Genomic DNA, 72,089 nt, shown 5'->3' on the forward strand with positions numbered 1-72,089 from the left:
GTTTCTGGGTAACACCCTTCATCAGCCAAGCCAGCTTGAATCCAGTGGCAAAGTGAGCAAGGGACCCATGTCTGGGCATACCCTGCCAACTTAGGGAGAATAAAACAAACACAGGGAGATGATGGACGGAGCGCTGCAACTTTTCAGACACTCACCCCCAGTCACAGATCTGGGTGTAATTCATCATCATTCTTTAGCTCACTTCGCCACCTCAGTTCAGACCCAGCTATATGCAAATCAGTCTTGACCCTGTGCATCATGGGAACAGTCCAGCCCGAACTGCTAAGACAGGCTTCCCTGAACCAGTAACAAGCATCCTGGGACCGGTTTCTGGGTACAAGCCCTTCATCAGCCAAGCTAGCTTGAATCCAGTGGCAAAGTGAGAAAGGAAGCCACGTCTGAGCATAGCCTGCCAACTTATGGCGAACAAAGAAAACACAAGGAGAAGACGCAACTTGATCTGAATTGTGAGCCCTGCTGTCTACAGTGTAGGCCGGAGGCAGCCATCAGCAAAGGCCCACAGCCAAGTGGCGTTGAGTTGAGCTGCACAGTTAGTGGCACCGGAAGCTTTCAGTGTGTGTGCAGCCTGTTATGATTCGTGCTCCAGGCCCCACAGGATGCAATGTCTGTTGCCTACTGGACTGCGTCATCTGCAATCGCGACTCGATCTGAATTGTGAGCCCTGCTGTCCGCAGTGTACATCAAAGGCAGTAGTCTGTACAGATATTACTCTACAGTTCTGTGCTGCTGGGTTTGCAGGGAGCCTGTGTCGAGGAGGCCAGCGGTCATGGCGGCAGCCTCGTGGCAGGGTGAGGGCCGCCGCACTGGCAGACGCATTGGCCATCCCAGAAGTGAACCACACCCATAGCCCCGGCCAATTTGTTCACACTCCTATGCTGGAGTGGCATACGTTGGACCAGCCCACTCCGCTTCCACTTACAGGGGACGACGACACAGCTACATGACTGAAGTCTTCCCCACTGCCTGAGGTAACATGGTTGCGTCCACTGTCCACAACACTACAAGCACCAGCAGAATATGTACACATGGAGAGGTCTGTGCTCTGCATAGTGAAGTCTGTCCAGCACATCACCGCTACACTTGGCACGGTGTGCATTGTTATTGATGGGTGATTTGTCTCCTTCACACATACTTGGCTGCCATGTCTCCCAACATTCAGCTATCGTGTGGCTGAGGGGCCATGCTGTTTTGAGAAGGTCCACTGTCCTGTTCTGCGCTGCCTCGGTGGTGGTAGGGGTGGGGGTCCGGTGGGAGGTCCTGGAGGTGCTGGCGGTTGGCGTTGTAGCCTTCTTGGGTGTAGGAGCTGCATGATCAGTAGCTGTATGACATGTGCTGGTCTTCAGTTGTGGCTCTGGGCTGGGCTCCCTTTTATGCTGTAGGTAGTTGTCCTGCTTTACACCAGTAAAAGGCAGATGTTAAATTCTTACTGCTAACGCAGCTTATCGCCTGTTTTTGGATCGCATCCCAGATTTGGCTGGTCGTTGAAAATATCGGGAAGTGGTGTTTTCGTGTTTTATTTTGCATGGGAACGCCTACTCTGCATATCATTAGTGTTAGTTGTCCCTCTCATTCGTGGCAATGATTTTTGCGGAAGCTATCGCTGGAAAAGTGGCTATAGCGGCAGTTTTCCCCAGGTTGAGAATTGGATGATAGTTATTTTGCGGCGTTAATATGCTGATAACTCAGCGATAAGTCCTTGAGAATACGCCCCATCGTTTTAAAAAAAAAGATCGGCCGGATTCATGCACCCAGCCGCTTTAAAAAAAAATAGTAATAATTTTTGGGCCCTGGGACTTTTCGTGGGATCCCCTGAGCAGCCCTGGGGGTCAGGGTGTTTGTACCATGCCTACTTTTCTTGTTTTTTCATCTTTTTTCTTGTGATTTGCATGTAGCTATAACAGAGTCCTGATAAACACAAGGGTTTGTTTTAGAATCACTCTATAATCCAGCAGTGGGAACTTATCGCTGATTTATCGGCACTTGTGCACACTGTCACATTGCCCACAGGCTGATGGTACCAACACAGTGGACAATCAACATCATTACGCAGAAAAAACTGCTGGCTGTGCTGCACCTGTTGGCCTCTGGTACCTTCCAACTAACAATTACAAGAGTCGGAGGAGTCTCACAGTCAGCCCTATTAAACCTCCTCACACGTCTTGGATGCGTGTCTACAAAAGCATCGTAGGGCCCCTGTATCCGCACCACCCACTCGTCCCAATTCATAGTATTCCAGCACAACCAACCCCAACCCCAGCCTGTCGTCCAGATTCAAGATTGTAGTCACTGAAATGGGGGTGCGCCACGTCATGAAGTCTAATAGTCAATAGTATTGGAAAAATAGTACTGTATTTGAAAAATATAAATTAACAATACAAAAATATTAAACAACGAGAGGCATTGCCAACGGGCAACATCAACTTGTGGATCAAAATAACTGTAGATAATCTTGGAAATCCCAAAAGTCCGTATTTAGAAACATGTTGGATCCGCCCAGCAATCACTGCCCGACCCTGCGCACCCAGACCTCATTGCTCACCTGCTGCCTCCAAGAGGGCCCACCACGTGCCAGAGCAACCTCCTCAGCTGTTGCTGGATTCCGCGACACAGGCCCTCAGTACATCCTGCTGCACCGTGCCAAGGTGTTATGTCTGCACATCCAGCTGCCTTTGGCATACACACGATCCAGCCGAGCTCACAATACAAATTGGGTCTTGATTGGCAGAATGATGTAACAAGCCTACGCATCATCGCAGGCTGCATACCCACTCAGCTCTGGTGGCACTAACTCAGTGCAGCTCAAGTCATCACCATGTGGAGGAAGGCCCGTGTCGGCCAAAATGCATCGGGTGCCACCAACTCTGTGCACCTCATGTCATCGCCACGTGGCGGGAGGCCTGTGTCCGGCAAAGTGCTTTGGCTGCTACCAACTCTGTGCACCTCAAGTCATCACCACGTTGCGTGAGGCCCGTGTCGGCCAAAGTGCCTCGGCTGCCACCAACCTCAAGTCATGGACCTTTTATGATTGAATATCATGGTGCAGATGTCATCATGTCACCTCCGGGCCGTGAAAATGTGATGTCGCTGGGCCCTGGGCCCAAACGCCTACATGAACTCCACACGGATACACCCAGACAGAAAGTGGAAATGGCATCAAGCACGTGCGCCCAGACCTTTTTATTGGCAGGGTAACATGTCCTGTGATGCCTGTGCTGCATGAGTGTGGTGTGGGTGTAAACCAGCTGTGAGGGAGTGGCTGTGGCATGCTGACAACTAGACCTGTGATCAGCAGATCACTACAGGGAAGGCCTGGGACATGAAGCGTTGTAGTTCCCTTCCTGTAAGCAAGTGGGCTGGTTGAAACGCGCATCCTTCACGACTTTACCAATATGGCGGTTTGAATCTGCACATCCACCGAGATAGGTGCAGGATGGGTGCGCGACTCCACTTTTATCTCAAAAAATATATATATATATATTAATATTTAAGAAAACAGAAGACATTATATTATTTTCATAACAAACAAAAAAAATTACAAAAACTATTTTTGGGATATTAAAGTTACAAAAGATCACCCCCCAAAAAATCCCAATTGACTGAAAAAACCATAGGTTTAATGAACATTATAATTTGAAATTAGCATTTCAAAAACCTTTGAAATTTACTGAAAACCCATAGGTTTCAGGCACGTTATAGTTAGTAGGACATTTCTCTCATACAAAATCATAGAAATTCCCCGGTTACTGTGAGTTCACCTAATGACGCCAAAGTTGATGGGATTTGGCGTCGTTTGACGAATCTTCGCTAAATTTTCAAAACTAGTGGGGTGCTCCGGTCAGCTCCTGGCTTGAAAGTTTTGGGGTGATTCTTGAAGCAGGTGCTGAGAAAAAAGGGTGGTCCCAAAACACGTTTTCCCCATGTAATTTTCCACAGGAAACTTTAGACAAAGCTACAGCCCGAACTGTTTAATGGAATTACACCAACTCGCTGCTCAATCTTACTGTGTACAAAAAAACGCTACTAATTGCGATGCCTGCACTCTCCCCTCACTGCCTGTTGAACTGTTTTTTTCTATTTGTTTTAGTGAACCTCTCACGAAGATCCCCGAAATGCATTGGGGATAACTAAAGAAATGAGACCACTTTGAAACATGATTGTCCTTACGTGTCACTGTTTGAAAGCCTGGATTGGCAGCAGGAGGCATTGGAAACTGTTAAATAAAGAATTATGGCGCAATCATGCTGTCTCCGTGGTGATGAAATACATGGGAAGAAGTATGACATAAGGAGTGGTTTCATTATCGACACATTATAAAAAATATGGTTAACTTCAGAGGAAGTAGTCTACTCAGGAACTATTCCCCTTTCAGCAGTGCGACAGACGGGTGTCAGAGAAAAGTGCCCTTTGGGACATGTTTCAAATTAGCTGTGATAAGGGACATTTTCACAGCTTCTGTTCACACACATATAAACACACAGTGTTTGGATCAAAGGCTAAAATAATTTAAGGGAAGGAGTGCATTCTCATACTTACTTGTTTTTACTATGCAAAAGATTTATATTGTCAGGTCGAAATGGCAGTTTAACACTGACACACAGCTGCAATGACAAGCGTAAGACATGTTTAAAAGGCTACTTAAGCTAGGGCATAATATTTGCTGCAGGTCCACTAGTTGCTTTAAATTTAGAGGTCCAGGGTAGATGTAGTACCAGTTTTCTAGGGACTAGTAAGTAAATTAAATGTGCCAATTGGGTGTAAGCCAATGTTACCATGTTTAAAGGAGAGATCACACACACTTTAGTACTGTTTAGCAATAGTAAAGTGCCCGGAGGTCTTAAAACTGGCAAAAACGATGCCAGGCACAACAGGAGGATGGAAAGCAAAATGTTGAGGGAAAACTACACCAAGGGTGTAAGGTCCAACAGTAACTGTTTGTGATTAGTTACCACTTGCTAAGTGAGATATAATTGTCTTAAACATTTGAAAAGTATATTACATATATCTACATTTGAACATGTATCTGTATTGTGTACTAGTTCTAGCAGGTGACAGAGCATGAGTACTCCCATTAGCAGTTTAGTATTGCCAAAATACTGTTCTTGGTATCAGTTGCATTATCTACTTTGGCAGACTTGCAACACAGAAGACATATGATGGGCCTATAGCCCCCACGCCTATCACATTTATACAAATACTGAACAATGGAGTACAATTGACACCAACGTTTTATTCAAATACTGAACAATGGAGTACAATTGACACCAACTTTTTTCCCTGTTGTGACATATGTGATATGTGAGACATGTGTGATATACCCATATAAAATGTGTAAGATGTATCAACTTATACTGAAATAATTCAATCCTTAAGCACTATGCTTAATAAAAGATTGTCAAAGTGATTGATGCACAAAACGATCACTGAATATATATGCATCAATATCCCCAACATATGTGAATCAATTGTCCCATAAAATATGCCCATAAGTTTCCAGTCAATATATTCATTATTTGACCTGCAATGTATGTGACTCAATGTTGCAACATACTATATAAAAAAATATTAACGATATCATACAGTATTTATCAAAGACCTTCGGTGCCATAGAAATCAATGTCCCATGCACTGTATGCATCAATGGTCCTAGAGAGCCTATGTGTCACTGGAAGTAAATAACATGTACATCAATAGCCATTGGTAATAGCTCTCATGCTGTATCCACATCATGTTCTGGATATATTCAGCGCTTCAGAAGCACAGGCAATAAAAGAATTGGTAGGCAAAGGCAATATAGATATTAATGGCCCGGGCAGTATGTTCATAAGCAGGATTTGCAGTTATTGTTGAAGTAACCGGACCCGGTTGAGGTTTTCTTTTTTACCGAAGGGCCAAAGAGAGCCACGCTGAACCTCATAATGAAGAAATAGAAATTAAACACCATTGTGTGGTTTAATATCTCTCTAAATGCAACATCTATAAGAATATGGGATATATCGTCAGATAGCCTGAAACTTCCAATCATGTATTATTGAAGACAGGCTTTACCAAACGTATATATCCCCGATGTATAGACCTGGGTTTAGCATTGGGCAGCATGTGGGGGAAGCAATCTGCAAGACAAGGTTGAAGTGACGCCATAAGTATAAAATACAGGGAAGATTGTGGTTTCATCGAAAAATAGGTCTTTTTGCGAAACGTGGACCGCAGAAATCACACACCGGATAGTGGGGAGAACAATTGTGCTGAGGTTCGAGTCGAGCAGGTTTGATCGCACAGTGCAGGTTTATGATAGGTGGATATATTAATTTGCCTGATGTACCGAACACCCTTTTGAGGCCATAACTCGTCTGGTTCACTTTGTATTTAAGTGTCAAGAAGTTTTTTTCAAATACTTACTATAGAATACAAGAGACAACGGTCGGCTTCGAAAACTAAATTAGCTGCGGGCTTGAACGGGTTAAATGTAATTCACAGTCAGGAACTGGAAGTTTCAACCTGACATTTGCTACGGGAAGTAGGTTACTCGTTTCATTGCTGTTAAATATCCCGCAGACATATATTTAAGCACTTAGGTCAATTAGCTCATACCAGTCTGGCTGCAAGAGGAACAACAAGGTACTACTGATGAGCAAAGTAAGTTCTGCATTTGGTGGTGTACTCAGCGTTGTAGATGTAGTGTGCCAGGGAGAAAATTGCATGTAGGATATTCCTTGCCTGTATAGTTTTGAAAAAGGTCAGTATGCATCTCAAGCCGGATCACCTGCTGTTTGTGGGTTCTCAGTATATCTGTGTAGTGTGTTTGTGTGTGTGTGTGCGTGTCTGTGTGTGCATGCGTGTGTATGTATGTGGGTTCTTGCTTATTGATGTAATCATGGATAGTGATGGTACCTAATGCAGATGAATATTGGAGTTTAATACAAATATATAAGATAGATAAAGAGAGGAAAACATTCAGAACAAAGTGAGACTAGGGTGATATGTATTTATTTGGGGGGTTTGTGACGTGATGCCTGTCCCCTGTTTACATGAAAGTTCTGTCGTTTTGAGCAGAAAGTGTTTTTTGGTGTTGCGATGATTCGCTACAAGATGAGATAAACCCTGTCCAGTACTCTTCATAAGAAGCCACCCCCCTTTGCTGAGAGGAGATGAATTGAGCTGTGAGCAAGTTTGAAAAGCTCACGTCTAACTGTTTTGTGGACTGCACATAGTTGTCTTTGTTTCTCAGGTTTTGGGTTCAGGCCATTCCACAAGCGTGGCCCTGGACTCCATTCCAGAAGCTTGGCCCTGGACTCCATTCCACAAGCGTGGCCCTGGACTCCATTCCACAAGCTAGGCCCTGGACTCCATTCCACAAGCGTGGCCCTGGACTCCATTCCACAAGCGTGGCCCTGGACTCCATTCCACAAGCGTGGCCCTGGCCTCCATTCCACAAGCGTGGCCCTGGACTCCATTCCACAAGCGTGGCCCTGGACTCCATGCCACAAGCTAGGCCCTGGACTCCATTCCACAAGCGTGGCCCTGGACTCCATTCCACAAGCGTGGCCCTGGACTCCATGCCACAAGCTAGGCCCTGGACTCCATTCCACAAGCGTGGCCCTGGACTCCATTCTACAAACGTGGCCCTGGACTCCATTCCACAAGCGTGGCCCTGGACTCCATTCCACAAGCGTGGCCCTGGACTCCATTCCACAAGCGTGGCCCTGGACTCCATTCCACAAGCGTGGCCCTGGACTCCATTCCACAAGCTAGGCCCTGGACTCCATTCCACAAGCGTGGCCCTGGACTCCATTCCACAAGCGTGGCCCTGGACTCCATTCCACAAGCGTGGCCCTGGCCTCCATTCCACAAGCGTGGCCCTGGACTCCATTCCACAAGCTAGGCCCTGGACTCCATTCCACAAGCGTGGCCCTGGCCTCCATTCCACAAGTGTGGCCCTGGACTCCATTCCATAAGCGTGGCCCTGGACTCCATTCCACAAGCGTGGCCCTGGCCTCCATTCCACAAGTGTGGCCCTGGACTCCATGCCACAAGCTAGGCCCTGGACTCCATTCCACAAGCGTGGCCCTGGATTCCATTCCACAAGCTAGGTCCTGGACTCCATTCCACAAGTGTGGCCCTGGACTCCATTCCATAAGCGTGGCCCTGGACTCCATTCCACAAGCGTGGCCCTGGACTCCATTCCACAAGCGTGGCCCTGGACTCCATTCCACAAGTGTGGCCCTGGACTCCATTCCATAAGCGTGGCCCTGGATTCCATTCCACAAGCTAGGTCCTGGACTCCATTCCACAAGTGTGGCCCTGGACTCCATTCCATAAGCGTGGCCCTGGACTCCATTCCACAAGCGTTGCCCTGGACTCCATTCCACAAGCGTGGCCCTGGACTCCATTCCACAAGCTTGGCCCTGGACTCCATTCCACAAGCGTGGCCCTGGATTCCATTCCACAAGCTAGGTCCTGGACTCCATTCCACAAGTGTGGCCCTGGACTCCATTCCATAAGCGTGGCCCTGGACTCCATTCCACAAGCTAGGCCCTGGACTCCATTCCACAAACGTGGCCCTGGACTCCATTCCACAAGTTAGGCCCTGGACTTCATTCCACAAGCGTGGCCCTGGACTCCATTCCACAAGCTAGGTCCTGGACTTCATTCCACAAGCTTTGTCCTACACTCCAAAGGATCTCCCTCCCTCTTTCTGCTGTTTGAAACTCTATGTGCCATCATCGAGAGAAGATTCCCGGCTGACTCATATTGGGGCTAGGGAGCATAAGTATTTGGGGCCTTTCCCTATTAGGCTTTGGACCTAGATCCTGAGACCTTGATTCTTGAATCCATTGGGTCCATTAGCCAATGAAGCGCTTTTTATGATGGTTTGATATGGTCACCTTTGTGAAGGTGCAAGCACATTCTGGCTGCCTGGTTTTGCGACACATGGAGCATGACAATTAGTTACTGAAGAAGCCCTATGAATGTGATATTACAGTATGCTAGACGTACCAAGATCAACATTCTTGTGTGCCCGACTTGATACTAAGGTTGAAAAAGAGGGGGATTATTTCAGAGGAAGCACAGTAGCAAGTGAAAAACTTTAACCATAGCTTGGACAAGAGGTGAGAAAAAGAGCTGAGTGTTTAAGATGATTGCCCAAATCTTCACTTTAGGTGAAGAAAGGTTGTGGGTCTGGTTCCATCCCTCCTGTCTCCTGGATTTCAGTTTTGTCTCCATTCATGTCAAAGTAGATTTCCTTCATATAACTCATGAGGTGTGAACTGATGTTTACTTGCGGTTCTGGGCTATTTCCCAGATAAAAGTTGATTTGGTTATCATCAGTGTACATTTGAAAATTCACCTGGTAATCCTGGAGCAGTTGCTTCCGGGGTGCATGAAAATATTAAAAAAAAACAGCAAGGGAGAGATGATCCTTGAGGTTCTCCATGACCCAGATGTTTTTAAAAAAAAAAACATTGTATTAGTTTTGGTTGTACACAACAGCATACTGTACATACACCTTGTCAATAGCGCCAAGAAACCGCATGGTGTTAGAGCACTCTATAAATCTTTTCAACTTCAACTTCAACTTCAATACATGTTGGCATCTCAGGGATATTTCCAGAACAAGAATCCTCCCATATCCACCACCACCCACATCCCACATCTCATCTGACTGGGAATATAAACACGTGGCCCACACCACCATCTCGTTTATTCTTTACGATGACATCCAGTTCCCTGTAGTCACTGTTCAATCCTCCAGATTTCTTATCTCCTCCCATGGGCCCCACATTTATAAAGCTATAGAACAATCATAGCAAAGTCAGTAGGTCTGGCATTGGCTGCTGGCCTTTTGGCTTTGCAAATATTTATTTGTTTGTGAGTGTACTTTTAAGAAGGCACGCATGACATGAAAGGAAAAATTGTCTAAAATCCTCAATGTATATTTTTTATGTTGAAACGCATCTTATATCAGTACTTATTGGTATGGGAGGGTACAGATGTGCATATTGTACAGTAGCAGAATGGCATCAGTCACAGTCACTTAAGCCAATAGCTGAAGTGGGCTGCCCCTTTGCCCCATGCTGTGTGCTGTATGGGCAGAAGCAACATGTGAATGGCACTGCAGCAAAACAATAGATAAAGAGTGCTGCCAAAAGCCCCTTAAATATGCACATTATACACACATATGTATTACAAATTAAAGGTATTGGCTATCTCCAGAGCAAAACGTACAAGAAATAGAAAAAAGTGTATTTCCAATTTATGCTGTTAGTCGTGTTTGTAAATGTTCATACTTGTCCATACTTTACATATCGTCAAGGCAACGTTAAAAATTATTCCCGTTATTGGCCATTTAGAATGAAATGTCCAGTCTGCACCTGGTTTGCAGGGGAAGCGATGGAGCTTTTGGAACATTTTGCTTCGGTACTTTGAACAGGTTGCACCGAATCTGCATGGTCTTGGACTGCCGGCCACCTCCCCCCTTAAAACACTGACTGAATTACCCAACTCAACCAGTCGACACATGGGGGTCTTTGGAAGTCAAGGGGGGGTACGGGGCCCCCCCCCTGGCCGTATTTATTGAAATATAAAAACAAATCAAAAATTTTAATCAAATAAACATTTCTGACAATTATTAAAATGCACACTTTTCAGAAGATTAGATTGACATCCGTTTCGACATGGTATGATGGGCTAACCTTAACAAATAGCTAGTACAGCGTGTTTCCTAACGTAATCTAATCATCCTGAAAATTAAACTGCATTCTAATATTTTTAATAAAGTCCTACGGCAAGGTCGCCAACCGGTGTCAGATCCTTTTACAGCTGCGCTCTCACGTTGAAGATGCGCATGCGCAACCCAGGGCACGTTACACCCACGTGCGCTCCCTGAACTCCATTTAACCATAACAGGAGGGCCCAGACACTCGCGCACCTTAGTGACGTCACAGTGTTGTGAGGGGTGGCTACCAGCCTGAGGAAAGCGTAGACTCCCTCCCCCGCACCCTTTAAAACGGGATATCATATCCTGCCCCTGAAGTTCTGAGAGAGACCAATGGCCCCTCCCGCGGGCGGCCCCTTTCGTGAATGGGTCCGCCCCCCCGTAAGGACCTTAAAATGCTGCTCACCGATTAATGACCTTACGGCCCCACGGTGGGGCGAGGAGCGAGCCTGGGAGCGCGGGCACAAAGAGGCCGCTTCCCGCGCTCCCCAGGCTTTTAACCCTTTCGCCGCCGCGACCCCGCCCCCTCGCCCCGGAAGCACACCAGTACTTCCGGGGCGAGGGCGCGGGGCAAGCGGCCCCGAAAGGGACGGGGTGTGGGAGGGGCCGGGCCCCGCCATGCTTGCGTGGGGGCCTATTGGCCCCCCCTTGTATTTCTCCGTGCGGAATAGAATTTTGGGTGGCATAGAAGTGGGTACCGAGAAACGTGGGTACTTCTATTTTTGCATAGTGCCACAGCTCTCAGACAATTAAAGCTGCTTTTTATATTTAATGAACAAAAGCTGATTATTATATTACCATGGATGAAAGGGTGTTTGTTCCAGGCCCACGACAACAACAACTGCAGTGTTAGAAGACTTCTGCAAATTAAAGTAACCCCTGGAATGTGTCTCACCACACAGAGGCTGTTGGAAAACACCTGCCCAAACACCAGCCCGTACTTGCAAGAGGATGTGTATTACTGATGCATTGAACAATCGGGCTCTCATTTGCTACGAAATTGCTGCACCAATGACGTGTGTAGGTCCAGCTAAACTAAGAAAGCAAAAGGAGAACATAAGGACCCTTCTTCACTTGGGAGATGTCATGTAGGTGCACACTGAATGCCACAATGCGCAGTGTGACATAGTGAAGGTAGGCATTTTTGGACTGGAGACTCCTGCAGTGACCTTGGGGAACTTCCTGCGCCCTGCTGCTCGATCAGTCTCCTCTTCCATTTCTGAGCTCCTGCATCAGCTGCCAAGTCCGGGAACACTTTGCCTTGGTGAAGGGCAGGGTCGCAGTGGTAAGGCGGGCACTCAGGCACTAGCCATGGGGCCGGTATCGAAGTTACAGCTGTGGGCTGCTTTTCTGGCAGCCTGGAGGGGTATTTGGGCTGTGTCCGGTCTGTTCATATATCGCCAGCAGCCCAGTGGGGCCCTGAGTGGCCTTTCTGGAGGCACATGGCACCCATTACCTCCCTTATATCAACGGGCAGAGGTGTCAGTCACTCCCTTTCTTTTGCTGGGCTGGCAATTAATGTGTGCATACTGAGCGGGGGCTGGAGGCCTGAGCAGAAGTGGCCTCACTTGTTTCCAGGTGTTTATAAAACTTCCCCGAAGCTGTGTTTTGAGGAAAGGCAATATGCAAATGTGGGCCACTTTTTTTAGCGTGCCTAAAAAACTTTCTATTCCCAATCCAATCTTGGTGAAGGGAGACATTCAGAGAGCGAGAGCGAGTGATACGCAACATAGGGACCATTTTTGTTAGCCTCGGCCTCACGGCCCCACTCACTCAAATTCTTCCCTGGCTCTTCCATCGCTGTCCATCAAGATGGATCAGAGGAAGTTAGGGAAAAAAGCGGGGTCCATGCCTGATAACTAATTGATTATGCCTTCATCAAGAAGAGTGGGCATGATTTATAACAAGCATTTGCAATGCAATCGGTCTCGCCTTTGGGCTTTTTTAAGTATTTAGCCATGCAGTATATTGTGTGCAACTGGGGGCTAGTAGTGGTTCCACCAGGTTGCAAGGAAGCGAAACAGTGAATCTCCAATCGAGTCCAGCTGTTTGCAAAATGCCGTGTAATGTGCAAGAAAACGTTTTGCTTCGCTGCAACAAATTGTGACAGGTATTAATTGCCTAATGCTTTATTTTTTTTTTTTTTTCAAAAAGCTTTATTTGACAGCATGTCATAAAAGCAAAATTATACATCCTATTACAACCATTAGACACAAACATTATAAATACTAAATAGCAATAAAAAATACAGTGTTAAAAAGTTATTAAATCTTTGTGGCTGTCGTTTATGAATTAAAAAAACACATGTTTAAAAAGATGTTTTAAAACAGCAAAAATGTACATAAAACAAGATCAATCATCTTTTTAAGTGTCTTAGGGTTCATTGGCTAACTTCTACAGAGTTTAAAGTGCGAGTGCGTATAATCCAGGCCCACCTAGGAAATTTGGCAACAGCAATCGCTATACAAGGTGAGCAATCTGTCTCCAATATCCTTAACGCCTCAATACATCTCCGGATGCCCATATTGATGCACGTTGGTTTTAGCCACTTGCCACGAGGGCTTGTATAGAGGGGACATACAAACAGCAAATGGCATACATTCTCAATCAGATCTTTGCAGTTATGACATTTGTCTTCCCGATTTGCTGACCACTTATAACTGAAAGCTTTTACAGGTAAGGTTCCAGTTCCAAACTGGAAATACAGCTTTCGGTCAAGCGGACCCTCTATGTTATCCCAGTAAGCTTCACAGAGTGGGCGAGATTTAAAATCAAGGAACCGCCCTGTTAAATTAGTGTTTATACAGATACTATGGGTGGACATCCAAATAATTTCCCAATACTTCTTTTTCAGAATTCTTTTTGACGGGAAGCTTGGGACGTCTGCTTCTACCCATAGGTGGTCAAGCTCCAACTTTATTAATAAGCCCCTTATCTCTTTAAGCCATTGGATAGAATGAAAGTGATCAGCCCTAATGATGTCTTTTAGTGCAAGGGCGTAGTGAGCTAGTTCTGGAGTTGTCCAGATACGCCTCCAATATAGAAGGGGCCGTAGCCGTACTATATCCTCAATATTTTCTTCCTGCCAAGATCATATAAAAGCGGGATGGTAGGAGTACTTTGGGGGACCCCGACTAAACAACGTAGAAATTCATTCCCCGCCATTGTTAGTTGGTTCAGGTAATTGAATCCCCAAAGTTCTGAACCATACAAGGTGGCACAGATGACCTTCATATTATAGATCTCTAGGGCAGGTGTGATTGGCTTAGTAAAAGAAGCTCTGTGCTTTGTTGCTAAGGCACCTGCAAGCTGGTGAAATTTTAAAACAGCCATGTCAATGTGACTTTTCCAGCCCATATTACTCTGGAGAGATATTCCCAGATACGTAAATGCCTCTACCTGCTCTAGTGGAGTTCCATTAAAGTTGATTGAGCCTTTGAAGGTTTTCCGCTGATCCAGGGACATGAACTTGGTTTTTGAGGTGTTTATCTCAAGTCCACGCAGTTGGCAAAATTGTCCGAACGCATTCACAGCCTTCTGGAGCCCACTCGGGGTCCGGGAAACAATCAACGTGTCGTCCGCAAATATGAGAACAGGCACGCGGGGCCCAGCCAGAATAGGGGCGTCAGTGGGGGAACGGTTAAGATGATCCACAATACCATTGATGTATAGTGAAAACAGCGTGGGTGCCAGTACACACCCCTGCCGAACACTACGCTCGACAGGAAATGAGTCGGTCACCTCACCCTGCGTCCCCCATCTGATTCTGGCGTAGTTGTTCTCATGCAGGCGGACGAGGAGAGTCAATAGCTCCGGGGATATCCCTGACTCAGCGAGAACCTTCCAAAGTTTGGAACGGGGGACCAAATCGAAGGCCGATTTCAGGTCTACAAAGACCGCGTAAAGAGTCCCCTTAGTTAGGGCCACGTTCCTCCAGTAAAGTGCTATGAAATAGAAAACCTGATCAATTTCACTAGTGCATGGCCGAAAGCCGGCTTGATATGGGGACAAAATATTGTGTTCTTCTATCCATTGTTGCAGTTTGTTTTGCACTAAACGACCCATGAGTTTTTGGGCTGAGTCTATAAGACTAATGGGTCTATAGTTACTGGGTAGAGATTTGTCACCCTTTTTAAAAACCGGAATTATTTCGGCACCTTTCCATGAGGGTGGGATTGGCGCACCCCTAGCCACAGAGTTAGCTAGACACTCAAAATACTGACACCAAGATGATCTATCACTTAAAAACACGTCAGCGGGGATGCCGTCCATGCCTGGGGCTCTTCCCCCGGTCACGCAATCTAGCGCTATGCTAACGTCTTTAATTGTAAAAAGCTGATTTTGATAAAACATAGTTGGGGGTAGTGGGCAGTCTTCTTCAGTTCGGTTACGAGCATATTGTGGTCTGAAGAAATCTACCCACTCTTGTTTTGCAACAATGTTTTGGGGGGCTTCAGCTACACCTCCTCTGTCCCATTTCACATTGGCCCAAAATTGTTTTGAATCCTTTGCTCCACAGGCTAATTTCAAATCACGCCATTGATCCTCATCCCACTATTTCTTTGCTACCTTCTGGGCAAGCCTATAAGTCTCCCTTGCCTTTCTCACTTCTGTGGGGTTCCTGCCCCTTATTTCTATGCTCAGGTTTTGGCGGGCTAATTTACATGCATTATTATACCACCCCTCCTTTGGTTGTTTTTTATTTCCCTTGTCTGGTTTTATTATTTTCCTAAAAAGTAGTTGGAGTTTTGCGAAGAAGTGGATGTGTGCCTCAAACATTATTTGGGGAAAGTCTGACTTGTTAATGTGAGTATTTAGATTAGTCACTTCTTCGACAACCATGTTTTTAAGGACCTCCAGTTTCTCAGGGTTCTCAATAAAACTACCCCATTTAATGTGGCGCATGTTATTGGAAGCACCAATGTCCAAGGTGACCTTCCCACACCCCGGTTTCGGTTCTTTAGTCCCCATCTGCACTTGATAATCCATACAGAGTGGGTTGTGGTCACTTTCCATCCTGGTTTTAACAGTCATATCTATCAGACTGTGCCAACCTCTTATGTCCACCAGGATGTAATCTATATGGCTAGAATGCCTACCATTGTCGAATGTGTTTTTTTCCCATGCGATCGGACGGAGTGCGTCCATTTGCTGCTCTAAGCCCTCTAACTAAGCATAGGGCCTTAAGCTGTATTGCTACAGCTGACCATCTTTTTACAGCAGGTAATTCAAGCTGGGGAACACCCCATTTGCTGTCCTCCTCAGCAGCGAGAAACTGATCCTCTTGTCCAAGAGGTTCAAAAGTAGTGTTAAAATCTCCACCTACTATAGTTGACAACTGTGTAGGGAGTGCCTCAAGCTGCTAATCAAGAGCTGAGATTACCTCAGATGTTTGTCCCCCTGCTGTCCCCCTTGCATAAATATTGTAGATAGCCACCCCTTGACCGTTTTCCCATGTGATTTTAACTGACAGGATGTCATTCAAGGAGAACTAATTTGTTGCACCTTACAGCATAGGGCTTGTCGAACCCAAATAATCAAGCCTCCAGCACGACGGCCTTTAGATTTTTTTAGTGGCTGGAGCATGAAAATTGAGGAACCCCAGGCGATCAACTGGCACCATGGACCAGGATTCCTGAAAGAGGATGATGTCGTACTGGTCAACAAAACTACACCATTCAGGGGATGTTATCTTATTATCGATTCCAGCGAGGTTCCATGAAAGAAAAGCCAACCCTGGTAGAATGCTGGATGAATCCTGCGAGATTTTAGCTACTGGGCTCACGCTTTCAATCACTGGGTGATGTTCTATGTTTATGGGCACGAGGCAGTTCTTCTCTGGGGGGAGCCCGTCTGTTTCAGGGCAATCATATTCCCCAAATGGATCCGAGCAAGTTAGTTGTAGTAGTTAGAGGTTCCTACTCTCTATAGGCTGCCCTGTGAGGTGAGATCTCTCCAGTGGAATTGTACGAGGAATAGGGGCCATATTAGTTTGTGTCCCGCTCCAAACCTTAGGACCATGCTTTCTGCCAGTCTCCGTTGCTGCCATATCTGCAGATTTATTTAGCCCTCAAGAGTCAATCACATTCATTCAGGTAGGACAGAACCCCAAACCGATTTTCCAGACTAATACCTCCATCCCTAGTTTGGACATCCCTACCCAATGTACTCAACACAGGCGCCCGTTTCGACCACGATCTACTAAAGTTCCCTACACTCCATCTCCTACTGTAGAAAAAGTCAAGAGTTAGTGGGATCATATCAGAATCCCTACGTTGTGGGGGGAATACGTTTGCCAATATGTTTGGGAGTACCTCAGGACTTGAAAAATTCAAGGCTATGCAATCACCCTTAAATTTTTTCTAGTAATCCCCAAGCCATGCTACCCTTCTAGCCATGATGATTTCCCCTGCTAACTGCTATTTTCCCCAGGGAGATATCTTCATGTTTTTCGTCAACCAACGCAGCGCTTTATCAATCAAAGAGGTTGTTGACTCTATCTGCCCAGGTGTCAAGGGAGGAGCGTTTGCCAGAACCAAAACTAAAGGAGAAGCTTCCACTACAAATTGGAATGAGTCGCGCTCTTGGCGCGGTTCTTTGAGTGTTGTTGTGGGAGCCTCTATGGCTACAGCTTGGCCCTCCTCACCTACTGGGGGCTGGGTGGGCGGGGGTTGCTGTACAACATTCTCACTACCTCCCACCCCTCCTCCAGGGTGAACCTCCTGGATTTCACACCTATTTGGCACCAATGCTGATAGACTACCTACTTCCTCCAATGTCTTATTGAGGAGGCCTCCTAGTCTATTGACCTCTGCAGTAAGGGGTTTAACAATACCCTTGATCTTTAAATCGAGCATGCTTACTAATTTTTTTATTTGATCATCCTCTAATTTCATAGTGTCACCCTTCACCAGGATGGCCTCGTCATTATCTGAGATTTTGGTTGGAGAAACTAGTCTTCTTCTAGCAGAGCGTGACCCCCCACGTTTGGTCTGTACTTTCCTGCATGCTCTGACTGCTCTGGGCACAGGAGTCGGTGGGTTCTGTACCATAGTATCCAGGGATAGTTCTAGATCAACTATGGGAGCAGTGATTAGCTTGGGCAAGTCACTGGCAGAGAAATCGGGATTGACGATATCACTGCTGTCTTCCCGTGCCAGTGGTACTGGTGAAGGTTGCACATTGGGCGGTGTGAGAGATGTAGGGGATATAGGGGAACAACTTAACCCTAATGACTGCCGTCTCTCACTATTAATTTTACTCACAACCTTCACCAGATAATTATCCAGGGTGTTTGGCACTAGGGGACCCTTTTGTTTAGACATGGCCGAGAATGATAGTTTGGGAGGTACGGTCAGAAACGTTACCAAAGTACACAGGGTAAAACAAGACACCTAATACAAATACTTGGGAAGGACTTAAATAGGTTAAAGTCTCACTGTGTGTGGCTCACGGAAGTCCACCAGCAAATAAGAATCAGGGTCCCTGGCCCAGCCCAGTCCCGTCCTGTCCTGGACTGTCACAGACTGTCCGCCCTTTGTCCGGGCTTCGTCCGGCGCATCCCGCGCGCATCCCGCGCGCGTCCCGCGGGACGAGGGACCGAGGGAGCCTTTATGCGCCTCCTGGCGCTTGCCTCTGACGCCCACTGCTGGTCACGGGGGTAGGAGGGGCCCGGCGGAGCCAAGCCCGGCCGGGGAACAAGCGGAGCAAAGCCCGGCCCTTAGCTGCTGGTGCAGCGGAGATCGGCGGAGCCAAGCCCGGCCCTCAGGAGCACTGGAAACAACTGCTGCAGCACAAGTAAGACCCCCCTCGGACTCAGCACCGAGGGAGCCTTTATGCGCCTCCTGGCGCTTGCCTCTGACGCCCACTGCTGGTCACGGGGGTGGGAGGGGCCCGGCGGAGCCAAGCCCGGCCGGGGAACAAGCGGAGCAAAGCCCGGCCCTTAGCTGCTGGTACAGCGGAGATCGGCGGAGCCAAGCCCGGCCCTCTGGAGCACTGGAAACAACTGCTGCAGCACAAGTAAGACCCCCCTCGGACTCAGCACCGAGGGAGCCTTCATGTGCCTCCTGGCGCTTGCCTCTGACTCCCACTGCTGGTCTTGGGGGTGGGAGGGGCCCGGCGGAGCAACGCCCGGCTGGGGAACAAGCAGAGCAAAGCCCGGCCCTTAGCTGCTGGTGCAGCGGAGATCGGCAGAGCCAAGCCCGGCCCTCTGGAGCACTGGAAACAACTGCTGCAGCACAAGTAAGACCTATACTTTATGCATACGCCCTCCCTTCCTCTTATTTGCTAACGTTTATAGCTGCTGTCTATCTGTTCTAACTTTGGCCTTCTCTAGGGAACCATACAATTATGTACAACATACAGACAAAGCCCTCATTGTAAACATAACATTGCAGCTTATAAACGGCCTTTTAGGCACTGATTTATGTGTTCGAGGCTCTACAATTGGTGCTATTTTTCAATATTATTTTGTGCTAAAAGTGAGTAGCAGAACTATACAAATTAGCCAATTAAAGGGATAGTAAAGAGGCCAGGCTTTGGAGTCAGAGAACAAGAAGAGGAAGACAAGGCATTAAGTAAGAAGCAAGAAAATGAAAGTGACAAAGTTAATCAACCGTAAGCAGTTGGCAGTTTTGAGAGAGCACAAGTCTGAAAAAATGTATAAGTGCACCATATTTACAAGCACGTAGTTAGTTTAAACATGCTTTTGCACACAAGTGTTTTATATTTAGAAGTGAAATACACAGAGTGTCTTATATTCAGTAGTGAAGTGTATAGAATGTTTAAGTAGAGTAACAATAATCATAACTGTGTGAGATTAATGTAGAAATGTTGGAATGAATATGAAAACCTCATGTTCTCATGTTAAAGGAATCATGTTAGAGTTGAATAGAACTCTAAAAATCCAGTATATTGTGTAGGCCTTAGGGCAATTCACAGCAAATCTAAACGTGCTGCTAAAATAATGTGAGATGGGGTTAACCTGGTTCTTCCACAAATGTATTATCGAATTAAGTTTGAAATATATGTTTTATAGATGTGTTGTTTTAGAAACGTATGCTAGTTAAGAATGTTGTTTAAATCAAGTTAATGTTTTAGAGTGCAGGGACTCGCTTCATGTAAATCAAGGAGGCCTGTGCTGATAATGTCATCTCCTTTGATGTGCCATGTGCTCGTTAGAGGAGAAGTCGAGAGGTGTCCAGCTCAGAGCTTCGAGCGTGCTTTACGACCTATAGATATGGTGGAGTCTGGAATTTGAGGCCCACTGCAGGACGGACTGTATGCAGGTGCGAGGGTCTTAATCAGCTAGAATGAAAGGGGCTTTGTTCAGTGGCGCTTGGCGCAGGCCTGTAGGAGTTTCCAGGAATTTCAGGGGGTATCAGCGCACTGGAGAAGAAGCCTGGGAACCAAGGTCAACTATAACGAGGGTCTTGAAGAGTACCATCATGGAGTTTACCGCGCAAAGATGTACCACGTGAGGGGCGTCCCAAGGGGCGTTTCTATTGGAAATGTGATTTGGTATTAGGGAAAGCGACCCGGGAGGAGAGTAGAGCAGATGATTTTGGGAGCCTAAGGAAGCGGATGGGTAGGCAGATAGGCTGATCAGGAGAGACCCATTATCAGAGAATAGACAAAGAGAAGTGCGTGAACTTCTTAGGAAGTCACCACGGCTGACACCTAGAGGGGTAAAGATCTTGTTAAGTAGGGATGTCATTTAGCATAGTGTAGGGACAGACTAACCTTAATTTTCTTTTCTGTAATGACTTTGAGGTTGCAACTTGTATCCATTTTGGCAACGCTTATGTTATTTGAAGTTGTACTCATTATTCTGTTTTTCAGACTCAGACTATTCAAAAAGTTCATGTTCATAGTGATACCAATTTATCTTCTGAATCTCATTTTGAGAAGTTTGTATCTTCAGTTATCTTTGACTTTATATTAAATCTTTGAAACTTAAATTTGGTCAGTGATCATTTAGAGTGGTGTAAGTTCTTAAATTGATTGACTTATTGTTAGATTACCTTTTACTCAATGACAGGTACCAACGATTCAGTCGACTTGGTTTGGGATCTGGTAAGGTAACTAGTAACCAGAAATCCCGCGTTAACAGTTGGTAGCAGAGTGAGGATGGTTATCTTCTTGAGGAAGGTAATCTAGAGAGGTTAGTTTACCCCAAGGCCCCGAGACGTCGAGAAACGAGCAGCGGAAGAATCGTGTGCCGAAAGGTGCAGACGGTGCGAGAAAAGCAGCAGTATCGGAGGAGAGTGAGTATAAAAAGGGTCATGCGTGAACAGATTGCGGTGTTTTGTGTTGTATTTGTATTGTAATGTCTTGCGGAGTTGAATGCCTGTAGTGTGAATGAGAGAAGGTTGTGAGCGCGCGCAACCTGGTAAACTGGTTACCTGGTAAACGGGTGAACTGGTGAAATCTTAAGTTCAGGCCAGAGCTTAAGTGGTTTTGGGTGTATCGAACATCCAGGGTAGTTGTCGACCATAGTACGGAGGTCACGAGGTACCATTGACCGCCGTGGATCCAAGATAGGGGGAGTGTAAGAGTGAGTGTATGAGTAACGGACGCTGGTCGAAAGTTACTGTGTGTGTGAGTAACCTATCGGAGAAGGCGATTGTCTGGAAGTAAACGGAAAGACATTTCGCCAAAGTTAAGGTGACAACTACAGAAAGACTGTGGGCGTACAGTCAAGAAAGGTGATCGCTTGGACGGAAGTAATCATTTTTCAGAGTATGAATGGGACGCGTGCATGACCGAGGAGACGAGCTGAGAAAGGAGGGGAACTGCTGCGAAGGGGGACGGGTGACGTCGGCTAGAGCCGCGCTGTGATTGAGCGGTTGGTGTGACGTTAGCTAGAGCCGCGCTCTGGTTGGGCGGCTAGAGTGACGTCGGAGGAAAGTCGCGTACGGATAGGCCAGTTAGTGAGAACGGGGCTGAGATTGGTGGAATATCATCAGGAAGTAAACAAACGCGGAGAAAGAGCGAAATCATGAAGTGTTTTAAGTGTTTGAAAGGGATTTTTAAACGTAAACGAAGTGAACATTATTATGGGGAAGAGGCTCCGCCGGAGGGTACGCCAGCTCATTATATGGCAACGAATGTTGGGCTGCATACCATATTATGGATTGGGGCTTGGAATAAGCTTACGGAAGGGAATGAGGAAATGCAGTTCCCGAGGTACGGGACGTTTAAGTTAGAGGTGTTACATCGGCTAAAAGCAACCATGTCCTCATTGAAACCCTCGCCCAGACCAACACAGTTTGAGGCCCTTAATGCATGGATTAGGGCTGCACACGACAGAAATTTGAACAGGCGTCAACAACGACTGACGCGATCGGTAAGAGCAGTGCGAGATTCTAAATGGGATGAGGAAGCAAAGCGGTGGAGGGTACAGGTTATAAAGGTGGAAAAAATGTATCCGATGAGGGAGGTGGCAGGAGGAGGAGGAAACCTCATGGAAGAAGACGAGGAAAGCGAGTCGGAGGACAATCTGATAAACAGATTGTTAATGGATAGACCACCTCCGAGAGTGGGGGTGATAGAAGATAGGGGGCTCGCAAGGGAAGATGGGAATGCCATTGAGGGGTATACACCACTCCCTATATCGGAATGGACACCTACCAAAGGTGGGGAGACACCTCAACCCAGCACAGTACAGAGTGTAGTGGGAAGGTTTGTGGTGCAGAAAACGCCAGCCACCGAAAGGGTTGAGTCCTTTGGATTGCCAGATGCTCTTCAGGTGCCTGTTACCATAGGACCTATAGTATCGATCTATAACCCAGAGAGAGATAGAGAGGAAGAACAGAGGCAGTTGGATAGAGAAAGGATTGAGATGGAAAGGAGGAATAACGTGACAAATGCATGGAAGCAATTGCCAGGTTCGGTAACGTGGAACACCCCATTAGATACATCTGTAGGTCCCAACACAGGACAGGGAGGTCAGAGAGGACCGATGGACCTAAGGGGACCGCGGCCAAAGTCCTATACAGAATTAAGAGCTGCTTTGAGGGAATGGGATGGGTCCGCAGTAGCCCCGAGTAATAGGTCAAGAACAGAACCAGAATGGGAAAGCAGAGGTAATGGGACCGTATCTCATTGTGGGGCCAGCGAAAGTAGTCAGGGGCGGGAAGGCCAAAGTCAAGAGAATAGAGGGGATACACGTCCTGCAGATCAGAGAGAACAGCAGGAACAAAATAGTAGGAGTGTAGAGTGTGAGGAAATGTCCCGTCTCTGGGAGAAAGGGGGAGATGAGATGGTACGAGCTTTTCAGAATAGATTTAGGTGCCTTCATCATGTACTTGGAGAAGATGTTCAACATTTGAGAAAGGAGAACAGCGATAGGTCCCGCCACGCCTCGAATAATCAGGAATCACAGGGAAGTAGTGAAGAAAGAGGGAGTAATGGAACATCTTACCCTGCATCCCGTGAAACTAGCCAGGATGGGGAGAGAGGGGCTATGAGGCGTGAAGGAGTGTTTCACCACCCACCCCGAGAAGATGGAAAGGCATGGGACCTAGAGAGATGGGAACAGGGGAGGACTCCCTATAACTCACCAGTACCTAAACGTAGATCTCGGAGCTGGGATGGGAGAGATGCGGATGGAGGAGCTAAATTGAGTGTCTTGAAAGCTGAAATTAAGGCAAAGAGGCTCGATGTTACTAGTTTAAAATCAGATGTTGATGAGATAATAGATGGAACATTGCCTTTGGAAAGGATAGAATTGTATGAACAGGATGAGTTATTGTTCATGGCAAAGGATATTACTAGGAAAGCTAGAGCGTTTCATGAGAAACTGACTGATTTGGCAGACAGGTATGCCGTGGATTTATCTAGGACAAGGGCATTACAGAGTAACCACAGATTACAGTACGCAGACCAAGATCTAGATGAGAAGAGAACTACTGGACTAAAAACACACATAAGAGAGCTGGTATCAGGCATAAGAGTGTGGAGAGAATTGGACAAATGGGAAGAAAGGTGGTCGAAAAAGGGCACAGTTAGACGAAGTGCAAATGTGATGACCCCCGAGGGAAGGGTAATGCACATGGAGGCATTCCCTTTGCGAGAAATATCAAACGGAAATTATGTACATGTGCCCTGGAGTAGAGGAGATTTAGCTGCATTTACCAACTCATTTCCGAAGTTAAGGGACAATCCAGTTGAGTGGTATAAGCAGGTAGAAAGGTTTGTCAAGATCTCGAAAGTATTGTGGATTGATTTGAACACGTTGTTTGACATCGTGGTCCCATCTGATTTGTGGACCCCGTGCAAGACTAGTGTTGAATGGCCAAATACTGAACCAGTGAGGGATGCTCGGACTAATGGACCGTCCGAGATTGTCATGCGAAAGTATGAAAGGGTAATAGCTTGGTTAAAAGATACGGTACCACCGCAGGATATAGATTGGGTGAAAATAGACCGAACGAGGCAGGAACCCAAGGAGACAGTTCACGAGTTTTACGAGAGATTATTGAAAACATTCAAGCAATACAGTGGACTCGATGTAATGGATCCCAAAGATATAGGGCAGTTTGAGTCAAAGTTTGTCTTGGGGTTGAGACCTGATATTTGTTTGATGATACAGCAACATTTAATCTGTTGGCAGAACAAACCACTAGATGAGATTCTACGTTATGCGAGGTACTGTAGTGACGAAATAGATTCTAAAGCTAAGAATGATGCAGGAGAACGCACCTGAAACAGAGAAAAAGGCATGGGAAATAGCAGGTTGCGGGCGAAGCGAAATGGATTTTTGGGTTTCAGCAGATGGGAGGGCTGTGTTACCTGAAGAATTAGCAAATCCCATGGCGAGAGAAATACATGGTCCAGTACATCTAGGAAGGGATGCTATGATGAGAGTGTTTAGGCAAACTTGGTATTGCCCCAAATTTAGAATAGCAGCAGAATCAGTATGTAAGCGATGTGTTACCTGCCAACAACTGAACGTAGGCAAACGAACACCAGTCACACTGAGTCACATTGGGAGGTCGGGGGGGCCTTTCAATAGGATGCAACTAGATTTCATCGAAATGCCAAGAGTTAATCGCCTTCGGTATGTGTTGGTGATTGTATGCGTATTTTCCAGATGGGTTGAAGCATACCCTACACGTAGGTGCGATACACTCACAGTGGCTAAATTGTTGCTCAGGGAGTTGATACCGCGCTTCGGGGTGCCTGCCTCTCTGGAATCGGACAGAGGAAAACATTTTAACAGCGAAATAGTGAAGATGTTGTGCTCCACACTGAATATCGATCAAAAGCTGCATTGTAGTTATCGACCAGAAGCTTCAGGAATTGTGGAACAAGTGAACGGCACTTTGAAGAATAGATTGGCTAAAGTAGTGGCATCCACATCTTTGAGTTGGCCAGATGCTCTTCCTTTAGTGCTTATGAGCATGCGCAGCACCCCTGACAGGAGGACAGGTCTCTCTCCACACGAGATTCTGATGGGGAGGGCCATGAGACTTCCCACAGTTCCAACTGCTGTCCTATTGAATATTACAGATGATCTGATCTTGGATTATTGTAAAGGATTGTCTGACGCCATCCATTCTGTGTCCCTTCAGGTGCATGCGGCTGAAGTTCCAGCATCGAGGAACCTGTGTCATGACCTGAACCCAGGGGACTGGGTGTTGGTTAAAAAACACGTCCGGAAGAACTGCCTAGATGTTCGCTGGCGTGGGCCCTTTCAGGTAATCCTGATCACGAACACCGCGGTGAAGTGCGGGGGGCTACCAAATTGGATCCATGCATCCCATACTCGAAGAGTTCCAGCACCTCTAGAAGAAACAGCTCCTATCCCAGACGAAAACCCGGAAGTGGAAGAAGAGTCGCAAGAAGGGATCGAAGCAGCTGAGGGGGTGTCGGAAGAAGTTGGGAACGCATCGGATTCAGAAGAAGAGCGAAGGCAGGACGGCAGTGAGACTGAAGACGCAACTGAAGGAGAGAGCAGCAGTGAATACGAAACAGACACAGATCAGTACCAAAGTGATCAAGAACCGAGTGTGAGGACGAGATATAGGAGAACAAGGTGTGAGGCTGCCACTTGGCCGGGAAGAGACAGGAGCCTAAGTTTGAGGTCGGCCCAGGAAGAAACACTTGTTCCTATATCCGAAGACTCGGATCAGGAAGAAGATACCCAGGAGGGAACCGAGGAGGGCCCTAGAAGATCAAGGAGGGTGCGAGTGCCTAGTAGAAGATACTCTACTCCTGATTGGACCTACCTCGTTGCAGATGTCGGTGGGGCACAGAACCGGGAGGGTCAGGGAAGTGAACCTGATCAGAACTGACCCAATCATCACTGTACAAATTCTGTTCCTGCTACCGGGGGCGGAGACTGAAAGGTTGCTGACACTCAACATCGTCTATCCTCCTCTCCTAAGCGGAATAAGAAAATTGATTTTAGAAACAGTTGAATTTCCAGTTTGCTGTTCACGATATCCAGTGTTGGAGGGAACGCTCCATCGGTTAGAAATGCTTGAGCGAGTAGTGGAAGCTCTTGGAATGCTCATTGTTTTGGACTAACACTTGATTGCAAAAAGACTTTTTGAAAGGACTTTGAAAAATTACTGCAAGATAACCTAGCGCCGAGTGGAAGAAGAAAATTGGTAGGGGTTTCCTTTTAGCGGATGGAGAAGGGCTAGGGTTGTCTGTTTTCTACAGGACTTTAAACTGTTTTGCGGAGTAAATTGTCGGCTTCCAAGTGTTCCAAAGAGGGACAATATGTAAAAGAAAGACTTTGTACAGAGAGAAGAAGAAGGGAATGCTGGAAGAAAGTCAAGAACTACACTGTTTGAGAACATGGAGGCTGGCAACCCGAACCGCAGGGCAAAATGTATAGTTGGCACATTGTTGGGAGTGGTGATTTCCCTGATAGTTTTAGTGGTTACTGTGTCATACATAGTGGGACACGAGAGAGATGCAACTGCAGTCAAGGAGGTCAAGGGAGTGTCAACACCGAGAACCACTATTGTTAATGATAAGGGAAACATCAATGATAAAGACAAAGCGTTGTTAGATGCAGAAATAAAAAGGTTACACACAGATGAGTCACAGGGAAATTTCAGGTCAAATGCTTATGCTAAATTACTTTACGAGTACATTGATGTCATGGAGGCGAAGAATTGCTACGTTTGTATGCAATTACCAGCTTCGGTAGAGGAGGGTATCAGATACCATCATCTTCCGTTGACATATGGAATCACGTGCAGTTTGTTGTTGAGCATATTTTATGGACGAGAAGGATTTGAGTATTATTTCTCGAATTTCGACTCGACATTGCCAGAGGTCCCGAATTTCAAGCATTTGAACAAGTGGGACTATTACAAAAGCGAAGACAGATTACACAAATGGTTTATTCCATGGAAAACGTTAGATACTTCACATGCTCGAAGAAACAATCTGACTTGTCAAGTGTCAGAAATTGAGAAAAAGTTTATAGGACAGGTAGATACTAGATACAGGAGGCAGAAGATTCTGAAGGCCTCAGGACAATGGGAAACAGATTGGACCAAGGAGGAAAGGTTACATCAAAGAAAGGGTAGTTTTGGTCCAATTTCTTTAGATAAGGAGAAGCGGGGGAAACTGTGCATTCACAGGAGTTACTCCTATTATGAGAATTTGTATGTAGGTCAGGTCAATTGTGAACATGCCTTTCAACTGGAGTATTACTCTAAGGATTTTTTGAAAGGGATGCAAGCAATTCCAAATGTATATTTTGTATGTGGAAGAAATGCCTATGTGAAGCTACCAGATAATTAGTACGGATCATGCTATCTGGCTATTGTCTTCCCTAAAATATACCATGTTGAGAATTTAGAAACGACGAAGAAAGAAATACCAACTAGAGGGAAGAGAGGGCTGGGTGCAGCAGAAGTAATTGGAGATGTATTCGGTGCTGCATTCCCTATCCTAGGAGTGATATTGAATGACATTAAGATCAGGAGGTTAGCTACAGTCGTAGATAGGCTATCTGCCAGTACTGCTAGATCATTGATGCTGGTGGAAGGTGAGATGCAATCGATTAGGGCAATGGTTCTTCAGAATCGACTTGCTTTAGACGTTCTGTTAGCTAAAGAGGGAGGAGTCTGTAAGGCTTTGAAGGTCCAGGAGTGTTGCACTTACATTCCAGACAATTCAAAACCTCTAGAGAAGTATATACGAAACATCACTGCCATACACTACGAAATTGAGGATCTGACAAAGATAAACGTGTGGGAAAAAGTAGGTCATGGAATGGGTAAAGTTGGAGGTTGGTTTGCCAACTTAGGAAAGGGTATCGTTTGGTACATACTGAAACCCATCATCATAATTGTGATTTGTGTAATCACTTTGTGGGGATTGGTGCGTTTGTATCAGTGGTATAGAGCAAATAGGTTGCAGAGAACTATGAGGAAACAGGAGGAAAAGTTGACAGCGATGCAGGACACCCAATACAGGAGTCTAAAGGCATTAGAGACAATGAAAAGAGGTGGCACTGCCACGACTTCACTTTGAAGGGTTCTACATTTTGTGATGGTGTCTTGATGGTGATGACCCCAGAAGGTCATCAAAGGGGGGATTGAGAGAGCACAAGTCTGAAAAAATGTATAAGTGCACCATATTTACAAGCACGTAGTTAGTTTAAACATGCTTTTGCACACGAGTGTTTTATATTTAGAAGTGAAATACACAGAGTGTCTTATATTCAGTAGTGAAGTGTATAGAATGTTTAAGTAGAGTAACAATAATCATAACTGTGTGAGATTAATGTAGAAATGTTGGAATGAATATGAAAACCTCATGTTCTCATGTTAAAGGAATCATGTTAGAGTTGAATAGAACTCTAAAAATCCAGTATATTGTGTAGGCCTTAGGGCAATTCACAGCAAATCTAAACGTGCTGCTAAAATAATGTGAGATGGGGTTAACCTGGTTCTTCCACAAATGTATTATCGAATTAAGTTTGAAATATATGTTTTATAGATGTGTTGTTTTAGAAACGTATGCTAGTTAAGAATGTTGTTTAAATCAAGTTAATGTTTTAGAGTGCAGGGACTCGCTTCATGTAAATCAAGGAGGCCTGTGCTGATAATGTCATCTCCTTTGATGTGCCATGTGCTCGTTAGAGGAGAAGTCGAGAGGTGTCCAGCTCAGAGCTTCGAGCGTGCTTTACGACCTATAGATATGGTGGAGTCTGGAATTTGAGGCCCACTGCAGGACGGACAGTATGCAGGTGCGAGGGTCTTAATCAGCTAGAATGAAAGGGGCTTTGTTCAGTGGCGCTTGGCGCAGGCCTGTAGGAGTTTCCAGGAATTTCAGGGGGTATCAGCGCACTGGAGAAGAAGCCTGGGAACCAAGGTCAACTATAACGAGGGTCTTGAAGAGTACCATCATGGAGTTTACCGCGCAAAGATGTACCACGTGAGGGGCGTCCCAAGGGGCGTTTCTATTGGAAATGTGATTTGGTATTAGGGAAAGCGACCCGGGAGGAGAGTAGAGCAGATGATTTTGGGAGCCTAAGGAAGCGGATGGGTAGGCAGATAGGCTGATCAGGAGAGACCCATTATCAGAGAATCGACAAAGAGAAGTGCGTGAACTTCTTAGGAAGTCACCACGGCTGACACCTAGAGGGGTAAAGATCTTGTTAAGTAGGGATGTCATTTAGCATAGTGTAGGGACAGACTAACCTTAATTTTCTTTTCTGTAATGACTTTGAGGTTGCAACTTGTATCCATTTTGGCAACGCTTATGTTATTTGAAGTTGTACTCATTATTCTGTTTTTCAGACTCAGACTATTCAAAAAGTTCATGTTCATAGTGATACCAATTTATCTTCTGAATCTCATTTTGAGAAGTTTGTATCTTCAGTTATCTTTGACTTTATATTAAATCTTTGAAACTTAAATTTGGTCAGTGATCATTTAGAGTGGTGTAAGTTCTTAAATTGATTGACTTATTGTTAGATTACCTTTTACTCAATGACAGGTACCAACGATTCAGTCGACTTGGTTTGGGATCTGGTAAGGTAACTAGTAACCAGAAATCCCGCGTTAACAGTTTGTTAAGCCCACTATACGTTATTGGGAAACCCAGAAAAAGTCTTCTAAAAGAAAAGGCTAAAGTGTAATCTTACGGAAATGCATAATGTAAAACGTTGAGAAGAAGCTGTTGAAAAGGAGAGCATTTTCTTTCCCTGAATTCTCAAATTAATCAAAACTGTACAAATTTGAGGAATTTACTTTCCTCTGTGCTTTCCTTCCCTTATATGCCAAATGTGGATGTGTTTTGGAATTTCAAAGGCTTCAGAGGCACACCCAATTAGGAGGCATCCTTAAGAGAACCCAAATATCTTTTTGGATAGTAAGGAGCTAGTCGCTTTCTTGTGGGCGATAGCAACCTTGCATACATCACTGTTTATTAAAACAGGACTTAAATTCTCATTGTTGATGACACTTGCATCATTTTGTGAAAAGGGCAATGCAGAGACTGCGAAAATAAAGATAATTGTATTTAGTGCCCAGTCCGCGCTGGGCAATTAATATGAATACAAATTATCTGCTATCCATGGAAAACTCTTCCATGTGTGTTTTTTTTTGTTTAATTACCTTCTTACTCACGCCTCAGGGAGGTTCAAGGATCCTTCCTCTTCCTCCTCCCTTTCATCCATGGCTGGGCTGTAAGCCTGAAATTGTTGAAGGGGGGTGTTGGGCAGCTGCAGGAGCACTGGCTGCAACTGGAGTTGAGGAACGTTGTGCGCTACAGAGGCTGATGACAGAATAACGGTGGATGAGGGTTGCCCTAAAATAGAAGAAAAAAAAACGCAAACACTATAAAGGAGACAATTGCATCCGAAACCCAAAAAAACACAAGGCACAAAAAGGGCATAGATGGAGGAGAGAGTGAGAACAACGGTGTATGCAGATTTCTTTAATTAACATGACACCTGCTTCGCGTGGTGTCCGTTTATCGGTGGGGGGGAGCGAGCATTGCATGTTCTCACAGCGACTGAATACTGTGCCGTAATCGTCGCTGTAGCAGTCTCTGTAACTTCTGCACGGCCACAGGGGAGCTGCTGCTGATATAGGGTGACCAGATTCTCAAAACAAAATACGGGGACAGGTCATAGAAGAAGGGCTAAGGTTTGCAGTAACCATCAAAATAAAAGCAGGACTATTTGACAGCTGTCATAGACATAGAAGAAGGACTACAATGACAGTTCCCTCCACAGACCGAGATGAAGCATTACAGATGACAAATCAGAGATCTTTTATCAGCAGTAATCATTAATTCCATTAAAACAGACTTTGCCTCCACATTTGCTATAGTTGGTGACCACCCTTGCCTTGAAGTATGTTTTCTTATTAGATAAGTATATATATTGTGATTGGTAACTGTGAACAATAAAGAAAATCGCATAATTGAAGAGGCGATCGTGCGCTTGTTTTTGCCACGAGGAAGTGAACGAGTGCATCGCAATCGAGTGTGATATATTATATATATACATAATCTCGTCGTCAAAATCAGACACTGCTGTTTGTAGAATACTCCTTCCAATAAAGCACTCCCCCTACATTCAGCACAGTTGACTGAAATATAAATAATGTTTGCTTTATTTAAAAAAATCTTTCACATTTAAAGACATTCTTAATTGAAGAATTGTATACACAGGGTACAAATCCATAAAGTAGGACCACACTGCTAAAAATGCTGTTTGATGTACAAGTGGAGAAGTGTGGCTCACTGGTTAGAGGCGGCAGACCCTGAAGCAGAGATCAGGCCCGGGACCAGGGTTCAATTCCCGACGTGGCAGGGTCTAAGATCAATGTCCGCGGACTCGATAATTCTCGCTTCAGACCCTTCTCTAATCATGGGCCCCACGATGCAACTCTGGGCAATAGCTTGCTTAATCTCCACAACGGCCCCACCAGTGCTGGGATGCCTGGCTCCGCCCCTCACAGGGAGAGCCAGGAAGGGTTCCACAGCCTAAGCGCCGAGATACCCTCATGGGTGATTCGGCGCTATATAAATAAATAACTATAACTATAAGACATATTGTTGCATTGCACAGTACTTATCTGAAGAATGGATTTGCTGCACCACCATTTTGTGTTGCATTAACCGATTATGGAACTCACTGCAGCTTTGTTCAAAGCTGACCCTTGTGATCAACAAGGCTTTTAGAGTTTCCAGTTCCATTTAGTTTCTTTCATCAGTCCACTTGTTATTCATAATGGAAAAAATTCTTTCCCCTGGAGCATTAGTTCCTGGCAGACATAATGCAAATTGGACCATCATTCCAATGTTCTTAAATGTCATATTATGAGTTTGGAAATGGGCGAATATTTCCACCCACCGATCCTCCGCAGTCTTCTTCTGGTCATTCCATGCGGCAAGTCTATCTGCTGTGTATTTTCGTGCATAGGTGATTTCATCAAAAAGCTCGATTTCATCCATTTCAAGTGTGCTTGATACAGATTGTACAAATAACAGAGACATTTCAACATTATCCCAGACAGGAACAGCATCAAGCAGGATCAAGGAAAAAGAGTTCAAGTCAGAAAAAAATGCCCCCAATCTTCCAAGTAATCAATAATGCAATTGTAGGAAGCACATACAGAGTTACAGATTTTTGTTTCTGGTGGGAGTCCTAGTTCTTTAAAGAATTTAATAAGCTACTTCACCCTAAGGCCCATGAAGCAGGCATCTCTCCTTTCCTTCAATTTCCCTATTAATTGTGTAATTTGTCTTTCAACATCTATGGCATTTGCATGCTGTTTTTCCATCTCCTTTATTCTGTCACTAAAAAGAGCCAGTTGGTTGCGCAAAAACCGGAGCCAGATTTCTGCAAGAGGGTTTTCAAAAAACTTGACATTTGCTGTTGGGGGATTTGCTTGGGACAAAAAATAGGAACGTAGGTCTGGGAACAGTTTTAGCACCCTGTCAACTGCAGGCAGTAGGGAAAGCCAGCGAGTGTTGCTTGTAGTTAGGAGTCGTTGATAATCTATATCAACAAACACACAAAATTCTTTCAGTTGTTCAGTTCGGACAGCGTAAATGTAGAAATATTTGTACAATTGTAACACAAAAGATTTGATGTTCATTGGCAGCCCATCAGCAGCGGTTTGCACTGCATTATGGACAATGTGTGCTGCACAACCTATCCCAAGTACTAGTAGTATGACGAATAGCTTCCTTAAGCTTACAGAAAACATTGTTCTTTCCGGCTCTAACTTTTCCCCCAAAGTTTGTATTAGTATTATCTGCACAAAACCCAACTACTTTTTAAAGCACTTTTGAAGAGCATGTTACAGTTGTTCAAAGAGTATTGCAGATGTTTCACCCAGAACGGAGGTAAATGCTAACATTTTCACCTTAACACCCTCAAATACCTAATCACAATTGGTATCAATGTAACTTCTTTCCTATTGGAAGCATCAATAGACACAGGTATACAAGCAATACTACTCAAGTCAGAATTAAGGTCCACCATTGCGAGAGGAGCCAGTACTTTTGTAATTAGCAAAACTTTTCATCATACAGTTTCCGAATCAATGCTGATATACAGTCCATTGACCGAAAACTGTGGTTATGTTTAGCAAGATGATATGCTAATGTACCTTCAGCAGCAGCCCAACTGAGTTCAGCATGTCCAGGAGTTGCCTTACTCAAAAAAGTGGTAATTTTGCTGGTGCTGCTTGAAGATTCGGCCCAGAACTTGTGTATTTTGTCTGTATGTGCTCCTTTATATTAGCCTTTCCACCATGGCCAATGGAGAATGTAGATTTGCAGATCTTGCAGAACACGTTGGCATTACTGTTCCCGACCTTGCTCAGAAAGGGGAAAGATCTTTGGATCTCCTCGCTGACGGAACACTGTCCCTTAGGCATCTCTCCAGTAGTTAGGTAGCTGGATATCCTTTCTGTGTTTTAATTTGGAAAATAAAAAAAAGTGATGTAACTATGACAAAAAACTGTAACCAAGTTTCATATAAAAAAAAAGTTACATTTACGCACATAGCAAACATTCTTCTTTTAAAAATATCCATAATGAAGCTCCAAGGACAAAATAGTGCCCATAAGTTACAAACATTTCAGAAGGGAGCATTCATCAGCATTGTTAAAAAAATACTCTCAGCAATGTCTTGAACTCTGAAGATAAAAATCAGATGAAAAATGTCCACAAAGTAATTTTTACCATTTTGCCAGTTGTGTGATCATCCCTGCCAATTGGAGATTCTGGTATCAAATACCACAGTGCAGTAACGTGTTGCCAACTTAGAAGCTCAATTTATGATTGGAAAAAGCATTTTGGGATGTTACTATTGTGCCATTTGTTAATTAGTTGAGGTATCAGCGATTAATTTGACGGTTTAAGGAGAAGCAGTCAAATCAGACAATTGATTTCCACCTTATTTACTGTTGTTACATGATAAAAATATTGAAGATCCAAGTACAAAAGGAAAGGGCATGTTGAAGCTTTCTTTTTGGCCGAGGAACGCCATGCTGCTTGAGCTTGTGGGTGTTTTGAGTTAAAAAGCTTAACGTGATTCAATATTGTTTGGTATCGTGAAGGCTTGAAATAGCTGAAGTTGGGTGGAAGGATTTCCTGAACAGGAGGCCCCAAATATGTCTTGCCTAGAGCTCCAAAGTCCCTGAGATGGCACAGTGACATGTAACCAGACATGCCACATAATGGCACCGAGAACACATTGACACGGTCATGGGCTTTTCAGATAATTCATTGCTATCAGGTTTGCTCATCTGAGGAGTTCAATGGAAGCAAACCAAGATTACAACACCCAGAATGCACCAAGTTGTCCCAAGAAAGAACCTGACGTGATTGATGTGACCACCGTACAGGCACAGACCTCACAAACCACTCTATTTGCCTGTGTGCCAGTCTGCCTCTCCTGCCAATGCACCACTCCAAGCACAGCACTCACATGAAAGAGGTGCAGAACAGCATTACCAATGAGCAGTTACATTACATGAGGACACATAAATTTTTTTGTTAGGCAGATAAAAATACAACTTGACTCAAGCTACTCAGCAAAATGACTTTAAAAATAGGGACATTTTTAGATCGCAAAATCTGTTTCCTTCAGAACAAATTTGTATTTCAGAAACATCAATATTCTAGTTATGCCTACGCAGGAAATCATTCTCACTAAGCAGATCCTCCAGTATTTTGCGATTTCGGGATTTGCAAAAAAATTGCAAAATCGGCAGTTTTGTAAAAATGCCGCGATTTTTACAAAACTGCCCGCGAAATTTGGACAGTTGGTCAGCGCTTGGAAGGAGGCCCCTTTTAGTTGTCTGTGATGACAGGACAGCTGTCCGCAATGTCAAAATGTGGGGCATATTTGTTAGGCCTTTGCAGGCATCAGTTACAATAATGTCCGTCTATGATTTCAGGAGCTGGGGGGAAGTCTTTTTTTAGCAGATCTCGCCCGACTGTATGCTGGCCCCACATGTGTATTCCTACACATCGCCCTCGTTGGGAACAGGGGGCGGCTTCACTCCTAGAAGTAACCCCGCCCCCCTCCCACCCATGATGAATCTCTAGGGAAAGTGAGATTTCGAACAGCCTGTGCATGGTGTGGTGGAGCAGGCAAAGGAGGTGTGGGGGGAGGTGAGCTGATATGACGAGGGGCAACTGCGGCCATTTAAATGAAGAGCAAATTGCGAGGAACGGAAAGATGTGCAGCATGGAGAGGGGGGAGCTGTGAATGAGACGTGAGGGGGCCCGAACGGGGGAGTGCTGGATGATGTAGAGGTGAGGGGAAGAGAGATTGGAGGAGGGGGGAAGGTGAAGAGACGATAGGGGAGAGAAGTGTGAGATGTGAAGGAAGCGTGAAGGAGCTAGAAAGGGAAAGGTTGGAAAGACATGGAAGATGTGAGTTGCAGAGGGTGGGAGGAAGATAGAGATGGCAAAGGAGAGCTGGGATAGAAGAATTAGGTGTGCGAAAGGAGGCCAAGGCTAAAGAGGGGAGGGAAGGGAGAGGCCTTGAGGGGGGCAGAACGAGGTTGAGATGGGGAAAAGAGGAACAGAAGAGATGGGAACAGAAGGGAGAAAGAGTACAAGATGTAGAGAACGGTGGGACAGGAGAATAGAGTTGCGAGGAGAATGAGTAAAAGGTTCCCCCAGAGGAAATGGAGGGGGGCGATGAGTGCTTGAGAGCTGAAGTGGGGGAGGGGGGCAAAGAGGAGGGAAGGGAAGAGGAGGAGAGGTGGGGAATTTTAATATAAACGAGAGACAAAGATAGAAGACATTGGAAGACAAAGGAGAAGTGCTGGAAGTGAATGCACGAGAGAGGCAGGAAGGACAAACTGAAAGCAGGAGGGAAAGGCATGAAAGGAAGAGCTATGCACTGAAAAGAACCAAGGAAGAAAATTGGAGTGAAAAAGAGAGAAAAAACAATGAAGAAGAGAACTGAGCGAGAAAGGAGGAAAGACAATTTGAAAGAGAATGATAAGAAGCACTGCAGGGGGAATTATAGGGATGAGAAGTGATGAAATCAAGAACAAAACTGAAAATGAGAAAAGAGAAAGGGGAGATTTCCCTGAGAAAAATGCTGAATTTGTCCTGGTGTCTGATAACTCAGCAGCACCTGAAAGCTGTTTGTATTCGGCTGGGTGCCGCAACGTGCAGACAGTAGGAGGGCTTTCTTATTTCAATATTCAGCTGGGAGCAAAAGTTATCTTACCTCTATTAAAATCCCATTGAAATTGCAGGACACACAATGGTCTCTACAACAGGTATCTTAACCCTGTAAGATATTTTAAAATGCAGCCTCTATGTAACCAATTGAGTAAGCTAGAACAGATTTACTGGCACATTTGTCATCTGTTAGCAATATCTTTGCAGCAAATTAAAAAAAAGAAATATTATGCTGCTACCAATGTTGCAGGGCATCAGTGGCACCCGCAATTGGCAAAAGAGGGTGCCTGAGGAAGAGGTGTCCTGACTCTCGGATCCGTAGGCAGCGGTGCCCCACAATAGGGGTGCATACATGACACTAGAACATGTCAGGGATAAATACAGCTCCCTCCCACGAGGTTAGGACTGGTGCTGTGCTTACGTAGAGCTGCAGACACTTTAAACATGCCTATTTCAAAGTGGAAGAGACTGCTAAAACACCTACTATTGATTTCAGGCTGAAAATGAAGGATTATGAGTAAAATAAAGTGCCGCAAAAATGCCGCTAAATTTCCATATTTGTGCCGCTAAATTTCCAAATTTGTGCCGCTAAATTTGCTAATCCATGCCGCAATATCCTGGGGGGTCTGACTAAGGGGTCGATTAGGATGGCGGATGGATTGTCCAGGCTGGGCTGGCGGTAGCCACCCCCGGCCCCGCGGGGACAATCTGTCTGCCATTCCCAAAGAAATGACCCCCGCCACATTAGGATGGCAGGGGAGTCCGTGGCGGACGGCAAGACCGTCCACCGCTTTTACACCGGTCGCCTTCGCGACCAGTGGAAAAAAGTGCTTACATATGGTGGCGGTGTCTGTGAGACACCGCCACCATATTACGATGCCGGCAGACCTATGCCTTTCCACGGCGACATTGCCGCCGTGGAAAGGCATACGGTCTTTGCTTTGGGGGCCCATTGCAGGCCCCCAAGGTGAAGGGGGGTGGGGGTGCATTTCAAAGTACAACATGGTAGGCACCGCGAGGTGCCTGTCATGTTGTGCTTTGAAATGCACAACATGCATTCTTAGCATTGCGGCGGACGGTGCTTTCAGCACCGCCCGCCGCAATGTTAAGAATGCGGGATGCACCCGCTACTGTGGCGGGTGCATCCTAATTTGATGCACGATACCTCCGTCCCTGTGGCGGACGGTCCCTTCCTACAACTGGATGGCGGACAAACTTTGTCCGTCCGCCATCCTAATTGGCCCCTATATTCAGTCTGCCTCAGAGAGTGACCAAAATAGGATCTCTGATTTTTCTAGCTACATTGTTTTTACATTCTGTGTGGGAAACTGGCTATAGAAATTCAAACCCTTAAATAATTCCCCATTATTATAAAGAACCCATTAAAAAAACTTCAAATTTATGCAGGAGTTTGCCAAGGTCATCACCAGGTCTTTTGTATAATAAGTTGTCCTCCTCACAGAGTCTGTGTCAGGAGGAGTGACAGACTTAGTGAGGTTAGAAGAATACAAATGCATCAAACTGCACATGCTGGGAGTCCAGCGAATTAAAGATGAAGGGGGAGGCAAATGGTCTACCTTCTCTACAGCTTGCAAAATCATATTATCAGTGACCAACTGTTCTAAACTCATACACAAAAAGGAAGCTGTCCATGAGAGAATATGCGAATGAGGTCTGGAAAAGATTGGTTTTGAAATGTATTGCCAGTCCCTTAAGATTTTATTTCAAGGCCTGATGTAGACTTTATTTCCAGTTCTATGGTTGTGTCTGAAATAAAGGGATGACACTGCATTCTGAAATGCACCTAGTTGACATTTACCATCCTACTTCAAAAAGAAAAACGGACAATGGCTGAGCAGTGTATTAACAGGATTGACTAGACATTTGTCGATTTTCCCCTCGACAAACAAGCATATATTACTAATTATTTTTTTAATATGGTTGTTCAGTTCTACATAATGTCTTCTTGGTTATTCAATCAATTCAATCTTAGCTTTATTCGATTTCTGTATAAGAATCATAAAAGCAACAACAGTACATAAATATACACCAGAACATTTCATCAAAATTACATTCGTAAAAATAAAATCAAGTCGATAAAATAATCGGCTAAACATTCTAGGGCGAGATAAAGAGTCAAGTTGATCAAGCGTGGAGATGAATATAGCCGCTTGATACAGGACCACACCTGGCCATCAGGTGGTTGCTCTGTGATTTTTTTACATTTCAACTATACATATAATTATCTAGGGTAGAAGTCACTAATGCTCCAGATAGATATGGGACCATCTCCTATTTGATGCTGCCAAGATTGGAGAAAAGGAACAACATATTTAGCCCTGAATTTGACAAGTACCAAATCGCCCACCAAGTCCTTGCGCAGAGGTCCTAGCCAACCCACCCTTCTGACACTAAGTATGGTTCCATCGATGTTGGGTGGTAGCGGTCTATTTTTGGTTAACCAAAATGTAACCTTGTTTCTTAGGTCCATATGGCTTTCATGTTTCCCCCTCATAAGTTCAGGTACTCCCGAAAGGACACACACAATAGGGGCGGCCTCTGGAGGCAAATTAGATGGTTGGTTTTGGGCAACATATTGTTGTGATTGACCACTGTTCCCTTATTTGATGTCAATTGTTTGTTTAGCCCTACTCTAGGGCGAGAGCTCCGTACAGTTGTGACAGGGGGATCAAAACTTTTCACATGTGAAGTTACTAGTTGGTTATGAATGGTCTTGCTTTGTATAGAGGTTTCGGGCATTTCTGTGGCCGCTAAACACTGCAGTTGAGTGGATATTGCCATAGTTTTTGCAGGTAATGAATTGGCCTTGATGGCTTCCTCAACGCCCGTGAGCCTGTCCCCTAAACTAACCATTTTATCCATCAACGGGGATATTATAGTCTTAATCATGTTCTCGATCGAAGCCATTAAAGAAGTATGGATAGGTGGATTCGATATAACAATGTTGGGAGTGTTGGGAGATACGGGATAAGGATTTAGTTTCTGTTGCTTGGCCTGTCTCCCCAATTGTTTGACCCCATCTCTCTTCCTTTTGGCGATAGTGAGCTGAGGGGTCAAAGCCGAATGCGAGTTTTCTTTTGGTCGTATTAAAGGGGGTGCATCCTGTATACTGTGAGTTGGTTGAGGTTGATTGCAAGACCGAGGGCTAATATTTGCTATGGCGCGGATAGGGGAATTAATTTGCACATTGTCTGATTCCACAGGAGCATACGTGGATTTACACATGTTGTTTAGTTCCTCCAGTAAGGATATCTCTGGAGCAACATCAGCAGTCTGTAAAGGAGAGCACATAGTGGGCGAACTATCCAGGGCGGAGGATCGCTCTATTCGCTCTTGTTCTCTGACAATGGGGAGCGTTACCCTCTTTTGATAGTGGTCCATCGTTCCTCTGAACAAGTCACTGTGGGCGGAGATATTCCTGGTACCCCCCTTGCAGGTCATGTCATCAGCCATCTTCCAATGTAAACAGTTCAATAGTACCACTATGATGGCGAATGGGAAGGACCTATTAGTAAGAGGGGGATAGATAAAGGGTAACAGTATTTTTAATACTTTTCTTCTTCCCCACGTTCCGAGCCAAGGGGACTGGTCCCGTCCCGGCCTCCTCTGGCCTTTGATGGCTGCAGATGGCCCCGCCCTTGTCCCGGGCTTAGCCCGGCGCCGCCCGCGCGCGTCCCGCGAGGCGGGAGGGACCTCTGCCTTTTGTGCGCCTCTGTGCGCGATTCCCGGTGGGCGTGTCACCGCCAAGGATGCTGGGGGATGTAGTCTCTCGCACGGCTGCCGCGTGGTGGAGGAAGCGGCAGCCGGAGACCAACAGCAGCGGGAGAGCAGCCTGACCCCCGGTAAGATTTCGGTGCCCCTGTCGCCTTCTGAGACCCCCGCTCGACCGCAGGGACCTCTGCCTTTTGTGCGCCTCCGTGCGCGATTCCCGGTGGGCGTGTCACCGCCACGGATGCTGGGGGATGTACTCTCTCGCACGGCTGCCGCGTGGTGGAGGAAGCGGCAGCCGGAGACCAACAGCAGCGGGACAGCAGCCTGACCCCCGGTAAGATTTCGGTGCCCCTGTCGCCTTATAAGGTAACAAAAATGCTTATAGCACCTTTATATCTTTTCAACATGCTTCACAGAAGCCAAAATGTGCTACAACATAGCTTAAAGACATCGGCAAAGCCAATAGCTCTGGATAAACACTTATATGGTCCCAAAGGCTAGACATATTGGCTATGCCAATGTTTCTTATTTTTAATGTACCGTTCCAAGATGGCAGATCATCTTGGAGTGTTAAAATTAAAAGCTTTAAAAAAGCACACAAATGAGCATCATTTAGAAAGGTGCAGCCTTCAACTGCCGAGCCCACTCTAAGTATTGGTATAGTACACAATTCAACAGCAGAAAGTTAAAGGTTGGCTGTATACTAGACCCAAAAATTAGTAAACCACCATACCAATTATATAGATAGGTTACAGACTTAGGGGGTTTTAGTTTTGAGCTTTGAGGTTTCAAGAAACTAGCTTTCGAATGTATAATTATGTGACAGAATTGTACAATGATGTCACACGTTGGATGCGCCTCATTTGGACCTCAGAGCAAGATCTGGAGGTAATATCAGTGGCGGTATTTATGTTACCTCTGAGCATTACCTCCGGTTTGTAGAAAATGGAATGAGAAAATATGATTAACCTGCAGTATCACCAGCGCCTTATGATGCGGTGTAATTGCGTGCCTGACCCCTTGGCCATATTACCGCCATTATTTAAATGCAGTAAAATATATAGTGTCTCCTAAAGGGTGGGTGCCAAACGTCTGCTGCCAAACAAAGGTCAAATGCGAACAGCACATGCACAAACAAAATGCCTGAGAGACACCCATACTAACAATCAGAGATAGGCAAAACCTCTAACAAGAAACAAAGATATCAACTACTACAAACAGAATACCGAGAATGGACTGAAGCTCAGATTGAGACAAACACAAACTCCAAATAAAAGCAGAAAAACATGAAAAGCACAAGAAGTGTCAAATATATTAACTTAAACCTATGGTTGGCTGCACACGTTTAAATATAACATCTGACAATCAAGCAGCATTACAGTATTCTGCAGTGTTGTTATACACGTCAAATAATCAAAAGTGGCCAAAAGACTCAGTCCGAACAAAAATATAAGAAAAAGTCATTTAGGCAGAAGAGCCAGTGATAAGAGTCCCACAGACTATCTAAAGATCGTAAAACAAAAAATGAAATCCACCTAGTGTTGCAATTAAACAATGAGAGATGAAAGGAGAAATCATAATAAACCAAAGAAACAAACCACACACCCATGTGATAAAATAAATAGTCAACATGAGTTGAGAGAACTGGTAACTCTATAACACAAACAATTCTATTCTATAAATACCTTATATTAAAAGTTGTATTTCAGCAAGTACACCCTTTCTTCTCATATATATCAATTGTCAAGGGTACGAAAAAAGCCATCTAAGTTTGTTAGGTCAAAGTAAGTTGCACCAGTCATTAAAAGAGACAAGTTGAAACATGAGCATAGTATGCTCTGAGAACCCTTTCCAAACAGTCATAGGTTATAAAATGTGTGAAACACTCAAAGATAAAGAAAGCAATACAAAAAATGTATAGAGTAAAAATATGTCAATTTCAAATCAACCGTATCGACCTCGTTAGGAAAAACACTACTGAAACATTGGTTAATTCTCGACCTACTCAAGCGCCACTCTCTTACCGCAAACCTCTGGTTTGCATGAGGCACCATATATGATCATAGTCAAACAGTACGAGATACATTTTGTTTTGTTTTTCTCAACGTACATTTAACATGTCTGTTTAGATGATTCCTGTGTCGGCAAAACTGTGCGACATTACACAGTACCAAAACTATTTGTTGCAGCGCCTAGAAACCACAAAAGCGCCATATAAGAAAGTTATTTTCCGTTATTTTTTGCTGTCTGCTTTGCCTCTGGCTCGAGGTTTTTTTTACATAGGGCCCGATGTAGGTAATTCCGATTTACCGACTCTTAAATACCGAATCATACCGATTCGGTATTTAAGAGTCGGTAAATCGGAAGCAGGCAGATGTAAGTAATAAATTACCGATTCTGTACGATTCGGTATTTACCGAATCGGTAAATACAGAATTGCTATTTCCCATTGATTCCTATGGGCCGTGAATCCCATAGGAATTAATGGGAAATACCGAATCGGTATTTACCGATTCGGTAAATACCAAATCCTGCAAGGGTGAACGGGGTGTCACTTTGACACCCTGTAGCACCCCAATTCCAGGCATGTGTGTCATGTGGCACACATACATGCCCTAAGGGCATGTCTGTGTGTCACATGGCACAGGTGTACATGCACAGATGTGCATGTACACCTGAATTCGGTATTTTACCACCCAATTGTATTGGGTGATAAAATACCGAATTCTGAAGGCCTGTAGCACTGTAAACAGTGCTACCTACATCTGGGATTTACCGAATCGGTAAAATTACCGATTCGGTATTTTACAGAATCGGTAAATTTACCGATTAGGTAAATTGACCGATTCTGTAAAATAATGGCCCCTACATCTCAATCACCAAATACCGGTCGGTAACGGCCGAATTCGGCCGTTACCGACCGGTATTTGGTAAACTACATCGGGCCCATAGTGTACACAAATATATGCGGTGTATCCGAATCAGAAATGCCAACGGATATCCGAAATGGGCATTTCAAATGGCCTGCATTGCATGTGATAGTCTACGGAGTATTGCCGCGTTGGTATTTCATGCCTTCTAGAATTAAATGCAATGTTAAAAAAAATATTGTTTATTGAACTACTATTTAAATAATGGGGCTCAAGTTTACGTGGTAACTTATACACACATTAGCATAGTAAATAGTTTAGAACATATTAGATATAAAACTCTCAGGGTTAAAATACTTAAGTTGCGGGCTCGCAGGCTGGGAGGGCAAGTCTTGTGTGGCTTCAGAGGATCCTGGATGAGGCAGCTCCGATGCGGAGGCAGGGTCCCGGCAGTGCTGGTAGGCCTGGGGAAATATAAGAAAAAGTCATTTAGGCAGAAGAGCCAGTGATAAGAGTCCCACAGAATATCTAAAGATCGTAAAACAAAAAATGAAATCCACCTAGTGTTGCAATTAAACAATGAGAGATGAAAGGAGAAATCATAATAAACCAAAGAAACAAACCACACACCCATGTGATAAAATAAATAGTCAACATGAGTTGAGAGAACTGGTAACTCTATAACGCAAGCAATTCTATTCTATAAATACCTTATATTAAAAGTTGTATTTCAGCAAGTACACCCTTTCTTCTCATATATATCAATTGTCAAGGGTACGAAAAAAGCCATCTAAGTTTGTTAGGTCAAAGTACACCAGTCATTAAAAGAGACAAGTTGAAACATGAGCATAGTATCCTCTGAGAACCCTTTCCAAACACTCATAGGTTATAAAATGTGTGAAACACTCAAAGATAAAGAAAGCAATACAAAAAATGTATAGAGTACAAATATGTCAATTTCAAATCAACCGTATCGACCTCGTTAGGAAAAACACTACTGAAACATTGGTTAATTCTCGACCTACTCAAGCGCCACTCTCTTACCGCAAACCTCTGGTTTGCACGAGGCACCATATATGATCATAGTCAAACAGTACGAGATACATTTTGTTTTGTTTTTCTCAACGTACATTTAACATGTCTGTTTAGATGATTCCTGTGTCGGCAAAACTGTGCGACATTACACAGTACCAAAACTATTTGTTGCAGCGCCTAGAAACCACAAAAGCGCCATATAAAAAAGTTATTTTCCGTTATTTTTTGCTGCCTGCTTTGCCTCTGGCTCGAGGGTTTACTTACATAGGGCCCGATGTAGGTAATTCCGATTTACCGACTCTTAAATACCGAATCATACCGATTCGGTATTTAAGAGTCGGTAAATCGGAAGCAGGCAGATGTAGGTAATACATTACCGATTCTGTACGATTCGGTATTTACCGAATCGGTAAATACCGAATCGCTATTACCCATTGATTCCTATGGGCCTTGAAGCCCATAGGAATTAATGGGAAATACCGAATCGGTATTTACCGATTCGGTAAATACCAAATCCTGCAAGGGTGAACGGGGTGTCAGTTTGACACCCTGTAGCACCCCAATTCCAGGCTTGTGTGTCATGTGGCACACATACATGCCCTAAGGGCATGTCTGTGTGTCACATGGCACAGGTGTACATGCAAAGATGTGCATGTACACCTGAATTCGGTATTTTACCACCCAATTGTATTGGGTGATAAAATACCGAATTCTGAAGGCATGTAGCACTGTAAACAGTGCTACCTACATCTGGGATTTACCGAATCTGTAAAATTACCGATTCGGTATTTTACAGAATCGGTAAATTTACCGATTAGGTAAATTTACCGATTCTGTAAAATAATGGCCCCTACATCTCAATCACCAAATACCGGTCGGTAACGGCCGAATTCGGTCGTTACCGACCGGTATTTGGTAAACTACATCGGGCCCATAGTGTACAAAAATATATGCGGTGTATCCGAATCAGAAATGCCAACGGATATCCGAAATGGGCATTTCAAATGGCCTGCATTGCATCTGCTAGTCTATGGAGTATTGCCGCGTTGGTATTTCATGCCTGCTAGAATTAAATGCAATGTTAAAAACAATATTGTTTATTGAACTACTATTTAAATAATGGGGCTCAAGTTTACGTGGTAACTTATACACACATTAGCATAGTAAATAGTTTAGAACATATTAGATATAAAACTCTCAGGGTTAAAATACTTAAGTTGCGGGCTCGCAGGCTGGGAGGGCAAGTCTTGTGTGGCTTCAGAGGATCCTGGATGAGGCAGCTCTGATGCGGAGGCAGGGTCCCGGAAGTGCTGGTAGGCCTGGGGAAACGTTACAAAGCTGCTGCTGGATTCTGTTGTAGTCCGAGACTGCCCTCGCTTGCTTTAAAGGCAGAGCAGGGTCACACTGGAATCTTGCTGCAGGCCTTAAAATCAGGGTCATGCCGGTCACAGGTGGTTCTAACCAGCTTCACGATGAGGTAGGTGGTGCTGCGTGGACAAAGAGAAGGGAAATCCAGAGAAAAATGTCTCTCTTCAAAGGATTTCCCTTCCTGCTACAGCGCTCACCTCAGTGAGATCACACGCAGTGCAAACAGAGCATGCGCACAACCGGACAGTGAAAAACCAGGACATTTCTGTGTTTAACCCGGACACTGTTCTAAATTGGGGAAATTTGACCCACTTGGAGTAAAGTGTCAGGACACTGGGACACTTCACCAAAAACGTTGACCGTCCGGGGAAAACCGGGACGTCTGGTCACCGTATGTTGATATCACACATGCGATCCACTGCGATGAAAGTGCTGCGGCTAGCTGTGAAGCGGGGAGCGTTTTGGACACAAAGTACAACAAAAAAGAAAATAGTGCGTCTAAACATATAAACATATATAGCCTAAATGTGAAAGGCAACAAGCAATAGGCCCAGTAGCCTTAGGCAGAAGCCTGACTCAAAGAGGAGGGACAAATATTGAAGATTAACCACAGGAAAGCAAGGATTTTTTAAGGGCACACGAAGGAACAAATAAAAACAGGTGGACGTGTAGGGGCATGGTCTAAGCCCACAGAGGAGATACTGCATGTTGAGAGACAGCGCATGCGTGCTGCTTAAGCTTGATCTAACAATGAGTTTTACTTGTCATTTTCAACTCGCTGTCAGAGTGATATGCTCCCTCTCTTTGTCTGTTTCATACTCCGAACCATCATGGTGGAAAACACCCCATTTTTCCAGTGAGTCATTCATGATTCTACACTTTCTATTTATAGGGCACATAACAATTGAATGCTACAGAATAGATTTTACATAGATACTCTTCTGTTCACTGCACTATGCTTGTAGCGCTTGAACTGCATAGTTATCTACGGGCTTATATACATACTCATTCTGGCATTTACTTAGCAATTCACTCACTTGCCCATGACTACTTATTCATAATTGTCTTTATTTGCCCAGTTGCCTTTCAACACATTAATTCTTAGTAGATTATCATTCAAACTCTCACTCACTCTTTGGCTCAGTCACAGAAACATTCATTCAACATTTTAGCAACAATCTATTCTTTCACTACACTACTCATTCACCCAACTGTTTCCTCATTGAACCACTTACACAGTCACTCTGGGTACTTACTCATCGCAAACTTATTGGCAGCAGACTTGAGATGCCTAGGAGGTTTAAAATCAATTTATGAATTTGAAAACCTGTCCATTTTCTTTCCTCCAGGGTCAAACTCTGAGCCAAACTCTTGCATTAAACCGTTTGGACCCTGAAGCGGCAAATTGTTTACAGATTGTGAACCAACCACCATAACCACTATCTTAAGATGGCGACCCAGCTCGACAAAATGGATCTCTTTTACATTGTAATGGAAGCTGTCATTTCTGTGATTGCTGTGATCGGAAATATACTCGTCATCTGGGCAGTGAAGATAAATCCGGATCTTCAGACCCCAACATTTTACTTCATTGTGTCCTTGGCGGTAGCAGACATTGCTGTGGGATTCTTAGTTGCACCTTTAGCCATCGTAGTGAGCTTGGGGGTTGAAATTCACTTCTACGGCTGCCTTTTCATGTGCTGCCTTCTGATCATATTCACACACGTGTCCATCCTGTCTCTTCTGGCCATAGCGGTCGACAGGTATCTGAGGATAAAGATTCCGACCAGGTAAGACCAGTTGAGTTCAGACCAATACCGGATTCATGCTTAGTAGTTACATGAAAAATACAGTTAATTGTTGTTTATCCCAACAAATTTTCAAAGATGTCTCAGGACTAATTTGGGGGATTGATTACTATTATATGGATACTTGACAACATGCCTCATGAAGTTAGGATTGGTTTGTTATATTGCATATCTATGTACAAGCTCAATACTACATCTTTATAAAAGGTTCAAGGATGACAGTCTGTTGTCATTTGGGCATTGCTACAACAAGCAGCATTCTTTGCAATATAATTATGAGTTTCAATGCAGAAGAAACTAAAGAAATTGTAAATTCCCTCTCTCCCCTTCTAACAGAGAAAGGTTCGCTCTATTATTAAATAAGTTTTAAGGGATCCATCTGAGAGCACATATTTTCTCTCATTTCACAATAACAAGATATTTTTGATAATGTTGCAATCGGGGACAGTGATAATGTTGACATAGAGGTGGGTGAGCATGCTAATTTATGGGGAGAGCTGAGCCAAGGGTCTGTGTGGGTTCTAAGAGTCTGCGCGCGAGCCGAGCCCTGAAAATAGTTGCATCTAAATCATACAACAAACAATCAATCAATCAATGTATTTCTAAAGCGCATGGATACTCTAAAAGAGTTTCCTAGAGCTATCCATAAAGACGGACAAAAAAACTTAGAGCAATCAGGTTTTCAGCAATTTTCAAAACTCCAACAACAAAGAACAGCGCAAGGTAACACCCGGAGGAATACATAAAGATCAGCCAGGGGCATGACATACATATTAAACAATGTTTGGCTCAATGAAGAGCCTTGCGGAACCCCACAAGGCAGATAGAAAATGGAAGACTCATACGGCTTGCAAGAGACATGGAAAGTGCAATCCTGTATAAAAAAAAAGGAGAGCCAGGAAAGAGCAGAATTCTGGAGGCCAATGTCTCTCAGCTTCTGACACAGAACTACATGAAAACTGTCAAATGCTGCACTGAGATCTAGAAGAATAAGAACCGCCGTCATGCCCCCAAGATCCAATTGTTTTCTAAGATGCTCCACTGCACCTAAAAGAGCAGTCTCTGTGCTAAAGCCTGTATGGAAGCCCAGTTGAGAAGTGTGCAGCAGTCCAGAACTTTCCAAGAGCTTAGAGCGCTGACTATTCACCTGTTTTTCTACTATGTTTGCACAGATCTGTAGAAGCAAAATGGGGGGAAATGTGCCCAGGCTTTGAGATCTAGAGTAGGGTTTTTAAGTAAAGGGATGACCGCAGTGTGTTTGCTGCCTAAGGGAACTCTACCATCCTCCGGAAATGCATTAAAAATATGTATTAAATAGGGGGAGAGCACGTTGATGATCTTAAACATCTGTTCAGAAGGAAGGTGATCCTGGATTGAACCTGATCCAATAGAGCCTAATATATCCTAATCTATGGGACATCAGAAGAAAATATGATAGTGCCTTTAAAATTAAAAAAAGGTCTTTCTTTAACGTGCAAAAGCATTTCACCTTGATATATCAATTATTTTTGTACAATGAACACCCCAAACTCATGTATCGGAAGACACTAGCAAATATGACAGTGAATAAAAAGGGGGGGCTCTATAAAATAAAATGTATGCTTAAGATCACACAATTTGGTCTAGCGAGAAGTCAGGATTTGTGTCAGGTTTTCTGATTTCGCATTGATGCAATTCACCCAGTAAATAGCTAACTCCATCTCTCCTTTTTAACACCAAACATTTAAGCTTTAGTTTTAAATCTTGGCACTTGATGATAGAGCGTGGATTGCAGGTAACCACCACTTTAAAGATCCGCTTGTTTTGGGATTAAGGGTCCAAGAAGACCTTGAGCTGTGCTAGAGCTAAATGACTTGCCCAAATCTATACTGACATATGGCCCCTACACAAATGTGGATGATACACACATGAAGAACTGTAGTAGATGCGTGGATAACATTTTTCCTTATAGACATGTGGCAGTCGATAAGAGGTGTGACCTTGCGTTGATAAACATATGAACCTGGTCATTATCTTGGGAAGGTGTGAGAAATGAAAAAGGTAGACATTGGTTGTTTTGCCACTTTTATTACTATTTTACCATTTTTGTAATCAGTACTGACTCGCTCTTTGCACTGTGTTAAAAATTATGACACCGGTGTTCAAGCACTTTGCACAAGGAATACTGTCAAATTGGTGTTTCTCCTATCATAAAATCTTTAAAATCTTGCATTAGGTTTGACAAGTTGGTTTCAATTTTTGTGGTCAACCCTACAGATAACAAAGAGTTGCCTTTATTTGCTCCACCTGCAGGAGCGCATTTTATAGCCTGCCTCACAAGATTTCAGGGATACGAAAGAGGCAGTTATCTGCCTGCCCAAACCAGTTCTCACTGGGCAGCTCAAGTTCGGGCACCCCACCCACAGATAGTTGCATCAACCAAGGGTATCCTAGTTTGCTTTAAAGCACTGGCGTGGCAGGGGAGCTTTCTCTTTTGTTCTTCAAGGCTTCCTCTCAGGTCTCCTTATATCTTGACTTCAGCAGCTGGGAACGTTTTTGCAAAAATCTTAGGTGTGTCAGGGGGAACCCGGTTCGAGTCTCGGTAATGTAGCTAAAACCTCCTGTGATTCTGGGCAAATCACTTAATCTCCCCATGCCTAACAAAATGAATGTGTCCTCATGTAACATAACTGGTGCTATGTAAAGCGCTCTGATACCCGGTTCGGTTCGGGTCAAGTTCGCGCTTTATAAAACTCTGCAAAAAAAAAAAGGAACATCCATTCCAGAATTTAGCTAAGGTGCTGCTGTGGCCATTCGTTCATTCTCAGAGCAGGTAAGAAATTCTGCGGAACCAGGATGGAGATCACACACTTGTCTTTGTGGGTTAGACACTGCTGTATAGGTTTCAGGTTGCTGCCACTTGAGCACCTGTATTGGCATCTTTAATAGGCATTGAGCTCTGTGGTGATTTCACCCCCATCACTGTGTTAGGGGAATGGCATGTCTCCCTTAGGAGGCAGGGAATTATTCTTTGCAACCTTATAAAAAGTGAGAAAGAGACTACCAGGAGCAAAACATTTCTGGTCGGAGATCATAACTCAGTCAGTATGGCCGAATGGCTCTTGTCACAGGGCTATGACCAAATTGGTCTAAAAGCTATTTGCGGACTGATTCATGAGCACCACAAGCCATAACTTTGTCCAGCTCTGGAGTGTAGAGTTGTTTAACAGAGACAGGGTGCTCCTTTCCGACAAAAGCCGGAAGCTCTTCATTCAAACAGTCATTGTTGCTATCTCAGTGGAAGTGGAAGTACATGCTGGGCAGAGGAGAGGGCAAGTTCACAAATAACCTCTTCACCCTCTGATGGTCATGTCTCGATATGATAACAATGCTACCTGAGACATAGTTCTACTTTCTTGGTTTGTTCCATTCATGGGGTAATGATGTTCCTGGTAGGGGACTGTCTGGATGAGGGACTGACCTGCTGCTGGTCCTGGACCACTCAGCTCTTCCCTTCGGTTGCCTGGGTATGAATATTAATGGGGTTTTTCTGGGTGGCTGGGCATGCCACTGGTGCCCTGGCAGGGACGGGGTGTTATGCGATTCCCTTGTGAATTGTGCATATCTGTAGCAATCGTATTTCATTTATGTAATTTCTCACCTATTTCAACTGTCAAGCCTGTATAAATGTTGATGGTATTATTTGCCACTTGGGTGGGGGATGCACATTGTTGACATTGTGAGCTTGCATTGTGTGCTTGCACCTGCAGAGTATGTAACTAAGAAATGTTCTATCTTCAATGCAACCATTTTCAGGTGAATGTGAAGTAGAGAATTGGGATCTCTACCTGTTTTACCACTACTTAATCATTGTATTTTCATTGCAGTATTTAAGAGATGATCACATGCAGTGGAATTTTGTGTAATGTCTTCATTTCGATTGTGTATGTAACTGAATTATCATTCTTTGATATTGTATTATGTTTAAATAGCTATCTCTCATTTTGACCACACAACTGGAGTCTAGCTCTCGCTTGTTGTTGCTCCTATCATGGGGAGGCTTGCTGGTTGACGTATGATCCAGGTGTATCAGCGATTTGCACGTTGTGGGCGTACTAAACAGTTAAAAATAAAACCTAGGGGCATATTCACAAGGATTTATCTCTGAATTATCCCCACTTTAATGCATCAAAAGTGGTGGTAGAATTAACACCGTATTCACAAGCTGGTGCAAACTGCAGACATCGCCAGAATTCCCGCGATAACACCTCCAAAACCTAACACAACAGCGGACACCAACGCAAATGAGATGCAGAGTAGGCGTTCCCGTGCTGAAACACACGAAAAAACAGCAACACCACTTTCACAACAAACTGACAGATCCGCGAAGCGAACCGAAAAAACACGATAAGCCGCGTTAGCCGCAGGTATTTAACACCTGCCTCAAGCAGGTGTAAAGACGAATGACTAGATACAGTGGGCAACGGAGCCCCGCACACAGCCACATCCGAAGACCGAAGGATACCATGGAACTACTCATCATGCAGCTCGAAGCCCCAACAGGGCCACAACACCCACCGCCACCGGCCCCAGGACTGCTACCACCCTCAGGACCCGGACCCGCCCCCCCCCCCCAGACCACCACAGAGGCAGCGCAGAGTAAGACAGCGGACCTACCGAAAACGCACCACTCTCACAGACCTAGCGCCCGAGGAAGTCATTACCCACTACAGGCTCAAAAGGACAACCATTCACCGCATCCTGACTCATATCACCCACAGGCTGACAGTCACAACACAGCGGAGAACCAACATCCCTTCGCAGACAACGCTGCTGGCTGTTCTGCACCTCTTGGCCTCTGGTACCTTCCAACCAACAACTGCCAGAGTCGGAGGGGTCTCACAGACAGCCCTATCAAAGTTCATCACACCTGTCCTGGATGCCTTCCTCAGCTTCATACCCCAGTACCTTCACTTCCCCAACACTGCGCTGGAACAGCTGGAGACTAAGTAAGGCTTCTACGCCCTAAACTGATTCCTGGCTGTGTTGGGGGTAATAGACTGCACACATGTCCCACTTGTGCCCCCTGCGAATTCTGCACACCAATACCACAGGAGAAAGGACACGCATTCCATCAATGTGCAGGCAATAGTGGACCACTGGGGACTCTTCGCCAATGTCGTCGCCAACTACCCAGGTAGTGTGCATGATTCCTTCATCTTCCAACCGTCCATCATCAACCAGCGCTTCCAGGATGACACATATGGAACGGGACTGCTTGTTGGTAAGTACCAAGTCAACACACCACACATCACAATGCCTCCACAGCACAATGCACCACTGTGGGGATGCACACGTGACCAAACCATATTCAACATGTCAAACTACATGTCCACCTACCAGACACAACCACAACACTTCATGGTCATCCTGGCCTACCCCTGCATCCTATACAGACTGTTGGTGTAGTTGCCAACATCAGCTCATCCCGGCGGGCTGGTGAACTCTCAGCCCACACAGAGCCAGCACAGGAGTCACTGGATTGGTGGACCTGCCATCACATTCTGCCGAACAAAGTATTGACTCTTTTCTCCCTGCACTGTGACAGGTGATCAAGGAAATACACTCTGCCCTTAGATTATGACACTCCTCCGAGATCCGAACACACCAGCCCAGAGGCAGTACAATGTGGCCCACATACGTACCAAGGGCATCTTTGAATGCACATTTGGCATGTTGAAGTCATGTTTCAAGTGCCTGGACGGCACAGGTGGGAAGCTCCTGTACAGCCTGGACATCGTGTGCAAGCTGATCGTTGCGTGTTGTGTGTTGCACAACATCTGTGTTCGCACCAGGGCCCCATGGATCCCAGTTCCAGAGGTACCGGCCGATGATGGTGGTGATGGGGCAGGTGGCCCACTTCCCACTGCAGCAGCGTCAGGAATGGCCCGTAGGAATACCATTATTGACACTTACTTCTCATGAGCATGTCACATTGTGACCGTCCATGGCAATCATGCAACAGTATAGAATGTCCAAATGCACTGCATGTATGAATAAACATTTTTGCAGGTCTCAGCTTGTACTTGTACATTTTGATGTTACGTTTCCCTACGTTCCAGATGTGATTTAGCAGGTTGTGCACATTTGCTTAACCAGTTGTGTCCTGTGTTCAAATGTGGTGGGGGTGCTGTTTGACCGAGGATGTTGTCACTGCCGGCGTGCACTCCTGATTGTGTGTGTATGCTGCACGGTGGGTGTGTCGCTCCTGCGGCTCTGCTCTGTCTGCCACTGGTCTCTTTCGTCGTACTTTATTGTTGATGATTTTTGTTCAGTCGCATTATCAGTGTGCTGGTCTTGTACTATTTTCCAGCATTGCACGTGAGTATTGTTGCCCTCGAGCTGGTTGTCACTATTTTCTTATCGCGCTTGTGTCCATTGCAGGTTTCGTCGCATTGGCGAATGTGTTTTTATCTCCGTCGCGGTGGTTGTTTCGCAGACATTGCCGCGGTGTCGGCAAACTATCGCATGCTCCCGCTGTGTTGGGAATTCCACGTTGTCACAGGGTTATTTTCCCTCTATGGGCTGCGATGCTGAAAGTTGCGTTACGCTACTCTTGCGGTAGTTATCACACGTTCTTGTGAATATACCCCCTAGAGTGGTAGATAATTTGTTTAATAGTACATAATCCTTTAAAGGTCATTACCACATTCCTATCTCTCAGAGCTAATTCTAGCGGAAGTTTATTTTTGCATTGTTAGAAATTGGGATCTCTAGTTGGCAGCGGCTGGCGCCAATGTCCAAATTTGGATCCTTCTTCCTAAGTCAGAGTAAGGGGGCTACACCCTTTGATAACCCATTGCTCAATCATGTGGTAACGTAGCGCGAGCAGACAGGCCTATCTCAGAGGCAGTGTGTGAAGCATTTATGACCATACACAATAACGCAGTGAAGACACTACAAAGGTACACCACACAAGTAGCTATAGAAAAATACGTATCTTTATGTAGGCTTGACACAAGGCTCAAAAAAAGCGATCAAGAAGCCACAATGCACATAAATATAGATTCACTCAAAATGCAATAAAAGCACTCACAAGCGGTTGATCAGAACTTAGTTCGAGGCCGGGGTCTACGTGACCCGGTGATGCACAATGTTCCTGAGGTTTGAAGGGGGCACGGTACACAGCTTCGTGAGAAAGCCGCATTAGTGACAGGCGGACTTGCAGTGGCCATTGCACCCAGCTGCAGCGGTCCGCGGCCTGCACTCCCGATGATCCTGGGACGGTGTTTAAAGGCAGCCAACTGTGCAGGCACTCAGCGGCACAGCTCCTCAGCTGCAGCGGCCCGCTGTAGCGATAGTGATGATTCTCGTAGCACAGACAGATGCGGGCTCTCAGCGGCCACAGCTCCTCAGCTGCAGCGGCCCACAATAGCGATAGCGATGGTTCTCGTAGCACAGACAAATGCGGGCTCTCAGCGGCAAAGCTCTTCAGCTGCAGTGGGCCACAATAGCGATAGCGATGATTCTCAGCCTGCGTTCCCTGCAGTAGACCCAGAGGTTCTGGAATTCTCGACAGAAGCCTCACCTCCATGTAGAATCTCCCTCAATAGGAATTCAGAAGGCTGATGGGTGAAGTCTAATGTCCCTGAGACTTCAGCCGGAGGCAAGCTCAAATCAGGCCCTTGGGTAGTTGCTTCAGCAAGGTGGATGAAAGTCCTTTCCCTCTAGTTACACGGACAGAGGTTCGTCTTGACATCCAGAAGTAACACACCATGTAGGGGTTTTAACAGATATTTATACCGCAAAAGTCCTTGTTCTGAAAAGTCACAAGCCACTGAACCCAGCCAGAACCAGTTTGGTGTCGTCCTGTAGCACTTTGTTTACAAGGCTTCATCTGCCTTTCAGGAAGTGGGGGTCTGCCCTCAGACGCACAGTGGGAGGTTATGTTATGTTATGTTATTTGAATTTATAAGAAGCGCGCAAATACCCTTGGGTGTCCTGGCGCTGAGCTTTACCTAAACGTTGGTCGAAGCGGTCAATGAGAAAACAGCCAGGTTTTCAGACCCCTTCTGAAGGAGAGCAGATTGGCAGCATTCCTCAGGTAGAACGGCAACTCGTTCCACGCCTTGGATGTGCAGGTAATAAAGCTCCTACCTCCCCAGCCGTTTTTTTTAAGGTGGGTATTTGGATATATTTTGTACCCAAGGATCGTAGGGTCCTACTGGGGTGTACCATTTGAACCTTTGCCTCAGATGGTCAGGGCCAGTACCATTAAGGGCTTTTAAAGCTATACAAAGGGCCTTAAAGCGAACCCTTTATTTCACCGGCAGCCAGTGTAACCGAAACAAATTTGGGAAGCTGCATTTTGAACTAACTGAAGCCTATTGAGAAGTTGTTTTTGGACATTCATATAGATGCTATTGCAGTAGTCCAGGCGTGCCATTACGAGGACTGTAACTACCGCCCTAAAGCTAACGTCCGAGAGATAAGGTTTTATTTTCGTTAAAACTCACAAAATCAGAAAACAAGAGGATACAACTGAACTAATGTTGGCACAGAAAGTCAGTCTATTATCCACTATTGATCCTAAATTTTTCACTTTAAGAGGGTAGGATGATTTCCCATATCTGTTGGCCACCAATCTGGGGTCCATACATTAGGGTTGTTTCCAAATACAATCACCTCAGTTTTGTTGGAATTTAGTTTTAAACAATTCGCTGACATCCAACTTGCAATGGCCTTCATGCAGTCATGGAAGCGAACTCCTGTTTCTTTTACCTGACCGTCATTGAAGTATAGTACAATTTTAGTGTCGTCAGCGTAAGAGTCAGCTGAAAACCAAACGATCTAATCTGGGCTGCCAGGGATGTCACTTAGATATTAAGGAGCGGAGGGCTCAGTGACGACCCCTGAGGCACCCCGCAAGGAAGGCTGAAAGGCTGAGATTTGTTATTAGCTAAATCGACCGTTTATGTTCTCTCTGATAAGAAGGAGTGAAAGAGTTTCCAAGCGACCCCTCATACACCTGCCCCCGACAACCGGTCCATCAAAACTTTATGATGGACTGTGTCGAAGGCTGCTGAGAGATCTAACATTTTATGTATAGCCTTCCGGCCACAGTCCAGACCCTCCCTTACCTCATCACAAGATTTGATTAGTGCCGATTCCGCCATTCCGTGGAGCCATATTCACCTTGACAGGCACACCTCTGCTCAGATCAAAGGGTCATCCCTCCCCATACTCCAACTGCAGATCTCTCTATTCAATCCAGGTCGGGCTCAGACTGCCCTGTCCCTCCAAAACCAGGCAGCTAATACACATAACAGCAGAGCACACTGGAAGGCTTAGGCAAGAAAATACCTACTTTGTAAAAATGGTATTTTCAAACACAGAATATAAAAATAATCTTCACTAAAAGATGCACTTTAATATTCCGAGCTCAGGCATATAACATTCGACTTTCCTATAATGTTCATTGGGTCAATTAGGATTTTAGAATTTAATAATCAAACTGCCCATCCTGGCTTAAGGGAACAGATAGCCTCGCAATAGTGAAAAACGAAATGGAGTGAAATTCACTATCAGGGCATGCTACACAGACCAAGGCATGTCCTACCTTTCACATACAATGCACCATGCCATAAGGGTGGCTTACATGATGCCAAGGGACGGTTTAGGGACTGGGAAGTGGGTTCACTTCACAGTAGGCACAGCAGTTCTGGACTGCAAACAGACGCTGCAATGGCTGGTCTGGGACACACTTAACAAGTTGCTTCTGTGGGTGGCGCAATCAGCGATGCAGGCCCACCAGCAGTATTTGGTCTACCAGCCCTGGGCACACACGGTGCCCTATATTAGGGACTAACAGGTAAACCAAATGAGCCAATTATGGGAATACTAATGCATACAAGCAATTTACAATGGGGAGCATTCGCGCACAGCGCCCAGAGCATCTAACACCAGCAAACCCAGAGGAGACAAAAAGCGAAAGATGGAAGGGAGACTCACACCAATGGTGCCAGGTCTAACATGCATACAGAGAAACTATAGGGAAAAGTTGTGGTCTATTTATTTAAGTTTACATCCACTATAATTATTTTGACACCACCTCAGCCATGCAAAATTCATTGGTTACAAATAGTATTTGCATACAATAGACTGATATGGTTCTGTGTCATAAAGATTTTGAGTCAAAGGGCATTAGGCTTGTGTCAATGGGAGTTCTGGTAGCCTATGTATGAAGGGTAGTCTATATATGTAGATGGGTCCTTGAGCCTTAAATTGTGAAAATCTGAATAGAAAACTACTCTATACAAGTGAGTCCTATTTTGCTGGCGATCTTTTCACTATTATGTCACTAACAATTTCCTGTTAGACAAACTCAAGATAACAAGCCTTACGTTGATTGTTCATATTATTTAATGAGCTTTCTAAAGGTTGTCTAATTTTTTTTCCAGGTACAGGACGGTGGTAACTACCAGGAGGATTTGGACAGGCATCAGTGTGTGTTGGGTTGTGTCTTCACTCATGGGCTTTCTGCCCATGTTTGGCTGGAACGAAAGGGCTCGGCTACCTGCCGGCGAGACTGCCATCACTCACCAGGCGTGTCAATTCACATCAGTAGTGAGCATGGATTTCATGGTATATTTTAGCTCTTTTGGTTGGATCTTGTCACCTTTAATCATTATGATAATATTATATGCCGAAATCTTTTACCGCATTCGAAAACTATTGAGTCAAAATAACACAAAAAATAAAGACACACAAAAATATTACAGAAAGGAGAACAAAACAGCCAAATCGCTGGCACTTGTGCTGCTTCTGTTCGCCCTGTGCTGGCTCCCACTCTGTATCCTGAACTGTCTGCTACTTTTCAACCCCAATACTCACATCCCGAAAGCCGTCTTCTATGTCGCTATTTTATTGTCTCATGCAAATTCAGGCATGAACCCCATTGTGTACGCGTATAAGATCAAAAAGTTCAAAGTCACCTGCATGAGCATTGTGAAGAACTGCGTCCTTCAGGAGAGAGCTGAACTCAGAGGGAAGGCTGCATCTGAGCAGGAGTCCCAGAGCACTATGGCGCAGCGCACAGTGGAGGAACACGCAGAGAGACACGAGTGTTGTAACGCAGTGGAATTTGTTGGCCCAGTTGTTGAGTGACTGTGTGCCCATGAGGTACTCTTCCATAACGTTTAGTTCAATGGAGAAACTCCAGGACAGGTTTGTGCTTCACACTGTTGACCACTATAATGCTCGTACTTATACATCACAACTAAATAACAAATATGTGTTCCGCGAAACCATTAGGTCTGGCTTTATAGACAAACACATGCAAACACAGGCATGCAAAAAAGCTGTTGTGTTGTGTTAGCGCAAAAAAAGCCAGATTGGCAATGTTAATAACATTCATTAAAGACACTGGTTCCAGTTTTAAATTGTTGAGTTCAGACTTCCAACACTACTCCTTGTTTCTGTTTTATTCTGGGCCCGGGCGACTGATTATTTCATCTGTAAAATGTAGATAAAACGAGAAATTAACCTCATATCTTCCTCCTTTTTGACAACTCTTTTTTGATGACTGCGCTCATTAACAATAATCTTATACCTAGAAGACTCCATAGCACCATGGAAACAAGCATTTGCAATGCAATAGGGCTCGCATTAGTAAAGTTTGAGGGATTATTATTGTAAATTACAAAGTTTTTTTTTTTTTTTAATTTTAACTTGTGGAAAATTCTTACTTTGGCATTTACAATGCTAATAGTGTTAATTAGTGGAAATGTGACACCTTCTGTTTGGACTTGAGCACAGATTGCTTCCTATTAAAGATGGCAGTAAATGCACTGTTTTTTATTTAGCTATCTTTGAACAGTACACCGAAGGCTGCAAAAACTTGCACTTATGGTTGAGCGCTACGTTCGCGCGTTTCCTGCCTTTTCCTATTTTTGAAGTGGTTTCTGTTCACTGAAACCATATCCTGTTTGCGAGTATACAGGGCAGCTTCCTTTCCCTAGTTTTTCGAATACCTTAATTTATGTTGAAGTACAGTATTTGAACGTATTGTGATATTGTTTTGTACTTTTTATCTTTAGGCTGACCACTGTGCATGTCGTTAACCTTTGATAGATAACAGGTCATTGTAATACAGCATGTACATTGTATGACTTTGATGTACACTTGTGTGCATTGTCGTCCGGTGGTGTGTATGCCTGGTGAAAGTGTGCACTGATGGCTGTTGATGTGTGTAGTGTGTGAAACGAGACGAAGTGTGACGCCAGAGAATGCTGGGGGGAGAAAGTCTGCGAGTCAGACAGATGGCCGTGAAGTGTGACATGATACGACTGCAGCAGGGCCTGTAAAAATAGAGGTTGCTTGCCAACTCTGCTATTTTATTTTTAAATCCCACAAGTGGGTGGTGTAAAGCTGTTCTGCATTGACATTTATGCCACTTCTTCACGCCGTGTGCTCTACTACTGTGGGCTCACTAAAGCACAACTATGCAAATTAATTTGACAAAAGGAGGAGAACACATGCAGAGAGGGAGGGCTGGGTGGCATGCTCTCACATCTTAAGTGCCAAAATTGCGAGCAATAATAAAAAGTGGCGTTGCATGGGTGAGAGTGAAGCTGCATGGGTGAGTAGCGCTTCATGGGTGAGTGTGGCGCTGCGTGGCTGAGTAGAGCTGCGTGGGTGAGATTGGCGTTGCTTGGCTGAGTGGAATTGCGTGGGTGAGTGGACTTGCGTGGGTGTGATTTGCGCTGCATAGGTGAGAATTGGGCTGCATGGGTGAGAGTTGCGCTGTATGAGTTGCATTGCGTGAGTGAGTGGCATTTTGTGAATGAGTGGCGTTGCGTGGCTGAGTGGCGTTGCGTGGGTGAGTGGCATTGCGTGGGTGAGAGTGAAGCTGCATGGGTGAGTAGCGCTTCATGGGTGAGTGTGGCGCTGCGTGGGTGAGTAGAGCTGCCTGGGTGAGATTGGCGTTGCATGGATGAGTGGCGTTGCGTGGGTAACTGGACTTGCGTTGGTGTGATTTGCGCTGCGTAGGTGAGAATTGGGCTGCATGGGTGAGAGTTGCGCTGTATGAGTTGCGTTGCGTGAGTGAGTGGCGTTTTGTGAATGAGTGGCATTGCGTGGGTGAGTGGCGCTGTGTGTGTGAGTGGCGTTGCGTGGGTGAGTGGGGTTGCAAATTTGCATGTGTGTGTGATTGTTAAAGAGTACACGGATATGCTGGGGTGCAGCTGGAGGGAGTACACAGACATGCTTGTGTTTAAGAGTGGCACTGCGTGGCTGAGTTGCGTTGCGTGGGTGAGTGGTGTTGCGTGGGTGAGAGTGAAGTTGCATGGGTGAGTAGCACTTCATGGGTGAGTGTGGTGCTGCGTGGGTAAGTAGAGCTGCGTGGGTGAGATTGACGTTGCGTGGCTGAGTGGCGTTGCGTGGGTGATTAGACTTACGTGGGTGTGATTTGCGCTGTGTAGGTGAGAATTGTGCTGCGTGGGTGAGAGTTGCGCTGTATGAGTTGCATTGCGTGAGTGAGTGGCGTTTTGTGAATGAGTGGCGTTGCGTGGCTGAGTGGCGTTGCGTGGGTGAGTGGGGTTGCAAATTTGCATGTGTGTGTGATTGTTAAAGAGTACACGGATATGCTGGGGTCCAGCTGGAGGGAGTACACAGACATGCTTGTGGTTAAGAGTGGCACTGCATGGCTGAGTGGCACTGCGTGGGTGAGTAGAGCTGCGTGGGTGAGATTGGCGTTGCGTGGCTGAGTGGCGTTGCGTGGCTGAGTGGCGTTGCGTGGGTGAGTGGACTTGCGTGGGTGTGATTTGCGCTGCGTAGGTGAGAATTGTGCTGCATGGGTGAGAGTTGCGCTGTATGAGTTGGGTTGTGTGAGTGAGTGGCGTTTTGTGAATGAGTGACGTTGCGTGGCTGAGTGGGGTTGCGTGGGTGAGAGTGAAGCTGCATGGGTGAGTAGCGCTTCATGGTTGAGTGTAGCGCTGCGTGGGTGAGTAGAGCTGCGTGGGTGAGATTGGCGTTGCATGGCTGAGTGGCGTTTGTTCATATTAGCCGTTTTTGAACAAGAAATACTTTATTTAGGTGCTTGAAGCAAATGGAGGACAAAGAACTAACTGTGACTCTTGAGGTGCTTTTCATTAGTGCGCACTGTGGTTACAGCAGAGCCGGGAAGCGAGGCAGGGCCTGCGGCCCTGAATAAGTGACGGGAGTCCAGTAGCATGTGGTTACAGCAGAGCCGGGAAGCGAGGCAATAAAAGGGTGCACAGATTAAGCGATGCAGGGCCTGCGGCCCTGAATAAGTGACGGGCGTCCAGTAGCATGTGGTTACAGCAGAGCCGGGAAGTGACGGCGGGGGGCGGGGCAGCGGAAGCCTTTGATCGTAGCTTCAATTGTGGATGTGGCAGCGAAGCCTTTGATGTGCCAAATGCTGCTGGCAGGGGGAAGGATCGTGCAAGCTCGTCCACGAGGAGCTTGTCACGTGATTCTTTTTCTCGTGAACTGTTGGGAATCCGGCTTGAAGAGAGCCAATCAGCTGCCTGAATAGAGCCTTTGGGGAAAGAAGCAGATCAGCGACATAAGGGCTCACCCCTGTTTTCTATTTCTGCGAAATAGAAAAGGGGCGAGCCCTAAAAAGGTCTGATGATGGTTTATTCGAGGGCCATATATTCAAAGCCGGGAGAGGAGCATGTGCATTATGTGTAATAGTAAAATATCTTCAAAAACACACAGCAGTGCTTTGACCTGGTTTGGCTCTAATTTTGTTAGGAATTTTTCAAAGATCTAGTCAATTGCGAAGTGCAAGGGGCTATGAACTTGCACATAATCCTTGCTTGAATCGCTGTATGTGATTCCTACCAGTAGAGTTGCTCCACAAGAGAGAAAAGGTGTCAGCGGGGAAGCATGTAGGTACTCTAATTGAAAAGGCGCATATCAGCATGTGAGTTGTCTTTTTTGATGACCTTATCCCAAGAAGTCTACCCGAAGCAGGATTGTGCCTTTTATTGTTTTTGTTGCATATCTTGGGGTAGTCATCTTGGGGTCAGGCTATTCCTGTCTATAAAGTCAACCCAAATGATGACCATTTTAAGATTAGGTTTAAACTCAATTCCAGCAAAAGCATTAATAATATGCTTGCAGCAGTGAAAACAATAACCACAAGGATTGCTCTCCTTTTAAAATGCATGTACATGATAGAGAATTTTTTGTGACAAAAAAGTGTTATGATTATTTGTACTTCAGATGAAATTAGTCCCTCGATATTGTAATGAAAACACTCCACAGGCGGCAAAATGATACACAAGAGGGCCAACAATATATGATGAGGGAGTCAAACTCAAATTACTTTATTGCTTCAGCTAAAGCAATAACAATTAAAATAATACATTTTTTGAAACGCTCACCATTGCAAACATTCCCAAATACAATAGTATCATCTCACTTATACTCTACATGATTTAATAAAAATACTATTAAAAGCCATACCCAATAAAACCCAGTTCATAACATTACTTACAATTAATCTATGATGAATGTTAATTATCAGTATAACAACAGTAACAAGCTATCATCCTCTAAAAACGAAAAATCAAAATGATTGGTCTCAAATAATGTATTCCTTGGCCTTTGCATAGCTTTTCTTGTATCACACCAAGAAGCCCATACATAGGAGTTTGCTGTGTTGCAGATCGAGGGATCAGCAGGTCCATAGCAGAGTGCAAGCGAACCAACACTATTTATCACCCGGAGGGCTCTTAACAGAGGAACAGGCACCCTTTGTGGTCTGTGATGGACTTGTTAGAAATTACCACAAAGATATTAAGTTTTTACCCGTCCCGCCGCAAAGCTACTGTCACGGAGGGGGTCATTGAAGTATAAGGCCTTGTCCCACGTGGATCTATTATCATTAGCTGCCAATGTACGAAGGCAACATTTGCAGTATAAAGTGTGCCGTGCCTCTGGCTCGATCAAATTGAGGTATAGCTTGCAACCAGTGCATAATGTGTTCTTGTGTTTGCTGGTACACTGGTACTTTAGTATGACTAATCACCACATGGTGGCTCTGTCTGCCTTTTATAAAACCAGAAAAGTCTTTCAAATTTTCATATAAAAAATACACAGTGCCTCTAGTCCATTCTTACAACTCGAAGTGGCTTAAAGTAGTGCAAAATGTCACACATAGTTAGTAGTGCCCGCACGTGAGTTTCTTTTCTTTAAATCAGTGTAACCCTTGACTTACAAAGGTGTTCTCTAAGTCTGCACCTTGTTCTTTTTCAGGTTGGTTGGATCTTTTCCGTTTTAGAATGGAGCATAAGTCAATATCAAATTTTAACACCACTTATGTTCAGTCAAAAAGAAGAGTTTTGATGAATGTTTAAATCTTTGTTCATCGTTTTAAGTTTAGTAATTTGGTTTGTAATAATCTCTCGAATCAGATTCAAATATTAGATCAATCGATTTAGAGAAATGTCAAGAAAAATAATATTTAGCAACAATCAGAAAATATTACAGCAAGTTCCATAAAGGAAAGTTACCTAAGTCCCTATCCTACCCTAATAGAGCAGAACCCGTAAGGTGCCCTTTTCAGAAAAGAGCGAGAATTTTAAGGAGCATTTAGAATAGAATTTACATTTTTGTTGAACTCTTAATAAAGAGCAGGTCTGGAAAACTCATCTGAGTTTCCTCTCTCATTGGGAAGTTAGCCACAGAAATAGCTATAGTCTCAAAAGAATTTGGAAAACACCTTCAGCAGTAGCTTCCAGTGTAAAAAGCAAAAGTCAGAAAAAGGATAGTCACAGAACAATTCGTCTGGACCAGTCTGAACAGCATAAAGCTCTTAGTGCATGCTCTAGGGAAGGCGTAGTAGAAGAGCTCTTAAGGCTCCTTACTAGGAACACATATATTAAACACAAAAACATAGGCATCCCAGCCGCGGCCCGTGGAGGGAGTTGCAGTGGGGCAGACAGGCGGGGCGGGGGAGGGGCAGGGTGGGTTGTGATAAACACCGGAATATGGATGATTGCAGGTAAGTAAACAATGAAATTAATAAAACGAATTTCGTAGCGCGCCCTGCATCGCAAAATGCGATGCATGGCGCGCTACGAAATTCGTTTTATTAATTTAACTGCTATGCTGCAAAAACGGCCGTGTAACAAAAATGGCCCCCAGGGGCCCAAAACAGGAATCCCCCCGTGCGTGCACCGGGGGATTGCCCGGTGCCCGCTATGGCCAGTCCGGCCCTGGAAAGCAACCTACTAATTTGCAAATGTTCATGTACATTAGTTTCACATCGAGTTCCCATGAGAACCCTGTATCTTAATATATGAGCTATTTAGAACTAACTGCATGACAATAAACTAGTCTAAAGCAGAAACATTCTAGCTGTAAATTGTACGGAATTATATCATGAGCTTCGCATTTTCCTGCATACTTTATTGTTTTTGCATACTGTTGGTATTCATTATTGTGAATAAGTGACAGCTAAAATCTAACCTAATGCGATGAGAACATGAACATGTAGCTTAAGAAGGAAAGAAAACATTTACTGAAATTAGCACATTCTACGAGGATTACATGTCTAATGAAGTTAGCGTGAATTATTTATTTAATACGTCACCATGCAACATCTTGCTAAAACGTGTATCTATTTAAGAGAAGTTAACATATAGGCAATTCAGAAAAATAGAGAATAAATGAGGCCTAGTTGATCTTGACAATGTAAATATGATAGAAATGGGTACTTACTACATAAATAAATCATGCTAATCATGCTACACGTTAATTTGCACATTTAATGAAAGGCACATTTTCCATTTTATTCCATTTCTTTGGGCATTTCTTGTGTTAATATTTTAACGGGCTAATCACATATTTTAAGCTAATTTTACTTGCTTCATCAGAAGTAAGCGCTGGAACTTGCACTTTGTAAACTTAGAAGAGGCAGTGGATGGTGTGAGCCCTCATAGCTTTTTTAAGAAATAAGGTGGGTCCTGGTGCTTGCTTTTTTGTTTACAAACAAATCACTGCTTGCAACTAATGCACTCTGGGTGGTATCTGTAACTTGCTAGTTGCAAACCAAGCCTGCAGTATTTACTAATCAATTAAGTTAAATTGTCCAAAAACCTACAGTGATCGAAGTTGCCATGTCACGTCTGAGTAGGGCAGGGTTAGCCACAATTGCTCTCTGTCAAGGGTCATAAGCATAACTTTCCCAAGAAATATATTGTTTTTTGTCTGGTTTATTGTGTGCTACTACATCCCACAATTACTGTATATGCAGATTAGCCAAAGAGCGGGCTCTTACTTAATCTCACCCAGTATAATACTGGTGCCAGAGAAATAATGAACGCTGGGCAAAGCACTTCACTACGCTCGCGCAGTTTGCGAAGTTTCTGCTACTTCGCTCTACGCGAATTGCATGTAGCACAGTGCAAACACGTGTAGCGTAGTGTAGTGCATCGGTCATTTTTTGCTTGCTCGCGGTCCTCAATGTCAAGTTGGCGACCGCGAGCAAGCAAAATGACTTCCCGGCAAAACGTTTTCCTCATTCGCGATCAGCAACATCAAGTTGCTGATCTCAAGCGTGGAAAATAAACCTCCTGACGAGATTCTCAACGTGGGGAGGTCAGGTTTCTCATTGCGAATGGTCGTGTATACTCGCGACCCCTCGCGATGAGAAACTACCAGTCTGCGTTGAGAAAGCTGCCGCACGAGTAAAAATCTACTTGAGCGGCAGAAAACTACAGCTTGCACTGTGCAAGATGCCGTTTTCATTGATTGCACAGTGCCGGATGCTTGTCCGCACTGAGTAATCATTGAAAATGGCATCTTGCACAGTGCGGACAGGCTACTACGCAGTTCGCGTAGTGCTACGCTTAGCTCGCGTAGTGCAAAGTGCACTTCGCGTAGCTACGCGTAGCGCTACTTCGCGAACTACGCCCAGGGTTAGAAATAATATCTGAAATTGGTCTTAAACCCAATTCCAACAAGCACAGGCAAAGCCAATAGGTTTTGCTTATGCAAGATCTTTTGTGTTTTTTTTTTAAAGATGTAGCACAGCAGTGCAGGCTCCTGTACAATATAGTTCAAAGTAAATAAAGACAAAGTCTTTGGTACAGCCAGTGTTGACGGCGTCATAGCGCTTTGTTTTTATTTACCTTAAGCCATGTTGCACAGCAGCTCACGTTGCTGAGCAGCATCTTTAAAAAAATATTAAAAAAGCAAAATAGATCTTTGTAAGCTATTTAGATTTGTTAATGTTTTTTCAAGATGATACAAAGTAAATTAAAACTTTGGGGGCATGGGTGTTGGGGTTAAAAAAGGATGTGAGAGGGTTTGGGAGGGGCGGCAACTAGCAACAATAAATCAGGAGAGGGTGGGAGTGTCAGTCAAAACAACAAGAATGGGAAAGAGGGTAGCAGGGATGTGTTGCTATAGACAGGGCCTGCAGCCACATGGACTCTTGAGGAGTGCTCTACAAGCGACAGTTCGTTGAAAGGACACTGGCCGCAGAAACAGAAAACTGTACTTGGTCCAAGCTCCATGGACAGCCGGAGTACCAGAAAAACCGAATAGAAAGTGTAAGCAGCAGGAAGGCCTGACCAATGAGAAGCAAGGAAATGAGAGCGAGGTTGAGAGCCAACCAAACGTTAGTAACAGTAGGTATGGGAGGAGTCTAAGCCAGTTTTCAGGTGCTTTTGCACATGCACGTGCACTGTCTAGGCAAAACCTAAATAACAGTTTGCCAGCGAGGTACCTGGTCTTAACGGGAGTAAAGATCTTTATGAAACATAAATAGCAATGGCAATAGCTTTTTGTCTAAATACTGGTAAGATTATGATTATTGACTGTCTTACTAGCTTATATTTACTCCTTAGTACTATGTTTGCAGCATGACTTGGCTTATTTACAGCTTCCTTAATATGTGAGGATCCGTTAAATTTGCAATTGAAACATATCCCCATGTAAAGAAAAAGTATTTTGACTTTTACAAAGATTTCAGGTTAATAACTAACAGTTTTCTAGGTTGATGACCTTTTATCATATTCATAATTGTTGTGTCACTGAATTTTATCATCTGCTTCTTATCATAGTAGTTTTGCAAATAGCCTCGAATCAATGTATGCATAGAATTTTCTGTTAGCTATAAAAGTACAGCATTATTGGCAAAAGGTAAAGTAGCAGTCTTCATGTTACACAGTTCTGGTACATCAACATCTAATTTCCCCCAAAAGCTAACTAGATAATTTATAAATAAGCAAAATAATAAGGGGGATTAAACACTTGAGCAACAGGTGATACTTTAAAGTGGTGCACTGGTCCTTGCGACCATAATACCACCGTACTGTCATTTAAGTTGTGTAGTAGGGCTTCGCCATACATCTTGAATGCACTGTCAAGCAGGAGATAGATTTGGAGTTTAACAGGTTGTTTTTACTGACCTTTTTGTGCAATGGGATTTTTATAACTAATTGCCAAGACAATGTTATACACTCTGTGGTTATTGCTACACTGAATTCTTGCTTTAGCACTTCAGTCCGTAATTTTGCAACTGTCTTAAACATGTCCACGCCACTGCATCTGGTCCTGAGGCTTTGTTGGGCTTCTGACTCTAGTTAGCTTTTTCAACTTTGGATGAGACAATTTTGATGGTGTCAATTAGTTTGTCAATTTTTTGATTATTTATTATCAACCCAATAACCAGAGAGGTCTCCTCCTTGCCCCGATAAATGTTTTTAAACCTGCATAAGTTATATAACTAACAGAATTCAACTGATCACTAATCTGGAGATACGCTACTAAATCAAAGATCACCCCAGTCATTTTACAATGTAAATATTGGTTACTATATAGATCCTTTTGGACCCGTGCTAAACTATGAAAATTAGGCCTGCTAAACTCAAACAAATGTTGGAATTGCTCCTCAGAAGTAGTAGACCTCGAGCGCATGATTTTCCACTGCCAAATTCTTTGCTCCTACTGGGAAAAGATCAATACATCTTTGGATACCTTCTTCCACTGTAATGCTATGCTAGACTCGGTGCTAACTGCTCTAGGTCCCTGGGCTCTCCCCAACCCCCCACCTCTCAATCCAACAGAACCTCTCGTATTTAACCCACTTCTTTTACTAGGTGTAAAAACTATTCTATGCTACTGGAAGGACTTCAAAGCTAACTCTTCCCATACTTGGTGGTTTTGGGTATGCTTCCTCAGAGGAACTGATAACACTATTCTTAACCTAAACTTCAACAAAGGCAAAGGTAGACTGCTTTGGTCCCCCTAGAAGCTCACATGAAAGCCGAATCCCTTCCAACCTAGAAACTAGGACGCCACAACCCCAGGGGCATCCTCCTTCTACACCTCCTCCACATATTCTAACTTCACTCTCACCCTATTTTTCTCCCTCCCTCTTTTCTGTTCTGCTATCTTATTTTCTCCCTATCTCACCAGAAGTGTAACCATAGTCAACCATTGAACTTTTGCTAGCAACTTCTGAAATCAATAATTTATCGACTAACCTCTACCATCCCGCACTATCTCTTCATCAAGTTGATCAACAAAGCTTATCAAGGGATCCTGTTGCTAATGTGCTGGTGATAATGCATTGTAATATAGTTTGCTTCTCACTATTTCCCTTCTTTTCATTCCTACACTGCTATCTTTGCTCTCTCTTTTTTTACTTTGTATACTTGAAAACTCCTAATACAATGTTAAAACAAACGTTGCATATTAAATCATGAGCCGGAATCTGGAACTCTGTGCAACTCCTTGTGCCATGACAGCCGTAGTTTATCAGCTCCCAAAATCCCTTAGAATGTTTTTAAGGCTGGCAGCCTGTCTTATATCATCCCATACACTTGTTTCACGCATTCAGATTCTTTGTAACTAACAGTTTTCTGAAAATTCTCCTTGCTTCTTTGAAAGTTTTTTCATTTGCCGAAAAGTGGTATAAAACATCTCCTTTGTTTCTTTCTCTTGAGGTGAGAATACCATGTATACCTTCAGCCAGGTTTGCCATCAAGAGAGAAGCTAGACTCTGTAGGTTTCTGGATTCCATTCAATAGGTCACGTATTAGTGGACAGCTCTCCTTCGGAAGCATTTTTAGGGCCATTTGAAGCTGTGTTGTGTAATGCAGGCGCGGTTCGTCCATTGGGGCGTGGGGGCGTAGCCCCCCCTGCCCGACGCCGCCCGCAGCTCCCTCATAACAATCATGTCAATGAATCAACATGACGTCAGACAGCCGGGCGGGCGTCATGTTGATTCATTGACATGATTGTACAGGCGGCAACACAAGTACGCATGCGTGGGGACGGAGGGTGAATTTTTACCCGTGCCCAAGCATGCGCACTTGTGTTTTGGCGGCGTTGCGCATGCCCATCAGGAGCCCTAATGGGCGTGCTGCAGGCGAGAGAGTACCTGTGCCCCTGGCGCCAGGATTGGCCAGGGGCGCTGTGAGCCTGTGACGTGTGGGGAGCAGAGCCCAGAGGTGGCACGGACCGGGACCGGCAGCAAGGTAAGAGTGTGTGTTTTTCGGTGTTCCAGTAAACTAGCTTGCACAAATGACTTGAGATAGTTCAGTGTGTTAAAGCATCTGCTTCAGAAATGTGTGCGTCTATTCCAGTCCACCCGTTTATTTCGCGGCATGGGGTTTTGGAAATGTAAAAATTCTCAGAATTTCTATTTTGATAGTTGCAACAACAGCCTTCAACAGATTTCATTTTATAAACATTTTCCAGAAAATGAGTTAACAACTTTGTCACCACAAATATAATGTACTCTTTGAACTAAGGTTATAAAATTTCAAAATGCTAACAAACGGTAGAGGCGGAATAGCATGATAAATGCATTTATTATTGCATGCATGTTGGTGTATGTTTGTATGTGAATTTGTATAGTACATACCTAGGGCTTACAGGATGGCAAATACATGGGCGGTAGAAGGTTTCCAGCATAAAAAGGTAGGGGTGATGTAATATGTAAACTGGCACATCCTTCAACATCGATCCTAAAGGCTTGTTAGAGTCCATAATTTATTTTTATATGGTCATAAAAATACATGAATGATGGATGGATACAGGGTGGGTGCATTAATGATTGTTCGGTGGATGGGGGCATGGATGGATGCATGCATGATGGGTGGATGGATGCATGAATGATGGATGCAGGATGGATGGGTGGGTGGATGCATGAATGAATGATGTATGGATGCAGGATGGGTGGATGGATGGGTGGATGGATGGATGCATGGATGCATGCATGATGGGTGGATGCATGATGGATGGATGGGTGGATGCATAATGGATGGATGGGTGGATGGATGGATGGATGCATGAATGATGTATGGATGGATGCATGCATTGATGCATGCATGATGGGTGGATGCATGATGGATGGATGGGTGGATGGATGGATTGGTGGGTGCATGAATGAATGAATGATGTATGGATGCAGGATGGATGGGTGGGTGGATGGATGGGTCAGGGCCGGCTCTAGGCTCACGGAGGCCCTGAGCAGGGAGTGTAGGTAGGGGGCCCGAGGCCGCCAAATCCCTGCCAGGGGCCGCCACGCAAATATGTATCCAAGGATATATATTGGCGTGGCGTCCCCTGAGGTTTGGCGGCCCTGTGCAGGTGCACAGCTTGCACATGCCTTAGGCCGGCCCTGGATGGGTGGATGTATGAATGATGTATGGATGGATGCATGCATGATGGGTGGATGCATGATGGATGGATGGGTGGATGCATGAATGAATGATGTATGGATGCAGGGTGGGTGGGTGGATAGATGGGTGGATGCATGAATGATGTATGGATGGATGCAAGGTGGTTCGGGCTCGCTCGCTGCGCTCGATCGCTGCGGTGCAATATGCAAATTAGTTTACGCCTCACCACTTTCAAATGTCACCAGCCGCCCCTGGTGTAATGGTATAAGAGTAGGTTCAAAGGTGGTTACGAGGGGCCCGTGATCACTTTCCATCTATATACATACCACCTTATCCCTTACCAGCTCCCATGTGTCCACGATAACCAGTATATAATCAATTAAAGTGGCTCTACACTCGGACTTTTAAGCTTTTAGAAGCTGGGATATCTGAGCTAGTCTGTCTCTTCAAAAATCGATAACCACAATTCAACCATTGCAGTGAGAGATTTCGTTCATGTTTTGAATTATTTCTTCACAATAGTAAAATGCCCCAAGCTAACCCTTCTTCTCTAATTACATTGTCCAGTAGCTCTTTGGGTGAAGCAATGTCAAAGTCTTGCCAGACCAACACTTTGTGCTTCACAGAAGGCCCTATTGTATATCTAATCACTTGAACTGTTTCGTCTTCATTTTATTACAATTAATGCATCCTTTGTTTTAATCCCAGGTGGGATATCAATGTTCAAAATGTCCAAGGCTTGCATGCTTTCCTGTAGGTAAGTTTTCAGTTAGTTCTTGGAGTGATAATATTATTAATTTTTCTCTGCAATCAATTGTTTTTACTAGTGTTGTATTAACTATTATTTATTATTATTTATATTATTTACCATTTCTAAAGCGCATGGTTATGCCATCTGGCGTGGGCCCGCGCTAGCAGATTCACAACTAGGACCTACAGTTAAGCACTTTTCAATAAACTGTCGAGTATTGCCATCTTGTAATACTTCTATAGTTTAATATGCGCAAGAAAAAAAACAGGTTTTTAGCTTCTTCCTAAATTGGCCTTCACATGGTTCCATTCTTATTGTTTCTGGGAGTTCATTCCAATATTTTGCTGCAAGATGTAAATGTAAATGTACAGGAATTTATATAGCGCAAATCACCGAGCGGTTTCTAAGCGCTTGCTTAGGGAACCCGTCCTGGTATTCCCCTGTGAGATAACCCCGGCTGGGTATCCGCAAGGTGAAAGCCAGGCATCC

The 72,089-nt window shown here is 44.6% G+C and overlaps 1 protein-coding gene across 1 annotated transcript; it reads left to right on the plus strand.

Moving 5' to 3' along the window:
- Positions 1-6,576: 6,576 nt before the first annotated feature.
- On the plus strand, positions 6,577-59,011 carry LOC144753646 (adenosine receptor A3-like). The gene is made up of 3 exons (XM_078641268.1): positions 6,577-6,654; positions 46,740-47,180; positions 57,638-59,011. The coding sequence occupies exons 2-3, from the start codon at positions 46,840-46,842 to the stop codon at positions 58,341-58,343; spliced, it is 1,047 nt and encodes a 348-aa protein (XP_078497394.1). The 5' UTR covers positions 6,577-6,654; positions 46,740-46,839; the 3' UTR covers positions 58,344-59,011.
- Positions 59,012-72,089: the final 13,078 nt, after the last annotated feature.

This window comes from Lissotriton helveticus, chromosome 5_1 (assembly GCF_964261635.1).
Source record: "Lissotriton helveticus chromosome 5_1, aLisHel1.1, whole genome shotgun sequence".
Classification (NCBI taxonomy): Eukaryota; Metazoa; Chordata; class Amphibia; order Caudata; family Salamandridae; genus Lissotriton; species Lissotriton helveticus.

What these genes read in the sequence shown, in the direction of transcription:
- LOC144753646 (XM_078641268.1), top strand. Translation starts at nt 46,840, where the DNA reads ATGGCGACCCAGCTCGACAAAATGGATCTCTTTTACATTGTAATGGAA. An exon ending in AGGATAAAGATTCCGACCAG is followed by an intron (nt 47,181 to 57,637) that starts GTAAGACCAGTT and finishes TTTTTTTTCCAG; the next exon opens with GTACAGGACGGTGGTAACTA.